Source organism: Mytilus edulis, chromosome 7 (genome assembly GCF_963676685.1).
Source record: "Mytilus edulis chromosome 7, xbMytEdul2.2, whole genome shotgun sequence".
NCBI lineage: Eukaryota > Metazoa > Mollusca > Bivalvia > Mytilida > Mytilidae > Mytilus > Mytilus edulis.
In genome coordinates this window covers 47,573,596-47,645,684 of record NC_092350.1, presented here as the reverse complement: position 1 = coordinate 47,645,684, position 72,089 = coordinate 47,573,596, and the positions used below count along the sequence as shown (strand labels likewise).

The 72,089-nt window shown below is 32.3% G+C and overlaps 4 protein-coding genes across 5 annotated transcripts in view; 2 read left to right on the top strand and 2 right to left on the bottom strand.

Moving 5' to 3' along the window:
* Positions 1-3,984: 3,984 nt before the first annotated feature.
* LOC139481652 (interferon-gamma-inducible GTPase 10-like) lies at positions 3,985-7,774 on the bottom strand. Of its 2 annotated transcripts, XM_071265098.1 has the most exons (3): positions 7,634-7,663; positions 6,915-7,020; positions 3,985-4,974 (listed from the first exon to the last, which is right to left on the bottom strand). In XM_071265098.1, exon 3 carries the CDS (start codon positions 4,965-4,967, stop codon positions 4,296-4,298), a length of 672 nt encoding a protein of 223 aa, XP_071121199.1. In that variant the 5' UTR covers positions 4,968-4,974; positions 6,915-7,020; positions 7,634-7,663; the 3' UTR covers positions 3,985-4,295. The 2 variants fall into 2 exon arrangements, with proteins under 2 accessions (XP_071121199.1, XP_071121201.1); XM_071265100.1 differs by lacking the exon at positions 6,915-7,020 and having other exon boundaries at positions 7,634-7,774.
* A 25,017-nt stretch (positions 7,775-32,791) lies between these two features.
* On the top strand, positions 32,792-44,287 carry LOC139481651 (transcription intermediary factor 1-alpha-like). Its single transcript, XM_071265097.1, has 3 exons — positions 32,792-32,887; positions 35,328-36,301; positions 42,634-44,287. Exons 2-3 carry the CDS (start codon positions 35,332-35,334, stop codon positions 42,957-42,959), a joined length of 1,296 nt encoding a protein of 431 aa, XP_071121198.1. The 5' UTR covers positions 32,792-32,887; positions 35,328-35,331; the 3' UTR covers positions 42,960-44,287.
* Positions 44,288-48,433: 4,146 nt separating this feature from the next.
* Positions 48,434-62,793, top strand: LOC139481650 (putative leucine-rich repeat-containing protein DDB_G0290503). Its single transcript, XM_071265096.1, has 4 exons — positions 48,434-48,584; positions 54,369-54,397; positions 58,708-60,161; positions 61,119-62,793. The coding sequence occupies exons 3-4, from the start codon at positions 58,712-58,714 to the stop codon at positions 61,442-61,444; spliced, it is 1,776 nt and encodes a 591-aa protein (XP_071121197.1). The 5' UTR covers positions 48,434-48,584; positions 54,369-54,397; positions 58,708-58,711; the 3' UTR covers positions 61,445-62,793.
* Positions 62,794-67,405: 4,612 nt separating this feature from the next.
* Positions 67,406-72,089, bottom strand: part of LOC139482895 (brevican core protein-like) — a 10,670-nt gene continuing 5,986 nt past the window's right edge. Inside the window, exons 3-4 of the mRNA XM_071266925.1 lie at positions 68,297-68,393; positions 67,406-67,663 (exon numbers count right to left, since the gene is read on the bottom strand). Coding sequence (XP_071123026.1) covers positions 67,431-67,663; positions 68,297-68,393 — 330 coding nt within the window. The 3' untranslated portion in view covers positions 67,406-67,430. The remainder of the gene's footprint in view (positions 67,664-68,296; positions 68,394-72,089) is intronic.

Here is a 72,089-nt window from a genome sequence, read left to right as displayed (position 1 = left end):
GTAATGGGCTCTGGATAAACCCCATGTACAATACTGTTGAATTGCATTAGGAACTGTTCTTTCTCTTTATCTTGTCTAGATTGTCCAAACTTCTGCCCGAAGCTTAGTAAGTATTATTCAACCAGGTAAATTTCGCTAAAATGTGCTATCGAAAATACAGATGAACGGATTTGTCCGGCCCTAAAATTGGCTCTAATATCTGCTCTCAAAAGTCCACAAGTACTTCAAAATATTTCGCTAAAATGTCCTGCGCTCCTCCGATGACAGCATTTAAAAAAAATATTTTAGAATTCGCGCGGCGATAAAGTGAACCTTCCTTTATTAACCTTGCAAAAATGAAACAAATCATTATTGACCGTTAGCTTCATACGAAACATGTCTCCTGTAAATATGTCTAAACTTTTTGAATCTACAAAATGAGTATATTAACGATTAAATATTTATTTATATAATACTAAATATACTTACATGAATGTTCATTAGCTGTTATGCTTCTTTAAACGCAAAAACGAGAGTCAATATTCAAAAGGACAGTTTAGATAACAATTACAAATCGATAATTAAGGAATACTGCATAGCATCTGCTAGTATGTTGCACCTATAGATCTGTCTTATCTATAGCGATACGTCAACTCAGTTTAAGTTTTTTTTCTATTTTGTATCTTTTTCTGTGTAATTTTTCCGTCTTTGTATACAGTTTTATATTTTATGCATTTGTATGTATTTCAGTCATTTTTGTATTGAAACATAAAGACTCTTGCACTTCTGTGAATTTCGATATAATATATCTCCATCATCTCTAAATGCAGTTAAATGTTGGAATGTTGAAAGAAATTAAAACACCAAAAGATAAGAAAACCAATCATATCCCTTGGTGGAATAAAGAGTAAATAGGCCTAAAAACATAAGATTCACACACGGTTATCTAAAACATCTACATTCATTACTATGACAGAAGCTAAAGCAATCAACGAAAATCACTGGACACAAGTAGGTATCTGGCCTTTGTTAGTCTTGTATTATTTTAATTTTTAAATTAGTTTCTTGTGTACAATTTGGAAATTAGTATGGAGTTCATTATCACTGGACTAGTATATATTTGTTTAGGGGCCAGCTGAAGGACGCCTCCGGGTGCGGGAATTTCTCGCTTCATTGAAGACCTGTTGGTGACCCTCTGCTGTTGTTTTTTATTTGGTCGGGTTGTTGTCTCTTTGACACATTCCCCATTTCCATTCTCAATTTTATAGTCAAGGCTCAATATCCGTCCCAACTATATATACCATCTGTTTTCAATAGCATTCCAAACTTTACGACTATCACCCCGGTTGATCCCTATTGAAGGACCTACCTGTTGTAGCCATGGATAAGTTGTAAGGGTTCTGAACATATATGAAATATTTGCCACTGGATTTAGACAAACATGCCAATGTTTATTTTTTATAATTAATACTTTATAAATATGACTTCCAATTTGATTGGATATTCTGTCAAATGTAGGAAATGATTGTGCATGATTAGTTAAAGGAAATCTATGAGTGTATATACATTTTATTGGACATATATATATTCATCTGAATATCACAAAGTTTTTTAACATGCTAGTCGATTAAAAGAAAAAAAGAATTAATTGTTAAGACATATTATTTATTCAAAGTTCTCTTATATCCTTGAGGCATCGTCTCCTGATGTCAACTGCATTCAAGTTGCCTATGATGCCTCCTTGTTTGTTTTGATACAGGTAGGAAAGAGACATTTACACACATTTTACATGCCTATGGTCCATAAGGTATCGCCCCCTGGTGTCAGCTCCCTTTAGGAAACCATAATATTTTCCTATTTGCTGCTGACACAGGATGAGTCATAGACATGCTTAACTTCTACTTTCTTTTTGGCTAGTTATTATATGTTTAATTGATCCAACTTGTTGTGTACTATATATAGTATATGGATATCTATTTTTCTTTTTTTCTTTTTGGGATATATGTCTGTTATCTATATCAACCACACTTGCATTAAAATGGATTAGTATTTAAAAAAAAAAAAAACATATTATAGATTCTTTATCTACATATTCTTTAAGAACTTAAGTATTTCTCATTAATCTTTTTTTTTTTATCTCATTGTTTGTATTGTATTATGAAAATTATTGACGTTGTAATGTTTATGTCCTTTGGGGCCCATAATTGGAAATAAAATATGTTCTTCTTCTTCTGTGCAAAATCGAACAGAAATTTAATTAGGCAACAGACGAAAGGAATATTCTGTGTCAGAAAAATCATCTTGCTGCTCCCAGAATATAAAAAAAGTCATCCCGTTTATCATGTTTATTAATTGATGTCCATATTGTATTTACTTAAAAAAACACTCGATTTGACAAAATATAATTGTTTTTATAAGTATGCATGTCAGTATGTAAAAATGTAATCTCTCGACCGAACAAGATCCTCATTGGTAGTCCAGGTCGTAAAATACTTTCATCAACATTTGTATATGTTTGTACCTCAGCTGTAGTAAGAGTAAAGGACTAAATGAGTTACTTGAATTGATAAACTTTATTATGCTAAAATATGTCGTCGTTATTAAATGTCCAGTGACAAGTATTTTATACATTGTTGGACAATATACCCTTTTTTGAATAATTTTGATCTACAGAGAATGTCGTCGTTATTAAATATCCAGTGACAAGTATTTTATACATTGTTGGACAATATACCCTTTTTTGAATAATTTTGATCTACAGAGAATGTCGATCAGGATAAGAAACTTGAAATAATAACTACCAGGTCTGGGGAAAGAGAGATTGATGAGATAAATTTCGCCTTGCAAACGGCTTCATTTATAGTTGATTCGTGTGCTCTTTTATTACGTGCAAAATTGCTAGGCACTGTCCCTGAAAGAGGCGTCGAATTTAATCTCACCATTTAGAACGCCAATAAAAAAATGAGGGGATTCATTCATCAAGATTTTAACATGCTCTTTTAACCGCTACATAAAGTTTTGTCGGACTTTGAATACAATGTCTCTTCGATAATCTTACAACCTTTAGAGTTTATAATTTGCATTGTATGTACATTGATCTTTGGTTTTCGTCAATGGCAAGCCGTTGTGGAATTTATTCCCTTTTTATTAATATTAATAAATCATTCGTCCTTTTTTTCGTACATAAATTAGTCCCGTTATTTTTCTAGCTTGAATTGTTTAAATTTGTCATTTCGGTACCTTTTATAGCTGGCTATGTTGTATAGCGTTTGTTCATTGCTGATACCCGTACTGTGACCTATAATAGTTGTTATTAATGTTTGTGTCATTTGGTCTCTTGTGGAGTTTTGTCTCATTGTCAATCATGCCACATCTTCTTATTTTTCTATAGACTTTTTTCACAAATCCAACTGCTTACGCTGCATTGATGGGTTCCTCTTTTAAATTCTGTCCACAAACTTGTATATATGTATATCTTTTACACACACGAGTTTGATATTATTTCCATCGTACAAATGTATATTAAACAAATACCATCACAGGCGATAAAAGAAACTACAGTTTTTTTTTGTTGTTTATTTGAGAAAAAAACTAAAGCAGTTTTTAAAGACAAACTGAAGTAATGGCGCGAGTAAATATAATAAGTAGGACAATATTTATTTTCTCACCATTGCTCGTGAACTGTCTTTTTTTGGGGCAAATCTCGCAGATTTTTAGATATCATATAAACTTTAAAAGTAAGATAGCATGACATTTTCATTAGTATAATTACCTATGTATGAGCTATAGGAATTTTTGCCTTTAAAATACTCATCCATTATGAGCTTTTCGTATCCATTTTGGAGTAGCGTTTTTGTGGTTTGTATGCTATAGATTGAAAACAACAACGAATGGAGAGCATCTCAGCAACTTTTTCGACTAGATCCTTAAAAATGTAAAAATCGCCTGTACACTCACCAAAAGGTTTATTCCTTTTATTTAAATCGACTTAAAAATAGACGCATATTTTATACACATATAATTATTATTATAAATAACAATCCATGAAATGACAAGCACCTAGTTTTGTCTTGGATAACTTCATATACAAAATATCGCATATAAAAACGTGTGGTATACCGCAATCCTGCATGTTCAATTATTGCATTGTGCATTGGCCGTGATGCAAATTAAGTGGAATATAAGTTTATGATAAATTGCTTATATTGTTTAATAAAGCGTCGAAATGATCATTGTCTAGCCGCATAAATGTTACGACTGATCCAGGAATACCACTTTGTATGGCCATAGATGTATGGTATGGCATAATTTGATGGTTAGCAATCTGATTCTACTTGTTTTCTCTTCCAGTTTTCTTTTTTTACTTTCTTATTACAACTCTTCATATATGAAGCTAGAGCACCTTCATCGAATATTATAAAGTTAAGCGTTTCAAAGTCAAATTTGTCAGGGTGTCGATTACTCACGAGAAACTCAGTTACTCCACTTTCCGAAAGTTTTTCGATAATCCCATCTCTCAGCTTCTTCAGTGTTTCTTCTTCGTCAAAGGTCGATGGGTGTGCCTTCTTTTCATTTTCAATAGCAGCGTCAACTTTTGTTCTGACGAAAATATATCTTCGCCCATGACTTGCTATTAGATTATTCAAAGCAAGTTCATACTCAGTAACAGGTCCACCGCAGCAAACAACGAAACCATCGTATTTCTCTATTTCAATTCTTTCATCGTACCCCTCTAAACCCTCGTTTTGTGTTCCTACTCCAGGTACATCCCATAATACAACTGAACAACCAGGAATTTCGAACTTCTCGCGTTTTTCTGTACACTCTAGAAAGTCTGTCTTAGGAATATCGGGACTTTCCGGTCCCAACTGCGATTGCAGCATCAGTTTGATAAACGACGACTTTCCGCTATTTGACCGTCCTATGACACCTAGATTGAATTTTCCTCGTGACCGTCTGCCATTACCACGATGTCTTCCCTCCGCCATGCTTTATCTAAAACAAAATATATTCTAAAGAATGAACACTACCATTTATATTAATGTATCTGGTATTTATAATTTGTATTTGAAAACATTTGAGAATGGAACAGGGGAATGTGTCAAAGAGATAACAACCTAAACAAAGAGCAGTAACAGCCGATGACCAACCACGGGTCTTCCACACAGCAAAAAATCTAGCAACCGGTGTACTTGTTCAATGACAAAGGACGCCATACTTAACTACAAAACATATCAATGAACTTAAATTAAAAACCATACATGACAATGGCTTTGGACGGACGCAAACATGCGGCAGAGTTATTCATGTTTAGTGAGATCTCAACCCTCACCTTACAAAAACAAACACACAGCAATACGCACATAATAAAATGCAGATTAAGTGAATCGAAGTGAGATGTCATAATAGGTAACAAATGAAACTAATTATGTACAATAACTATAACTGACTGATTGATTTCTGCTTGCTTAAAGTTCATTCGCAAGCATACGAATTTAAACTGATGTTAATATTCAAGAAGTTATTATAATTTAAAATTTTTCGTTCAAATGATCACTCAGCACATGAGTAAATATTGTACGAGATGGTGATGCAGTAATTTTAAAAGGTTGATGACTATGGCCTCCAAAATCTGTGTTACTCGACTATAATTTTGATTGAAAATAATTTGTCTTGCAAACAATGAACATTTGGTTCCAAGGTAATGAACAGTTTCCCCAAAATATGATCTTTGGTACTGTTATTGATTTTTTTGTATTTTTCATATTTAATATACTAGATACATGTACTTGTATTTACAAATATGTCCGTCTTGTAAACTATTCTTAGATCTAGTAACTTAAAACTACCGTATCTATTATATGAATACAACTGACACTGAAACAAAGATTGATATCAGTAGGAAATATATGAAACCATCTATAAAACGGTGACCACTTATCCTTTATGTCCTGATTTCTGGGCTTTCCGGAGACTAGACTTTTAAACTGATTGTATTTCATGTATGTAGCCCTTTTATATATTTACAATAGAACTATATACGATTCTTTATTATGCATCCCTTGAAAAATAAGTCATCAATTTCATTTCGCAAGGTTCTTTCAAAATGCACAAAGTTATGTTTGATTGATTGATAATAGCTTATTTTACGCCCAGTTGCAAATATTTCACGCATTTTCAGAACAAGAACAAATTAAAATTATGAACAAATGCACGTCTCCCTTGCAAGGGCACAGGGGCTTGTTACAATTGCCGGGTTTACTATCCATACGAACCCCTAATTTCTAGACTGATGGGTAGTTCAAAAACAGCTGCTAAATATATACCGATTCTATAAATTAATTAAATATACCAATGTCGGACTTTTAGGATGTTGGACTATTTACGTGTTGGACAAAAGGGTACTCGAACTTGCTGAGAGTCGGAACAATACTAGGGTGTCGGAATATCGGGGCGACATCGATAAAAGGGGGAGGGGTGGGGCCTTTATTCAAGCGATTCTATAGAATAATAATTTTAAGCTTTACAGAAACCGAATTCATAAAAGTTGACAAATTCATTAGTGGCCCATGAGTAATCAGAAAATTTGCAAATCTGAACAAATTTCCATCAAAGACCAAAACACAAGATTTAAGTAACTATACAGTGACAACTTCTTTCGAGATTTCTTACTTGGGACTAGCACCTCTACATCAGTTAGGCGCGACCTCCCGCATATAATGCAATCTATGTAGAAAAATGCGTACCGGTTTAGATCAAAACTATCATACGTATAAATGGCCATTACTCTATAAATAAGTCATGTGACGCAACGTAAAGTATACAAAGATCATAAAATACTAACACTTTTATGATACCGGGCATTGTCAGTTCAACATATTATTTTCTCCGATTAAAATATGTTTAAAGAAACAATATAATGTAAATGGACCTACCTTATATAATCAAATGCTGATTTCTGACCAGAAGTTCACAAGAAAATAAAAGTTAAAACCCATTAGCTATAAATAACTTGAAAATTCCTTGTTGATCTTCCACCACCTGTCGATAAAAACTTTATTTAAATGTTTACATTTATTTGTTGACAGTGACGTAGGACTTTATAAACACAGGAATTTAGCGCGAAAATTCAAAATCAGTATATATGACGGGTTCCACTTGTGGATCGAGTACGATCTGTTACCCTGTATATAGCCAACTATACGGTATGTTTATCTTTTTCACTGTAGGAGGATGCAGGTTTGCACATAATTGCCATGCATCCAATCATTTGAACTTTGGTTGAAAACATCATCAATCTCAGTCATCAATCGGTGAAGGGGCTGGTACTATATGTATACACACGTCTACATAAAAAATACTAATGAAAATATTAATGAAATGGTTTGTGAATTCCCTATATGAAACAAACCAATACGTAACATGCAGAAATGTTGTTTTTTTTAACCCTAGTTGGACGTCTGTATATAACTACATTTGTACGACCCCTTTTTTAAACCGTGTTAGCCTACACTCAGACCCTACATAATTAATGTCGTTAAAATCAGATGTTATATTTATAATTCAACATAGGATTAGAAATGCAGCTGTTTACAATTTTGTGTATATGTATATATATACATTAACACACAACTGTGAATGTAAGTGTACATACCTAACAGATTATATTGTTGACAAAGAATTGATAATGAAAGTAAAAACCATGATCGCTATAAATAACTTGAAAATTCCTTTTTATATTCCTTTACACATCGTCAGGTCAATACTATAGACAAGATTCCAATGGTTACAATCGACGTAATGTTTATTGACTTGATAATGACGCAGGAATATTTTCTCGTAGGAGAGAATTTTCGCGCGAATTTCAGATGTTAGATAAAACATATGGTAGTTGTGCAAATAAAAATGGAATTGCAAAACAGTGTAATGGTTGTATTGTATTCTATTATTATTTCATTGTTATAACAAAAATCATTGAACTCATTGCATGAAATTAAAAAGTCCATAATTGGCCATAATTTGATTAATAATTAAAGTATTCTTATTCTAGTTCTTATTCGTATAGTTCAACGCTTATTGATATTTGAAAAATCTGTTGCAATGTAAGCTACTTCGTTAGATGAGTTAGATAAAGAGCTAGGTACTTGAAAATAACGGAGGTGCAGTCAGAGAAAGATTTAGTCCCATCCCCTGTATGGAGCTACATATATGGTAATGTACCTAGTTACTCTAGTTTTATTTAAACGGTGTTTGTAGATTATTTTGACATTATTAAACATCGCAAAAAGTATTCAGCAAAAATTCCTTTTATATATTTTTATTTATCAAATAGTACTCATTGATGGATCAGACAATTCATAAGACAGTCTCTCTCTTTTTTCTGGTATCACTTTCAATTGCATAAGTTGAGACATTTTATAAGTTTGTGACATGACAGTCTTCAATGTTCGTCTACTTCGTACTTTATTTGGCATGTTTTTTTTAATCTTTTTTTGGACTCGAGCGTCACTGATGAGTCTTTTGTAGACGAAACGAGCTTCTGGCGTAATTACAAAATTTAATCCTGGTTTCTATTATAAGTTTATTTACAATCACTAGGTCAATGTCACTGCTGGTGGAGTTTTAATTCCCCGAGGGTATCACCAGCCCAGTAGGCAGCATTTCTATTCTGACATAAATTAACATTAATACGGTCATATTTATAAATCAAACGTTTGAATTTTAGAAATACAAAGGTTGTTCTACCTCAGGAATAGATTACCTTACCTGTATTTGGCAAAACTTTTAGGAATTTCGGTCCTCAATGCTCTTCAACTTCGTACTTTATTTGGCCTATTTAACTTTTTTTTTATTCGAGCGTCACTGGTGAGTCTTTTGTAGACGAAACACGCTTCTGGTTTAAATACACAATATAATCCTGGTATCTATGACGAGATTTTCAAGATCATACGCATGCACTGGACCATTGTTATGCACCGTGATTGATTGTTTTAACAACTAACATGACTTTTATACAATTAAATTAGAGTAAAATTTATATATGAAAAAAGGGATTTTGCATGCTGAGAGATGACTTTCCGAACTATTTTTCACATTTCAAAAAATGAATGAAAGACCAACGACAGGCAGCAATTCCTTATAGTTTATTGACAGGCAGCAATTCCCTATAGTTAATTGACAGGCAGCAATTCTTTAAAGTTTATCAACTCTGTATATTCCATAAGAGACTGCGAGAAGATGCAACGGACGGGTTAATATACGAGGGTTGTCCGTAAAGTTTGAGGACAATCTCAATAAAATATTATTTACCCGTCCGAAATAAATAAAACAAGTATGTAACAAATTTCATGGTTTACTAATTAAGTGTACAAAATTTTATTTCAGTACCTGCTAGAATAATCGTATTTTCATCAATTCAAAAACCATAAGCAACTCTCACCCGGAGCACCAAAACAAATATTTCCGACGTTCTGACGTTCGACGACGACTGCATTTTAACTTTTCTCAACGTAGTCTCCTTTCAAAGTAACTAATTTTTTTAGATTTTTTTACCCAGTCATCAAATATTTTCTCAAACTGTTCTGTTTTCATTTTTAAGATTATGTTCATTACTTCCCGTCTTAGTTCAGATAAATCGTCAACCTTTGTCCACGGAGAAAAGATTTGATATGCGGGAATACCGCAAAATCCATTCACGGAAAATTTAAATTGGTCACTATGACTATTCAGTTACATGTAGTCAAATATTAGCTGGAAGGTAGTCAACAGCACATATGACTACCCATTAAGTCATTGTGACTACTTGCATGGTCAAATTTGACTAAGTTAGTGGTCACAGCACCACGTGGTGTAGAGTATCGGTTTTCACGCGCACTTTTTCGCGTTCCCTTTGTTCCCTAGATTGTGTAGATGTAAACCAACCATGCAGAAGGCACGAGACTGTTATTCTGTCCACTAAACAACAAGTTGTTTAAAGTAAGTATCATGTATATTTGTTTAAATTTATACTTACAAAATTAAATTTAAGAAAAAAAGTGTAATGAATGTGATATCGACACATGTTGACGTAATGACAATTAAAAAGGGGGAGAGATGTATACGGGATAGCAATTTTGATACACATAAAAAGTATTGTCGATTGAAAAGAGTATTTAGCGAAATCATTTTTTCTACTGACCAAAAACTGTTAAAAACAAACAATACAATTGATATTCACAACAATAAATTAGAAAAAAAACCAGGGTGGCTATCAAGATCCTGGTGCTAACATTGCAATGCTGTGATATCGGAGAAATGGCTTACAAGATCCAGGAGCTTACATTACAATGTTGTGGTACATTGTAATGTTTAGTTTCGGTTAATTAAAAAACATTTTTTTTTTAAACTTTTAAATTATCTGACGCTTTTGTACAAGCAGTTTGAACATACAAATCAAAAAGTTCAGGTAAAATATACATTTATTCCCAGAGGTTTGACAAAAACGTCACATGACATATATATTACTTAATAGTATTTCGAAAAACTTTAAGTACATTTCAATGTCTTTAAGTCAAAAAAGAGGGACGAAAGATAGGTGCTCCGGAAGGGTAAGCAGATCCTGCTCCACATGTGGCACCCTTTGTGTTGCTCATGTTATAACATCCGGCAAATAATCTAATTCGGTAGGTCACATTCAAGTGATGTTTCGCGTTTAATGGTAGGAATATGAGATATATATTGATACAGTAATGCCTGGTTATTAATTTCCTTAGACAAATCAGAAGTGGCGGATCCAGAGAAGAGTTCAGAGGTTGTAACCCCTATTTCCTTTGACGATCAATGCATTTAAATGGGAACATATGATTGGACCCCCTCCCCGTTACATCCTGTGTTGTGACCACTAACTTTTTAAGATGGCTGGATTCTAGCCTATCAATTATTGATTTGCCGAAGAATTGCCACATCTTGTTAGTACGTTTGTCATTATGTTGATTTCATCATGATAGTAAAATGGTTGTGAATTCAATAATTTGCAGGGTAAATTAAAACCAAACGATGTGATTGATTGATATTAATGAATAATACATAACAGTAGAATTACAATATTAATGACAAAAGTAATCATTGTTAGATACAAAATCATAAGACATATATCTTATTTTCAAAAATTTATATCAATGACAAAAGTAATTACTGCCAAATACAAAAACATAATCAGTTACTAAAGTAATCTTGAAAATTCAAAAACAGCATAAAAAATCATCAGTCTAAAATAAAAATAAAACAGTATCTATAACAAATATAATAACGATTAAGAGCAATCACTCTTTAAAAATACAAAAGCTGCAGCAGCAATCTTTTTAATGTAATCACTCTTGAATTTAAAAACGGCATCAATAACAAATGTAATCACTGTACATACAAAAGCAGCATCAATAACAAATGTAATCACTGTACATACAAAAGCAGCATCAATAACAAATGTAATCACTTTACATACAAAAGCAGCATCAATAACAAATGTAATCACTGTACATACAAAAGCAGCATCAATAACAAATGTAATCACTGTACATACAAAAGAAGCATCAATAACAAATGTAATCACTTTACATACAAAAGCAGCATCAATAACAAATGTAATCACTGTACATACAAAAGCAGCATCAATAACAAATGTAATCACTTTACATACAAAAGCAGCATCAATTATTATAGCAAATGTTTTAATGTTATCACTCTTAAATACAAAAACAATACCAATAAAAAATGCAATAAGTCTTTAAATATACAAAAGCAGCAAGTATAACAATCTTTTTTAAATGTAATCATTCTTAAATTTAAAAAAGGCATCAATAACAAATGTAATCACTTTACATACAAAAGCAGCATCAATAGCAAACTTTTCAATGTTATCACTCTGAAATTTATACAGAACAACAACTATAACGAAAGCAATAAGTCTTTAAAGTTACAAAAAGCAGCAAAAATAACTCTTTTTAATGTAGTCATTCTTAAATTTCAAAACAGCAGCAATAACAAATGTAATCACTTTCAATACAAAAGCAGCACCAATAGCAATATTTTTCATGAAATCATTCTTAAATTTTAAAACAACATCAAAACATATGTTATAACCTTCCATACAAAGGCAATAGCAATATTTTTAATGTAATCACTCTAAAATTTTAAATCAGGATCAATAACAACACTATCCACCCTCATTTTTAAAATCAGCATCAATAACAAATGGAATCAGTCTTAAAAGATACAAAAGCAGCAACAATAACAATCTTTTTAATTGCAATCGTTCTTAAATCTAAAACAATGGATAATAACTGTTGTATTCTTGACTTGATAGAGGCATTTTCAAATGTAGAAAATGGTGGATTGAATCTGGTTTTATAGCGCTAAACCTCTCACTTTGTACGACAGTCTCATCAAATTCAAAGGCATTTTAATCAAATTTAGCCATTTCAATGATGTTAATAGTGTGTCTTGTTACGTTATGATGATAAACTACTGTTTCATCCTCTAGTATTACGGTTGACCTATTAAAATATTTAAACCCGCTGAATGCGTATGCACCTATCCTGAGTCAGGAACCTGTTGTTCAGAGGTTTTTATTTGTTGATGTGGTTCAATGTTTTTCAAGTTTTCCTTTTTAAATTGAATCGTATGTTTTCCTGTATGCATTGTTTTACAATAGTCATTGTGGTAACCGTTATAGCTTATTGTTCGGCAGGAGACAAGGCTCAGTGTTGAAGGTCGTACTATAACCTATAATTGTTTACTTTTTTATATAGAGTTGGCACCTCTTTTTATTTATTTTGTATTTTAAAGGCTTAAGGAATCGTTAAGAACAAGGAACAGTAAATGGGCTATGTCGCAGATTTTGCTAAAATTTGACATACAACCGTGTCTCGATGAACTACAACTGAAAATCGAAAGAAAAAAACATTTATCTCTTTTCTAGCCTGAAATATTGCAGATTGATTTCTTTAAATACGGATGAACATTTGTGTAGCGAAAAATCTTCTTAAATTTGTCTTTAAATTATTAAATTTCTAATTATACTCCTTAGAATTTCTTTAAAAAAAATATGTTGTTGATACGTAAATTTCTGTTTTAATGATATTAAATAGTCATATGACTCTCATATGGTCACCGACTTCGTTTATTGTCTAACAATCAATTTGTTATCTTTTTGGTAGTAAAAACGTAAAAAAAAAAACCAACGTTTTATGGCCTGCAACGCGTTGACGTTACAATTATTTCGACATTTTATTGCATTTTTTCACAAGGAACACAATTTTTAATGATGCATACCGTAAAAACGCAGTCGGTGACCCTATTTTTAGTTTGAGCATTATAAAGGAAATCTATGTTTCAACAACATGAAGGTTTTTTTTGCAGAAAAAGTGTATGGAGTAGAATCATAAATTTGATGATTTTAAGATAAATTTTAGAAGTTTTTGCGCTAATTTAATGTACTTTCTATACAAAGTTCACCCATTTTGTAAGAATTCAATCAATAATATTTCATATGATAAATGTGATAAATGCATTATTTTTTCGATTTTTAGTTGAAGTTCATCGAACCAGAGTTGTATGCAAAATTTTACTGAAATCTATGACATAGCCTATTTACTGTACCTTAATTAAATGTGTGCTATTTCAATCATATAGCGCTGCCGTGCTTTATACCAAATATGCGTTGGTCAACACATTAACTCTACAAAAAAAAATATAATAAGGAACAGTCAATGCGTTCCTGAAACCAATTTTTAAATGATCAAAAATTGAATTTGTTCAAAAAAGTTCTGAATATTAACAAGAATAACAGAGATTAAGTCATTGCAAGTTTCAACGTTAAAATTTAACGTGATGATCACTCCAAACGAGCTAATCCGTTAAACACAAATTTAAAATTGCACAAGAAGTGCTGTTCATAACTATTAGCATTATCACGAACGTCATGTGATTTCAGGTAAACTCAATCCAAACAATAGTATTGTTCATGTTTTTAATCAAATTAAAAAAAAATGTTATTTAACTTTAACGTGAATTTCACGTAAATTTCACGTGAATTACGTTAGTCTAAAATTCCTATACATGTAAACGGGATGGAAGTGAGTCTCTATCTTTAAATCTGGTTCTAATTTAAAGCATCGATTAAGAACTAGCTTAATGAATCAGAAAATAACACATCACAAGTTCAACTAAATTCCCCTTTTTCATAACCGCTAGATTCAGAATTTATGACTATCTGTTATGACGTACATGTAGTTGAAAAGTAATTGAAATAACGTAAACATAATGGACGCTTGAATTGTCCGTTAATGACGTCTTTTAATCATCATTTTTGTAGATTTCAAAATATTTCCACTTAGTCTATACCAACCCCATTTGATTGTGCTACCGTATTTACCATTTAAATTTAAATTGTACCAATAACTACTGTACCACCACGCCCCATATGCAAATTCCTCAGTTGCCATGTTACTTAATAATGATACGTCATTATCTCTGTCTTGGGTACTGAACTTCTTTCCGTTATGGGGGTCTGTAAGAGCATCGCCTGAAATAAATTGCATATCCATGTTTGTAATTCATGAATTTTGCAGTTAATTTAATAGAAGAGAAAAAAGGTACACATAATTCCCTATCTAATAAACACCATATTTCTATTAAGGTGGAACCCAACACTTAAGGGATATAACTCTGTGAAATCAGCTAAACGTTTTAATCACGTTGTATTGTTAAGGAAACATTAAGCTTCTCAATGATCAAAATTAATGTTTGTCAAATTGCTATATATCCAACCATTATTATGCCAGAAAGTGATTGGTTAAAGATTTGTGAAATTTTTATATTTTTTTCAGAGGGTCAAAGTAAATATTTTGTCAAAATATTATGAAAATTAACTGAGCCAAATTAATTTCAGTCAAGGTGGTTTGTTCCACCTTAACTTAATGTTTTTATTTAAATTATCGTAGTAGAGGCTCGCGGGTATAAGATTTTCAGAAGAAAAAAAAAGAAAAATTTATTTTTCATTATTAATTTTATTAATTACCTTTAGTAGTTGTTACTTTATCATATGGTACAAAATCATTCCAAAAAATCAATTTGTGTTGGCTCCAGGTGAGTTTTAAAATTTAGATATCACTGAAAAGGCTTTGGTGAAAAAATGCTTATTTTTGGCATTAAAAAAAATGAAATATCTTTTTTAACTCATCGGTGACCTACATTTTTTATTGTTTTTTTCGAAAAAAAAACTGTACATAAACGAAATAATTGTAAAATTTAAGCTATTTCTGTAATTTAGTTCTTTTTTTATTTCGATATTATTAATATTTCGCCTTTTAGTTCAACAGAAAAAAGGGACATTAACAAAAATAATTGCTTCTTTCGAAGGCAGATTGTGAGCGTAAATGAACGGTGACCCCATTTTTTTATTTCATTTTTCTATTTAGTATGAGATAAAGTTAATTTATAGAAAACTATAGCGAAATCCTATATAAGATAAACAATTTGATTGAGACCCGCGAGCCCCCTTAACAGGTTCTTTTTTAACGTAAGTGATCTCTAAAACTGAGGATGATTTCAACTAAAAGCATACTGAAAAACATATTCAAATAGCTAATGTGAAATTCTGTTAAAAACGAACTTTCTTTTAAGATTAAGTTTTACAGTTAGAAGAATCAAAGTTGCATAATTAATATAATATAGAATATAACAAATATTCTTAGTTCGTGTTTGTTTTCCCTCTCACATACGAATTACAAGTTATAGTGTTTGCACAAATGTTTGATACACGTTTCCTGTTATTGTCCTGACTACATCTCATTTGTGCCATGCTAATATTACCTTTACTTGTGTCTAGACTAATTATGTATTCAGAATATGATTAAGAATAAAGATGGGTAACAACGAAAGAATGGATAAGATATAATATTGCCTGTTGGCTTGTTTCACGTTTCATGCATGTTGGAACCTTTTGTAGACGACTATATAATATGGATTGTTGAAGGTCATACCGTTATCTATAAATGCTTACCGACTATATTGTATGGGCTTTGCTCATTGTTGAAGGCCGTACGGTGAACTATATTTGTTAATTTTTTTGTCAAATGGTCTCTGGTGGAGAGTTTTCTCTCGTTGGCAATCATACCACATTTTTTTTTATTAATATCCGCTTCATTAAAACTTTGGTGGATAGTTTTATCATTGGCAACACTACCACATCTCCTTATTCATATAAGAAAGTTACATGAATGAATAGTACAACAAATTGTAAACAAACTAGTTTTTTTAGAGACATACCAGCAGTAACGTAATATCCATCAACATGTAGCTCGTACTCAGAATTTGAATCATCAATCTTAAATGAACTGTATCTTGCGAAATAAGTGAAAGTTGTGTCCCCATTCCTGGAGTACTCAAGTTCAATATACAACCCATAGTCACCAGAAGATGTCATAGTATGTATATTCTTGTTTCCTATATGTAAAACAAATGACAGATTAACGCTCATCTGATAAAAGAAAGATACATATAAATCAAAATTATTATTAGGCTTTCCTTGACATGCGAGGTTTTGCTGTATAGTGACCCGTTGGCTTAACTTATTTCCTTGACTTCTTATTTATCGTCTTAAAATCCTCAAAACAACATGACGATTAACCTATTTTCAATTATTATGTCATACGTCGAGGTATATTACATTGCACTTCAAGTCATTATGGCCAAAAAATGTCAGCGTTATAGATATACATTTATGAGACTAAATTTTTCTTTACAATACGTATCTTAATGAAGAACACAATGGTCCGGGGTCATTGACTTTTTAATAAAGCCCTATGTCATGTGAGCATGTGAGATGAGTCTTTTTTTAACATGAATCTGAGTTTTAAAACAACTCTGAATTGTAAAACAACATATAATAAGGAAAAAGGGGATGGTCTTGTGCATTGATAAATGTTTTTTTCTCTCCCTATTTTCTGCTCCAAACAAAGGTTCACTGCCTTTTATATAAACTTGAGGATAATGAACATCAAATTATTATATAATGCTCTCTTTTCTTTCAAAATTGTCACATATGAAAAACTAAATTTTCAATGAAGAAAAGAAACACAGAAGACATATACACAATTTTAAGACAAAATTGGAGACGATAATGTCCTTTTTGGACTAAGTAGTCGAAATACTGTGTTGGGTTACCAGCCTATCAACGCTGAAGATGAAGTTGAAATCCCGCATGTGAAAGGCGCGCCCGACTCAAACCTTAATTGACTAGGATTGTCAGGTTTCCATTGAAGGTTCTTACCAGACACTCCGGCTTTATATTACAAATGTATGTTGTTTTTGTTACTGTCCTAAATTTACTTTAGATACTCGTTATATTATGTGGTTACATGTCAAAACGTACTTGAATATATTATTAATTTATGTATTTCTTTGTCCTGAGTGTTCATGCATTTTTTTGTACTGTATGCCTGTCATATAATGTTGTCATCGGTATATTTAACATTGCCATAAAGCGCGAGGTTTGATTAGACACAAATCCATGATTTTTTTGCTTGTAAAGTTCTGTACCAAGTCAGGGATATGGCAGATGTCATCCGAAACTGTAACATTTATTCAGAAATGTTTTATGAATTTACTTATTTTGTTGTGTAGAAAGAAAACTAGTTCCATGACGTTTTTTTTTTTTTTTTCAATTTTCAGAGAGCACAATACATTGATTGGTTAGTTGATTTATATTTAACACCACTTTCCGTACCATTGTGCTTATTCGAGGCGGTCAAATTTATTTGTGGTAGAAAAGAAATATAGTCAGTAGTAGTATACATGTATATTGCAGCTCAAAAGTCATAGCCGATTGAGGGACAAGAAATCCGGGTTATAAACTGAATTCTAGGGAAAAACATCAACTATAAGAGGAAAACAACAAAACAATAGAAACATTGAAATGCAACACAAAAAACCGACAATGCAACACAAAAAGAAACGAACTATTAGACATAAACAACGAATCAATAAGAAAATAACAAAATTCAAGAATATGGTGTATGTAAATGTGTAAAAAGTTTTTTGTTAGATTCAGCTAGGTAAAATCTATTGTTTATGGTCATAATTGTACAAGGAGGAAATTTGTACTAAACCAATCAACTTCAAGTCACTAATGAGTCCTGTGTAGACGAAATGCGCGTCTAGCATGTTAAATTTATAATCCTGGTACCTTTGATAAGGAATTATTTAAAAAGAAGCTAGTACAAACACACATTTTGCATTTTTCGCAACCTACCAACCATTCACTCATAGTTGAACTTTTTCTATACAATTTATGTTGTGTCATGTGTACTATATTTTTTCTGTTTGTCTGTTTCATTTTAAGCCATGGCGTTTGTCAGTTTATTTTGACTGTCCCTGTGGTATCTTTCGCTTCTCTTTTTTTAACTGTTTACATTCTAACCAAATGTATGGGATGTAAAACACAAATTATTGCATAGCAATATTATATTTCACACAGAAAGTAACAAAAAGCTAGCGTGCAATAAATTCTAATATTGCACTAGTGCAATAAATCTTCAAAATTCATGACGTCATCAACGACAAAATCTTAGTTTAAACCAATTTTTACTATCAAATATTATATTGCTATACAATAAAAGAGTCATTGCATGAATTGTGGGGGATATTGATCCTCGTAGAACATATATTGAACTCGCAAGTTCGTGCAATAAAAAATTCTACTCGGGACATTATTCCCCAATATTAATGAAATAAACCTATAATACGATGATTGAATACTTCTGTTATATAGTATAGAGGAATTATGTCTTCGTTCTAACATTGCTTTAGTAGTTCTTTCTTCTATATACGTTTTTATAATCAACTGATCGAAGTAAAAATCAATGAGACGGACCTTTGCTTCTTAAATATACTGCAACAACGTCACATATTTGTATTCATGTATCCAGTCAGAAACCATCATATATATACACACGGAAAAAAGTATTGCAACACCGAGTTGAAATTCAAATTATTAAAAAAACACTCTTTATTTTTTTGTGATATAATTTGATGAAATAGAACTAGTTAAACATTATTTAAATCTCACCCGAGTTTAATCAATAAATATCGACTCGATAAGATCTTATCTTCACATGCAGCTACTGTACCCGTAAACAATAAAACAGATGTTTTTATCCTTATTGTTTTATAAAGTTATATGATTGGCACCTTGTAATGGGTCCTCCACAACTCTTAACTGCAGCAAGATGGCAGATTATCAGCATGAGAGAAGCAGGTATGTCGCTGTGACAATTGCACGTATTGTTGGTCATCACCATTCCACTATAAGTCGTTTTGAAAATAAAAATCAGGCAACAAACGATGTTAAAGACCTTCTGAGATCAATAAGATTCCCTATAACATCTTCTAGAGGAAATCAAGCATAATGAAGGTTGGTCAGAAGGAAACCCATTGCAAACAATACAATAAAAAAACAAGAGTGGTTGCCGTACAGGAGACTTTAAACAAGAACCGTTTGAGATCGACTCATCGCTTCTGGTTATCGTGCGATATGTCCATTTCTGCTTACGAACAGACATACAGTGGCCTATATCCAATGTAGTGCCGAGATCGCCATAGTTGGAAATTAGCATCGTGGAGGAAGACCCATTGTTCCAATTGAATTCGGTTTAACTTCCATGGCCCGATGGTAGCCCGAAATTGAACCATATCAAGCATATATGGGACACTATCGTGTGTAAAGTGCACAAAGGGACACCCCAGTTCAAACACGTCATGAAATAAACAATGCCCTTTATCAGGAATGGTTGCAGTCAACTCAACAGCAAATTAGTCGACTGGTGGCAGGAATCAGAAGACGTTAAGAGGTGGTTATCCGTTTAATTGGAGGCTGCACCAAGTTCTTACTCTTAAGCGTATAACGATCAACCATGATGTCAACAATCATCTTAAGATTACTTTTGAAATGTCTGACATTGTAAATTTCGACTACAGTAAAAGTTGTAAAACGCACTTTTTGGACAAAAAATACTTCCTTTTGTTATCAAATTCGTGGTTAGATAAAACATTTTTTTTTTCATACATTTTTTTATTCGTTTTAATGCCAATGTTATCAACAACTATGTTTCAATATTACTTTACAAATATTTTATCATATTCCTTCCAAGATAGGAGGCTGATTTTTCAAGGTTTAAAAAATCAAGGGGTTGCAATACTTTTTCCATGTGTATATATAAAAATGTGGTATGAGTGCCAATGAGACAACAGCTTGATAAACAAAATCTAGAATCTGGAATATATTATGACATATCTAAATACCCAGCCAAAATTCGTGTTTCTTATTTCCGAAACCATATTCATATGCTGCCCAATTTCTGTAAAAGTCAACAGTCCCATTAATTCTTCTCTGTATTACCTGAAAATAAAAGGCCATGATAAATCAGTGTTTTCAAAAAAGGAATTGACCTTTTGGGTATTTTCGAGTGCTAGTTTCACATATCAATCGGGGTATGACGCTCACTGATAATGGTATGTTCTAAAGATAGCAAGGGATGATTTAATGTTATTAAAACTTTCTCTGAATTATGAGTTAGATATGTTTCCATATATCACATAAACTAAACCGCTTCCTTGGTGTATCGTAGAAGCATTCTGACCGTGCTTGTTTAGTAATGGCGGGGTTTGTCGAAATTTTAATACATCACTGATGAGTCTTTTGTAGACGAAACGCACGTCTGGCGTATATACTAAATTTAGTCCTGGTATCTATGATGAGTTTATTCACAAGACTTGAAATCAAATTGATCTTTGCTTCTTCTCTGATGAAATAAAATTGAGAAGCAGTGTTTTAACAGATGAAGTTAAAATTAGTCCTTGATTGTTTAAAAATTATTTTTTTTTGTTACGACGATTACTGTATCATTGTATATGTGCACCATTCTATATGATTAGGCTGGCTTTGAACGTTGAAAACAAAATAAGTTTATAAAAAGTGTGTTTAACATGTTGAATATATGTTCGATATAAACTTAGCAAGAAGAATCCTGCGCTAACTATGTGAACTTACGACATACGTTTTCAATGATCTCTGCAGACGTATGAAAATACCATTAAGTAGCAACAACGTAATGCATTGTGATTCGTGCTACTTATCCTATGTCAATTATTCATAATTCATCCATTTATTCGGCCATATTTATCTTTTTACATAACAATTCAAAAGACTAAAAATAATTCAATCTTTGTTCTCGACTTCCAATTGTTTTTATTTGTATTAGAATTTTTTGTATGAAATTTACAAAGATCAATAAGATTGATTGAACCGATATTTTGAAAAACGAGAAGACATCTATTACGACCGATGTGAATTGATTTTATTCGTCTTATTCTAAACAATCTCTGCTAACGTAACTGGTTCTACAAGAGGATCAGCAGAAGACTAGCCTCCATGTGCACGAGTTCAATATTAGTGTTGGCGAAGTACTAGTTGATATTTTATTTTATTTCTGTGTTGTTATTTAAAGGGGAGGAATATTTTCTGTCCGTCACAGCATTTTGTAGTTATCATACGTGTTAAGATATTATTTCTATGTTGATATTTTCTTAGTTTCTTAAATACACTCAGTCCAACCAAATAGGGACAAGATGGCAAGATTTAATGTTATGAAAAGAGAACCAGTATAAATTCACAAAAATATGGATAGCATACAGTCCATCCACCAGATTCCGTCACCATATCACAGTAGACATCTAATGAACTTCCCGTTGTAGGGTATATGGTATAAACACCTGAAGAACACTGTGCTGGTATGTCACCACAATCAATGGGCTTTAGTGCTGAAATATAGGATTAATTATACCAATGATAAAGTATATGTATATCTCAAAGTCACTGTACTGGTATTTACCACAAGGGAGGGTACTTCAGTGCTGGAATAAAGGACCAACTATATTAATGATCAATTTTAGATATAACTGATGGTCAGCGACAGATATCTTACCACAAATGCGGGGCCTTAGTACTAAAATACAGGATGAATTGAACAATGACCAATTCTAAATATAACTGATGGTCATAGACTGGTATGTGACCACAATCGAGGGATCTTAGTGCTAAAATACAGAATGAATTGAACAATTATCAATTCTAAATATAACTGATGGTCACTGTACTGGTATATCACCATACTTCATAGGCTTTAGTGCTGAAATATAGGCTCAATTATATCAATTATAAATTCAATGTATAACTGCTGGTTACTGTTCTGGTATGTCACAACACTCCATGGGCTTTAGTGCTGAAACATGGGATCAATTTAAGCTATGAACCATTCTATGTATAACTGAAGGGTATTGTACAGGTGTCTCACCAAAATCGAGGGACATTAGTGCTGAAATATAGGATTTATTCAATCAATGACCATTTCAATGTACAAACAGTATGTCACCAGAATCGCGGGGCCCTACTGCTAAAATATATAGAATCAACTACATCCATGACTAATTCTATCTTTAACTGATGGTCACTGTAGGGAGTCTTCCTAAGATTTTATAACTTAAAATGAATTCCTAAATTTTTGTTTTAGAAAAATGAAATAATTATTTAAAACTATCTAAATATTGCAAATCCTTCATTATACAATTATCATTATAAAAAAATCATTGGCACTCACACCACGTCTCCTTATATTTATATGCTTACTGTTTTCTATACAACAAAATAATATCTTCCATTCTACATCTTCATTACAAATAACGAATGGGTTTCCGATCACTTTAAAACCTTTATTACACTTGAACTCGTTACCAACACCACGGCTACGGTACAGTCCGAACTCTTCTATACAGGTTGCATTTGGAATCTCCGGAGCAATGTCACTACAGTCTGTTGGTATACAAATGTCATGGTCAAGTTATTCCTTGAGAAAAAAATCCTAATAGATTAAAAAATTAATTTGATAAATTTAGAAAAAGAACTTCAAAATATTTCAAATATCATTTTGCTTTTTTTAGTTATGGTGCATTAAACATATAACATTAATTGTTTTGGCATTATTTTCGTTTGCAAAAGTAAATACTCAATGCATGCATTAATTTCTTTCTTCATAGTATAGGCAAACCTACATTTTTAAACATATCATATGGATTGTGACTAAGTCAATCGAAGTAAGAAAATACTGTAGGCAGTGAAGATTCATAAATGAATATACATTTTGAGTCAAAATATCACAAGTAAAGTTTTAAAATTTGAAAACCAATAAGTTGGTGATACGGTTTTCAAAATAAAGTGAAAGAGTGGAACACGTGGAATTAATGATGTCGTTTTCGATTGCGCGATCATGATAGAAACGGGTTTCAATTTTTACTTTGACTCCAATATTGAGAAGATGTTTGGTTGTAAGGTACCGTTGTTTAAAAATGATTCGACAATTTCGTTCGAAACTAAGCTGACCGCTTTAGATTATCCGAGTTGACGCTGATGCGAGTTCAATCATATTTACAAAATGTTAAGGAGGGTCTGAAAGTGACCATTGGAGGCATGCGACTGCTGTTACAAATAAACTGTGAATGCATGTTTGACTGTAGTTTTTGAGAGTAAACCATGAGTATGCCTGTCTGAAAATGTTAACACGCCTTTTGTCATATTGGCTGAACAATTCGTGTAAAGGAGTTTTTTAAATACAGAAAGTGACTATTGGAGGCATGCGACCGCTGTTACAAATAAACTGTGAATGCATGTTTGACTGTAGGTTTTGAGAGTAAACCATGAGTATGCCTGTCTAAAAATGTTAACACGCCTCGTGTCATATTTGCTGAACAATTCGTGTAAAGGAGTTTTAAATACACAATTCTGTTATTTAAGGTTTTCACAGTCTGAAATCTCTGAGGTTCTGAGTTCAAAGCCTGTTTATGGTGAGTTGTGTTTGCTTCAAATCTTATTTGTTGACATGAAAGTTTTGTTGCTTTCTCCCGATACGCAGGATCTTTCCATGAAGAAAAACTGGGTGTCATGATATAGCATCGGTCAAACACCAACAAACAAACTAATTTAAGAATTGAATGCTTCTTTTTGTAACTTCGTTGGGGTGTAAAAGCGTTGACCGAAGTACATTTTGTATGAAGCGCGGAAGCGCTTCATACTTAAAATGTGCGTACGGTCAACGCTTTTACAACCCTATGAAGTTACAAAAAGAAGCATTCAATATTTATAATTACATTTTTTACCTATGATCATGCAAACACGAACTTTATAATTGTTTTATTTAATTCACCTGTGCACTTTATTGTGGGACCACGTGTTATCATGAAATGAAAAGTTTTATTGAGAGATGCAATTGCTTTAGGAATAACACGTGATGTGCAGTCAGCCAATCAGAATAAAGTATTATGATGAAACATACATCTAATGTAATTATTCCGATATACAATAAATAAAACACTAATGTCTTACATGCAGGCGTGCACATTATTTCACCGCCTTTCTTTTCACATTTGTTTCCATCTTGACATTGGTGATCTGCACATGCCCCAGCAAGAGCCTAAAATATAACACTACTGGAAAATATTTGTTGTACAACGGCTGAAACTGAATAACAATAAATGTTAACTAATCTACTGGTTTTTTTGGAAAATGTCTATAACAAATCTTTAATATATAATACATGTATTAACATTATAAAAATCTTTTATAACAGTTAAATGGTTACTGCGCGGCCAGCACATGTTTCAAAAACTACCATTACCAGATATGCACGATGTCTATAATAAAGAAAGCTAAAAATATACAATAGGGCAAACGCACTATAATACAACAGAAAAAAACAGAAGGCATATTAGGTTTCTCACCAATTTAATTTGCCAATTTTATGAATTGGAAATACACAATTGTACTTTTTCCAAATAAATATTTAGTACATGCATTAAATTCAAATTTTCACTTCACGCTAAGTGATCCAGAATTGTTATATTTTATAAACTTATGTATCATATTTGTGTAATATGCAGCAGGTCGTGAAAACATGAAAAATTAATGTATTTGCGTAAAGAAACATTGAACTAATCGATATTAAGTTTTACAGTCATACATCCACTCATAGTATTGATTGTATTTATGGACATTTCGAATTTTACATATGATGCGGGCCTGTCCTCAAGACTACAGGTGTCATCATGGGTTGCCAACTGATAATAAATAGTATATAAAAATATATGAAGTAATTTTATTTGTTACTAGCTTATTTGTATTTTAGTAGCAAAACCACCAACAAAATGATCACGTGATTTCCACTTATTGTGTAATAATATTAAGAAGGGTCAATTGTTACTTTCAAACGACCCAACGTTATTCATTGTGTCAATCATTTAAACTTTAAGACATAAAAAAGACCGATCATGATAGGATCGAAGGTTGTCTCATTGGCACTCATTCTACATCTTCTTATATCTTTATATTCGTACATTCGTCGATGTGTTAATGTCAGTGATACATAACAGACTTCAAGGAGGTGTTTGAATCCCAGACAGTGCATACAAAAATTACAAACGTTAATGGGAAGTTTTTAAAACATTTCAATTAGTAAACAGAAATCAGCTTATTAGACAATTCAAACTTAATGAAATTTACCACATAAAAAAAATGAATATAATATGGTGTGTTCATTTCAGCAACAGATTTAGAATGCGAATATCCTAGAAAAAAATCACGGTAAATGAATAGGCTACCGTCACGGCAATGGTTTATAATATTACAGCTGTGAACTGGTGAAGTTTTTTAAGATAAAAATTAGCTTGATGACAACAAATGTGCATGTTTGTTGCTTTTTTATATGATAAAACATTGTACATGTTTGTCGTTTTCTTTGTTGTTGTTGAACTGTGATTGTCCAGTAGGCTGGGAAATTTTCCTGTAATTCGATTTTTTCCCCAGATGATGCTACCCGTCCTCGCGATAATTGTGCAACGTTTGTACAAGTTGTTCCATTTACAGTGCATAATCGAGTGATGTCAAAAGGTCATAAAAACTGGTTGCTATTTTCCCTTTAAAAAGATATTAACAAGGTCCTGATTTACAGTATGTTTTAAGGGTTAAGCATAATTGCTTTTCTATAATAAGGAAAATATTCATCACTAAGCAATTAAAACAAAATAGAAAAAAACCACATTATTATCGAAAAAAAACCTTTATCTCCTATCAAATCATGTGTCGAACACATGTGTTTCTGGCTATTAGAAACATTGTCGACATTCTGCACAGTATTAAACATCCGTTGTGTATTATATACTATCTACCTTAGCTCCACACCTACATCTTTCACAAAATTGATATGTTTCCAATATGATAAGAAAAACGCAACTAGTCCAATAAAGATAGTCAACACTATTGTAGAGGTGTATTATCTCATTCGGAATAGTTGGTTTCCCTTCTACGTTTTCCCTAATTACGCGGACATTTGTTTAGTTAAAACATATTTCCAAACATTAAGTAAAATTATATATATATAACATTTGGTGTTATTTTACAATTATTGCTGATTTTTTTCAAATTTAAGATTCATTACATAAATGAATACGACGGGTATCTAAAAGCAAACACTATGTATTTTTTTTTTTTTAAATATTTTGATTCCAAAATGACACTGTCTGTATACGTAACGCTGAAGGTGAATTTGAATTGCCCGTTTAAATTTTTTTTTTTGGCAATTATTTTTGAAAGATGTCTTATATAAAAATACTGTGGATTCATTTATTTTCGTGGATTACAGAAACTTTGCATTTTCGTGGATATGTGATTTCGTGGTTCTGCCAAAGTCTGGATACAACTTTATATTTTATATTTCGCTGAACATTTACATTCGTGGTTCACCTATTCCCACGAAACCAACGACAATTGCTATCCAACGAGTAATAATGAATCCACAGTACCATAAACAGATGTGATGTATTGGCTTACTAGATATCCAACATTTTGCAAAGAAATATGTGTCCATAAATGTTTTTTCGAACAACTTTTATCAATTCATACCTTATTCCACGTTGACACCTTCGTATATATGCTTCCAAGTTCATTTCGGAGATTTTTGTCAGGAGGAAGTTCAGCAAGCAAATCGCAAAGTTTCCAGTTCTTTCTGTAGTTTACAGCCATGCATTGTGATGTCACAAAACATTCTTTGATACATTCCAGCATGCTGACACGTGTAATTCTACGTAAGATGTTGTTTTGCTGACTTTTGCCGGTTTCTAAATGCCCGGTTTTATCAATTTTGTTCGGATGCTGACATTCTAAATCATCTCTGTCACAAACATCTTTCATTAAAGATTCACAATGTTTCGCCAAAATCACATAAACAAAAACTGTAATTGCTCGATTTGATAGATTCATGCTTGATATGAGTTCAAAAAAAATAATTCAATTGAATCCTTATATATTTTGATGTTCTCAATGCAGTACTCAAATGTTTCTTTAAACAAATTTCCTGTTTCATCTTTCAAATGTGTCCTTAGTTACTATTATGTTTGTGACATCATCATGTTTATATGTAGTCAAATTTACGTTTTGTATCAATTTAGTTTAAGTGATCTCAATTTGTTATATTCTATAATCTAGTGGAGCATATTCGTTTAATAATGCAGCTAGTCTTGACTTGAAGACATAAAATATTAATGTAATTGGGAAGAAACATTAAACTAATCAATATAAAGTTTGTATTTGATTTAACATCTAACAGTCCATCATTCACTTGCAGTAATGATAGTATTTATAGACACCTAAAACTTGCTATATGGTGTTGACCTGTCTTTAGGGTTACAATCTAGCATCTCGCCTGCCCTTGTTAACCTGAAAGTGAATAGCAAGAACAATAAGTTCATTTATCTAAATAAAATGAACTAATTAAAAAAAAAATCGTTAGCTGCTGTAGATTAATGATTGTTTGTTTTGAGATTGTAACACAGTGATGACTTCTGTAACGATATTTTGACTATTTTACCTATTCTGTTTGTTTTGTTCACGCATCGATGTAAATATAACGGAATTTGATGCAACTATCATACAAGTGAGAGGTTTAGCACTATAAAACCAGGTTCAATCCACAGTTTTCTACATTTGAAAATGTCTGTACCAAGTCAGGAATATGACAGTTGTTGTCCATTCGTTTGATGTGTTTTATAATTTAAATTTGCCATTTAATAAGGGACTTTCCGTTTTGAATTTCAGTATTTCAGTTCAGTATTTTTGTAATTTTACTTTTTAAGGTGTTGATGTTGAAAACTTAAACCCGAATTGTATGTCAACCCTAAATGCAAGAGGGAAGACAGATACCAGAGGGACAGTCAAATCTAAATGCAAAACACTTAGTTCCCTTTATTATTAAAGCATGTTATGTACTTTTGAAATAAATGAAAAAAAGTCAATCTAGATTTAAAGTTCAGAAAAATGCGATTAAAAAAAATAAAATACTTCAGATGTTATCTTTTAATCATATTAAGGTAAAAAAGTAGTACACCCCTGTTAAAGTTTATACAGGTCTATAACAGTTTAATAAAGTAATTGATGTGTCTAAACTTAATTTAAACCACGAACTGTATCTAAATGAAATAAAAACTTTACCTTTATCAAAAACGCACAAACGTAGACATTCAAAGCAAACGCCAGGAATACAGAATACGCTGGAACTTTAGAAATTTGTTCATAAAAAAGGCTTTTATAAGCACAGAATATATTAACATTACCTGAAAACAATCTGATTCGATCCATTTATTAATGAAATATAGAAAACCAAAGCTATACACTTTTAATGTTGGATCTTATAATTTAATGTCCATTAAACAATATTCTGGTTTATTCAGTAAGATAATGTTTTGAAAATAATTGCTTCAATTGAAAGTGAATACGATAGTAATACATTCATTTAAGACCGTATAGATTTTCACATTCTTTCGTTTCTGTGTAATGTTTAAAGATTGTATTGCCTCTTTAGAAAATGTTAAGTGTATTTTCCTCCTCACTTTTTAATCTACCTATCAATTAACACTCACAATACTTAAAGAAGAACTTGAAGTGTTAGGCAACACGTGAAATATACGTTTTCGTAATAACAATATAAGGACTAGATTATTTATATACTCTCATAAGTTTAGCTTATCACTGTCATATTTTCTGCAGTTTTGTTCATAGCACTTGTAAAACAAAGTCTATATAGAAACATTCAATATATTGCAGGAACATATACTCTAAAAAAAGCAATAAGCAATAAGTATAGAATCTTGCAGTTTTGTAAAAATAAAAAACAGGGTTAAACGAAAGGTTGTAGCCTATATATGCATTTTTACTTGAAAAAAAACCCAAGATAGTCAATTATTGAAGAAACACCTGATATAAGAAGATGTGTGCCTAAATTATGATAAATTTTATAAAAAGCTTCAAAATTTTACTTGATTAGACACGACATAATCTCGCCAGTAACTGTATTGAACTTGACTTTGGTATCGACTTAATTAATTAGTCTGATTTAGTACTTGATAATCTTGGTATAGTTTGAAATGGTTTCGACCAGTCTTGGTTTAGTCTCTACCAGTCTCTACCTGTCTAGACTAAGTCTTGACCTTGAAATGTAGTCACGACTGGTCTGAAGCATCCAATCTAACTTAGTTATATATTTATCTGACTAAATTCTAAGTTATTTGGTAGTTTGGTTCATTTCTGTCAAATGAAAGGATTTAAGTAACAGGTCAAAAAAGCTAGAATTTTCTCTTTTGATTAAGTTCAAATAATAACTGATCTTAACAAATTATAGTTTTTGTTTACCTATTGAATATGACAGAAAAACACCAAACTACTAAAGAACCTGGCATTATGTCAGATTGATATTAATTGAGATAGCTGTATAGCTTTATGAAAATCCAAGTTGATTTTGAAAAAGTTAAAGGTAACTATTTCGAGTCTTTTCAAATAAAATATGTGCCTGGATAACACTCCAGTCACTATTAGAATTTATGTATCTACAGTTAAAATCTGTTTTTTCTAACTTTATGGTTCTTCTACGATGTCTTCGACAGGAGCAAGTTTTAAATGTTTATCAGGATATTAATTGTTAATTGTTAATGTAATAAATTATTATCAATATAATTTATCAGTTTGATCATACACTGAATATTTTATATCGACAAAAAGATATTTTAGTGTATTGATTGTTGCAGCATTTTATAACCATATATTTGGATATTCTTTAGTGAAAATGAGTTGAGATCGATTTTGATCATTTTCCAGCCAACCGTGAACAAGTATTTAAAATGAAACGTTTATTTCTTTCCTTGTGATAACCTTTGTATAAAGTATAGTTTTACATATGCTTAGAATGTTGTCCAATGAAAATCATATTTTGTTTTCTTAAAATAACTTTTAAACATAAAAAATATATAGAACTTGGTCAGTTTCTCAATTGATCAACATCAAAATTCCATTGGATCTAGAATATAAACAAGCTGATCTGCAACATATTCCATAATGTATGACACAAGGTGTTTTATGTCTTAAGAAGTAGTCCGATCAAACACCTTTTAAAAGTTGTAAAAGCCTTCAGAGTCCTGTGGCCTTAACATTTTGGCGTTGCATTACATCGTAACTTACAATTAGACAACAATGTATGTCGATAAAATTTACAGAGCTACAAGAGCAAGCAAAATACTAAAGTTGAAACATGACTGTGAAACTCAAATCAAAATTTCGAAGACCAATTGGGGGCCTTCGACTGGGTTTTGTTCTTTGGTCTCGTTGACACATTCCTCATTTCGACTCTCAATTTTAATTTAATTCACTTGCTAGTTTCAAAAACACTTATCAATCATGCCAAATACAAAAACGGGAATTACTATATTCTATTTGTAGCTGAGTCAGTTTAGTAAAACGAAACACCTTATTTCCAGAAAGTATCGAATATTTATGTGAAAAATATTAAGCGATACTTTTTGCTATTTCTGATAGATGAAAAGTGATAACAAGATAAACAGTGTCGATTATTGTCCATGAAGAAAACTCACGTAGTAAAAAGTGTTCGATTGAACAGCGGGGTTTTTAAACGCCCTATAACTGTAGGACATCAAATCAAAACTATCTGTTTGACATGTGACGTCTGAGAAACACAATTCCCTGACGAAAAAAAATAATCACAACAAAACCAAAATGTTATTCCACGGAAAAATTGAAAACAGTTCAAAAACCTTAAAAACATGTACGGAAAAATCTGTACCTGAAAAATAAAGAACTGACAAAATGGATTTGGCATAAATTTACAGAATGAATGCAACACCAACACACAAACAAATATTTGCTCTCAACAAATCTGTTACTTGTATTTCATTTCATTTTATGAATTCTTGCTGCACGATAATTTGATTTGCATGCTACAATAACTCTTCTTGCTTACATGTATTTTATGTGATACCATGTTGTTTGCGTTGTTCATGTTGTGTTTCTACTTACTTTATTAATGTGCCTTTTTCTTTTTTATTAATTTAACCAAGAGTGTGTATTATTTCATGCTTTTTTGTTTTGTTCGTATGTCAGGGGCCGTGTCAATGAAAGTATCCTAGGATATGTCCTAAGATATGTCTTAGGACGTTATTTAGGATGGTCTTAGGACGTGCCTGAGACATGTCTTAGGATGTAAAACAAAGCTGTCGTAAGGCAGTCCTAACTACGATGGTCCTAGGACCATCCTAACACATTTTTTTAATTGAAAAAAGATGTTGAGATTGCTATGACATAGATTTAATGGTATTTTAGTATCTATATGTATAAAGAGAGGGGGAGGACTTTTATATGGAAAACAATTAACGCAAAATAAAAGTTAAAGATTTAACGTTATTCTAATAAATAACGTTGTTTAATAATATGATAAAAGATATATAAATGAATTTAAAACGAAAACAAAAGTAAATAGTCACGAAACTTTGTTAAATGCGATATTCGTGCTGCAATTTTAGTCGATGAACTAGTTTTGTCCTTAGGTCCACTCGATTTTATTACATGTATCGAATGAGGATAAGTTAAAAAAAAAAGTCAAATTTTCCCCATTTTTAAATTAATATTGCACAGTTTTTAGTTTAGTCGCAAAAATGTTGCTTTAATGCTTGTATGTTTTAGGCTTCAAAAAAGGCAGCACGAAATAATATAATGTAATACAATTAAATCTTTAACAAAAATTGAAAAAAAAATTGTTGTATTAATTTAATTCTCATAACAGTATGATAGTTTAATATTGTATATGTATTTTTAGTATTGAGTTTATGCCATATTTGTTGTTTTTATTACGTTTTAGGACATTGTAACCTTTAGGACTATCCTAAGACACCTATTTGTATGTCCTAACTTTAGGACCAAATTTAGGACATATCTTATTTTAGGAGACTTTCGTTAACCTGACTTAGGACTAAGACGTGTCCTAAGATCATCCTAACACATGTCCTAGTCCTAGGACAGCTTCGTTGACACGGCCCCAGGTGTATTGTTTAATTGTAATATGAATGTTCTTTGTTTTTATGTTTTATGTCATTATAAAAGTTCTTCATAACTTATAAGTAATTTGTTCACACCGACTGTAAATATAAAATGTTTGTGATCTTTTTTACAATTGACTTTATCAAATGGTGTACAGCTGCAGCTCCAAGAACATGGGTCTAGTTATGATTATATATTTTATTTTATTTAAGTAAACTCGAATATAGGTGTTTTGTTGTCCTTAATCGATCCTTCAATTACAAACACTTATATTTTATGATAAATCTTACCATGAGGTATTTAAAGTAGGATCTTGTACATGTAATAAAATACAAAAGTAAGTTGACAAAATATATCGATCTTTCTTTAAGATAGGATATGTCCGCAACAATAAAGGTAAGTATAAACTGTTACTCTTTTTTGGAAGGTTAATATTGAAATAAGAAAAATATTTTGAAAAAAATATTATGTATTGCGTTTTTCATATGTACCATCAGTTGAATATTTACATAAAAAAACACTTCAAAATCTAAAGAGGATGTGGTTCAGCTCTTCAAAGTTCCGTAGCAGCGATCAGTTTTATGTTATACTATGAGGTTGATTTAGTATTGTGTTTATTTTTTAAACATTATATGTAATTCAAAGTAAACTAAATGATGTTATTATTTTAGATTTTACATAAACCAAATGAAAAATGAAACACATTTATGATCACAATCACAATTCTTTTCAGTTTTGTGTTGTTGTCTTCTTCAGGTCGCAGTGTATATGAAACTAGGCTAACGAATTTAACCTTTAGCTTACGACGATCAGAATGCATGATTATGTTTAAAAACAGCCCTAGTTATAAAGGTAGTAGTATATGTATGATGTTTTGTTGTGCATTTTGATAAAGTGCATATCAATAACGCATGCTAGATGAAAGATTCTACAATAGATTTGTGTTTGGGGAAAGTATCTTCTTACATCCTGCTCTATCACCCTTTTCACTATGGATGTTTCCTTCTGTAATCACTGATAATAACTGGTGTACTGTTAAAGGAATTAAGGGAATGCAAGAGACCAAATTGAATGAATTTAAAAGTAACAAACTGTCAAATTCCACAGGAGTTAGAATTTAATACGATAAATTATCACTTAAAATGTCAACCTTATAAATAACGAATTCGATCTGATTTAAAACACCACGTTTCTTATCATTCGACTTTATAGTGACAGTAAATCAATGTCACATATTGATATACCATGTATACCTGGTGCATTTATTTATGCTCGACTAACGTGTACGTGAAGACAAAATGGGGCAACTTGATAAGCATTTAACTTTTGGCAATTTTTTCCTCAACCGCAGCTTGAAAGAACACTTTGACCATATTAATAAAATATCTAAAACAATTTGACAATTTTTTTTATGGATATTTAACTATATAAAAATAGTAAATTCTTCAATACTTCAGATTTTATCAGTTTTAAGATGTTGTCGCTGTGTGTAGAATCGATTTACGAGAGAATGTCACTTCCTCTTTGTTCAAGGTCATTCTTCAACGCAACTAATAATTATTTACCGGTCAGGTTGGCCACTTTATGTTCTTTTTTTTAGAGATTCAAATTTAAGTTGTTGGATATTTTTGTAGGACAATAACACGTTAAATCATTCGTTAAAAGTTAGAACTCCGATTCAACGCACGAAAGATTAGTTTTATTTTAAGACACGTTCTTTATTCAGTTTCTCGTTGTTACCACACTATCAGATAGTTTATATATAAAAATAGTAAAGTTGTAATTAGATAATGTTATTCTACGTTAATTAACAGATTCGTATATTCTGTAACACAGATACTTTCTTTTTTAAGTTTATTCTCTGTATATCAAATCAAATGATATACAATTATTATTTTTATATGTATTAATCATATTAATGTACACACAAATGGCATACATGAATCTAAAAAAAAAAGATACTTTTCAAACCCAAGTCGAAATAAGCATCTTTTTAAATTACCCGTCGTAAAATGTTCAACAATAAGCCAAGCCTGGTTGTTTGATAGGCTGAAGACAGAGGTTTTTGAAATAACAAAATATAATAAAATCACATGGAGAAAGTCAAGATTTGTTTTTATGGCGCATGATAGTGGTGCAAACAACAGCTCTGATTGTAATTGTGAATTTAAGAAACGGAAATGGATTTTTTTAAATATTAAATGGTAGGTAACAATGATTCAAGCTGGTTCTAATAGTCATGCCAGTTTAACTAAATAAACTATATCCACTTCAACTTGAACATCCCTGCTTTATCAAACTTATTGGATTTAAACAAATGACATGAATATCAATAATGTGGTCATTTTTATAAATTTCCTGTTTGCCAAACTTTGGATTTTTCGAAAAAGTAAGGATTTTCGTATTCCAGGCATAGATTACCTTAGCCTTATTTGGCACATGTTTTTGGAATTTTGAATCCTCAGTGCTCTTTAACTTTGTACTTCGTTGGCTTAATAAATAATTTGATATTAGCGTCACTGATGAGTCTTATGTAGACGAAACACGCGTCTGGCGTACTAAATTATAATCCTAGAACCCTTGATAACTATTCATTTCCTCATAGAAGTTTTTCAAATAATGCGAAACAAGACGTTCGTTTATCAACCTCTATTATAAAAATGTTTCTTTCACAAATTACTTAAAGCTTTTCTTGTCCGAAAGACAATCGCTTTAAATTAGTTCACAAAAGTTGGTATACGATGGAGATAATCGAAGATAATCCATTTTGAAACAACAATAAAGCCTTGTATTTGTGCTATGATATGTCTGTTTTATCTTTGAGGATATTTTACAGGAATATGGCCAGTAGTTCTCTTGTATGCGGCATCTGCAATTCCAAGCATTCTTCTAATCCATTAACAGCGTGGTGCTTTCAATGTAATACAGGACTCTGTGAAGAATGCAAAGAGCATCATGTTCTGAAGAAATCAACAAGAAATCATGGTGTTATACATGTTAACGAATATCAAAAGTTACCTATTAGTCTATTCCAAACACAGGAAAACTGCAAATCACATGGTGAAAGATATTTAGCATATTGTCATAAACATGCATGTTCATGTTGTTCGAAATGTAGCAAGGAAGAACATGGAAATTGCAGAGAACTCGCAGATATAACATATATAAATGATATTATTTCTAGCCTTAAGTCTTCCAACAGTATGTTGGAAATCGATCATTCATTGCGGGAGCTAGTTGAGAATTTAAAAAGGATTCAACAGAATCGTGTAGGAAATCTAACATCACTCAAACACAACAGAGAGAAGATCGAAAGGGAAATTAAGATAGCTAGGCAATCAATCAATGAACGCTTCGATCGCCTTGAAAGAGAATTATTGAAAGAACTTCAAACAATTGAAAATGACGAAACGAAAAAAATCCGAAAAATTTTGGAATCTGTAGAGCAGAAAGAAAAAGAGATAGATGAACTGAAAATAAGCCTTGAAATAATAAAGCAGCACGCATCCGACCTTCAAACTTTCCTTGTCAGTAAACAGATTGAACAAGATTTTTTGGTGGATACAGAAAGCCTCTGTCAGTCCATGCAAGCTAACAGTGAACTATCAAACGTCTCCATCTCATTAAATACCGACGATTTGATGAAAAGTTTAAGCGTGAATATAAGTAAATTTGGTGAAATCGTTGTCCAGACGAGTCGAAGTGATCTGTCATTGGTAAGACGGAAAATTCAACAGAAACAGGCAAAAGATGCTGTAGTTAGCAAGGGCACCCCTGACGATCAGTATGAAACAATAAGAAATGAAGAAGGTTTGTTAAATCAATATTTGAGTTTTTGATCATGTCCCTTCCTTGATACCACTTTATATACACGAATTGCTTTTACAACGTTTCACAGATCCCTCAAGTTCACGGATCCTAAGGATTTAAGTCGGTACGATTTATTTCGAGCTTTTTACGCTTGATCACGATTTAATACGATACATCAATATATCTTCACTGTAAAATTACTCAATTTCTGGCGAATTGTTTAGGTTAACTTTGAGTAACGTTCGAGCTTTCAACCACCTTCAAAAGAGTACAGTGCAATCGTTTAAGTGTTGTCATTCATTATACGAGAGGTACTATGTTGCGGTACTGTCTACTGTGAAACCTTGTGAAAGGAAATTGAAACAACTAAACGATGATGATGATGATGGCGATAAGTTTTGTACGTTCTTAAAGTCATATGAAACATCAAATTAGAATAAAACGTTGATATGTTTTATGCAGATATTCTCAAATCTTAAAAGTAAACAATTAATGATTAATGTACGGCCTTCAACACAGAGCCTTTGCTCAAATCGAACAACAAATTTTAAAGGGCCCCAACATAAGTGCTTGATTAACTACGTTTTAATATTAAACAAGTGTACGTAGAGGAAATTCCTTTATACTATCAAAATCTTGAATATAACCCTTCATGTTAGAATTTTTTTCATCGCAGAGTGCAGGTGCGAGTGGAAATACGTAAATTAATGATAATAACAAGTAACACGCACTGGACGGTAAAAACGAATCGGAACGCATTTAAAGATGAACACAGAGCGTATAATGGATCTATAAATTCCCTTTTCACAGTGCTCTGCGTGATATGTTCTGCTTATTTATTAATGTCACGATCCATATTAAAAAGAAGATGTGGAATGATTGCCGATGACACAGAAATTAACAACTATAGGTCACTGTACGGCTTTCAAAAATAAACAAAGCATATCCCAGTCCACTTTAGACAACAAAATCGGAAGAGATCAACAATCTCTGACTGAAATACTGTGTGTCGATTTAACGTTATAGACTCGATACATCGATACGAATATATTAAAATAAAACGTGCATGCAAGACTTAGTCTGTAAAATGCGCATGCAATGGTTCAATAATTAACGCTCATCCTACTGGACCCATATCTCTCCTCGCGATCGGTTCTAAATGAAATTTCATATCACGGCTTTGTGCTGTCAAATACGTTTACCCGGCCATAATAACTTTAACCCGGACATATCAGCGACGTCATAATTTTGAACTGACGTTTACAAGTTTGATCCGACATCTTTCAATTTACTGTTGATAAAAAGAAAACACTTCATATTGTGACTCGCAGCTGCTTATTGGTACTAACATTAAAATTTCTAGTCTCGTTTGAACTTTCGTATGACTTTAAGGACCGTGATACTTTACACCAAAAGTTGAGTAAACTCGTGATAATGCCTGAAGGGAATGTGACACCCATATTCTGATTAGGATTTTAGTTTATGTATTGAAAAAGAAATCAAAACCTTTAATTATTTAATTAATTTGTTGCTAGTTGCTTTTTATCGCCTTCTCTTAATGTCTTCCCGCTAAATTGGTTTATAAATCGATGTGTACCCTATTTGTGTCAGTTGCATTTATAAACTGGTGATCTCGTAATTCATTGTCACAAAGTAAACAAATATGATAACTATGAAACTAGTGAGTGAAATTTCACTGCATTAAACTTAGTTTTACAAACACCTGTGATGCAAATGGTCAGCTTAAATAATCTATCAATTCACCACTATAAGACAACGAAAGTTGTAAATATGTGCTTAAGTTTTATGATCCCTGCTGTGACCTTTCAATTACGAAAAGTCCAAACTACAATAGTATCAAAACAGCAAAGACAATGAATAATAGGGATGAACCATTGTGTACATTTATCAAGGGGAAACTTCGCGCAAAGCATTAGAATTTATAGTTTAATTGCATTTAGTAGAAACAGAGAATTTGGTGAAAATAAAACCAAGATTTTTGTTGAACATTCACAGACTTTAATACAGATATTTTTGTTATAAAACTTTAAACATAGATTACTCACTTGTTTTTTCTATGATCTGCTTGCGTTTATTGTTAACAAAAAGTTCTAAACAACCTTTAAATTCCAAAACACCTCGTACTAGGTCACCAAAGTCGAGCGCACCATAAAAGGTGTACTTGAATTGGTCCATATATATATATATATATCTAAATTTATAAACTTTACCCTGTATAACCCCGATACATATGAAACCGGACGTTGACGCGTTCGAATCGAAAACAGACAGTAAGGAATTAATACTTTTAAAGAAAATCCAAGATCTATTCTTCGGATATTTTGCTCCAATATATTCTTAGCCATAATACTCATTAGTTACTAAAAGGTTTTTCAAATGTGTGACATTTTTATATACAAATATCAACAAACGCACGACAATACCAATGATAAAACGTGCTTGGTATTTTTAAATATTCAAAACTTAATGTTTCTCGTACCTCTTAGTTTTTAAAACATACATTTTTGAAAATTTTATAGTATAAATTAACAAACTTATAAAGATCGTTTGTTTATGGTGTATCTAGAAACAAAAAATACACGTTTTAAAGTGTCTTTAGTTTCATGTTGTGTATGCTTCGTTGTCGTAACACCTTTTTATACTGTACGCTTCGTTGATACAATATTGCGTTTGTCAATGAATTTTGCATGTATTAAATTATGCTTTGGTATGATTATAACCAATATGCATGCATGAAAATAATAATTTCCCACCATAACATGCAGACAGCAACCCATAATATCCGTTATATTGTCGAAACACTCTTGGAGGAAATTTGTACATGTAAAAAAAAATCCTTGTGTATACAAAAGTGTAAATTGGTAGGAATAGTTATCAAAGGTTGGAAAATACAATATCTCGACAGATGCAAATATGACTAAGCATACAGATACACACGTCCGGTTTCTAATTTGATAGCATTTTTGAAAGTTTTTACAATACAACATTGAGTGTACGGTTAGGTGCTGGGTTGGGTGCCCGCTAACATGTTTAATCCCGCCATATTCTTTTTGTGCCTGTCCAAAGCCAGGAGCGTGTAATTCAGTGGTTATATATATTTTTTGGTTCACTGTTTTGTGCATAAATTGGGCTGGTAGTTTTCTCGTATGAATTGTTTTACATTTGTCATTTCAGTGTGTTTTATAGCTGACTATGCGGCATGGGCTTTGTTCATTGTTGAAGGCCGTACGGTGACCTATAGTTGTTAATTTTTGTTTCGTTTGGTTTCTTGTGAAGAGTTGTTCCAATACCACATTTTTTTATATAGACAGCCTTCAAAAACAATCAATGGATTATAGGTTAAGCCTTTTGGCCTGAATCTCAGAGGCGGATCCTAGGGGTCATAGATTACAATAGAGTTACATTAAGGCTAAAGAAAATGTGTATACAATTAACATGCAACTGATGATAGCCATCAATAGTAATACATTTACTTTTATGTGAAGATATAAAGATGAAGAGATAATTCTTTATTATAACTGGTTTTCTCTTTCAATTATGTTTTTCTGTTTGTTTAATTTTTAAGGTTTAAAGATTATGCTTAATTTCCTCGAATATAACAGTCTTTCTACTGTGGTGCCAAAATCTAAGTGATTGGTCATTCTGGTTATTATAAGCACCTTAAAGTCTATATCAACCCATATGCATTTCATTCAAATTTTAACTTATTTCGGAGAAGACCAAAGGGACCATATTTATATTCCCCAGTTACCCTTGGCGTCATTGGTAAATTATGCAGATGAGCAAAGTATCAATCATAAACCTAACCTTAGCCATTTGCTGTGTTTCTTCTTTCATGTCTTAATAGTTATAAATAAAAAATGAAACGTTTCGCAGTTGGTACTGAACAATTGCTGGACCATTTTATTTGTTTATGACACGCGTACGAAATGGCTGATTGTTAGTTGCTTAGCGTTCACTTGCAAATATGTCATGCATGTTCAGGATAAGCACAAAGTAGCGTACTAATTGTAGGTCCTGGAAGGAGGCCCTCCGGAATTATTGAATAAAATGAAGTATATTGAATAAGGACACAAATATTGCCTTTCAACAGGTCATTTATGGACCCCTCATAAAGTTTTTGCAGGGGTTCGTACAGTGTAGTTAGCGTAGTACTCTCTTTACACAAGACATTGGATCTTATATTCCCATTCGGACTGGACGTGACTGCGTACTTTTACATCCCACACAACTAAACGGGTAGCCAACTTCGGTCAGGTTATACTGCCGATCGGAAAAAAACCAAAGTGACCATATCTAATAGTTTATTTCCCAGTTATCCTTTACCAAATTCTTTCATGAATAACAAAAAAATTGCTACAATATAGCAAGTTATATATGCTGGTTAATCACTTAACATTAATTAATACAATATATGCACACTTATGAGAACTCATAATACCGTACATCCTCTCGATACTATTTATATTTGGCATTGTACAAGTCCATGCGTTTTATTACGTCTTTACCTAAAGGCATTGGACATATACTGATTAATACTTTAGATACATGTTTTACCTCTTAGTTGTAATTCGCTTTGAAATAACTATCAGTTACTAAAATTATTCCTTTGTCGATATTGTATATAATTTTTTTCCCTTGTACCGACATTTTGAGTTGAGCCAATTGCAACTGTACAGTTTTTTTTTTTATCATGTTGTGCTGTTACACCAGTGTCCCAGGTTAAGGAGAGGGTTCGGGGCTCACGTGTTTAATTCCGCCGCATTTTTTTTTGTGTCGGTCCAACGTCAGGAGCCTGTAGTACATTGGTTATATAGATCTGTCATTTTTTCTTCTTCTTTAATACATAATTCATAAGTTATAAAAATATTACCGTTAGTTTTATCGTTTTAATTTTTTTTTTAATGGTATAAGTTTTCCTCATTGTTAAATGTTGGACTATAATAATTGCTTTATACACCCACTTCATTAAAACTTTGGTGGAAAGTTGTCTCACTGGCCACCACATCACATCTACAAAGCTTTATATTTAAAAAAAAAAATAAAAAAATAAAGCAGTTGGAATGCCATCTATGGCATTCGGAAAATTAACTTCAACGAGTTCCTATGTGTGCTTTCGTCTAGGCGAATTTGGACCAACATCGGCATTTGGAAGAGTCTCAAATTGTGAAAAGTAAGTCATTAAAGTTTTATTGACTGTACTATACTTTTTGAAACTTTATTTCTACTGGAATATATTTATTCGCTGTTCATTTCATCTGGAATAACGTTGAAAGTCCCAATTTTCAATAGAAGCATTCCTATTAGATGTCACGCTGGTTGAATATTGCAATTTTGGCTTTGGATGACAGATATTTTAAGTTAAACTACTTTGACTAAGTTAACAGATAAACATTAACAATATAATACAGAAAAAGGGTCGCCGACACCATCTAGAATACCTTGACAAGAAAGTGATTTGTGACGGTTTTTGTCAACGAACTGTACAGTGATTATTTGAAAACGCACAGCGAACGCGACACATTTGATTGAACGAACAATACAGTAAGAGAAAATTTATTTAGTATGATATTGTGTTTATTCTAAGTTCTAGGGAACATTTGAGGACACGTAGTAATTCAACGTTTAGTTATTTATTATTGCTTAAGGTCTTAATATGCAAAGGTGTATGCACGAAAAAATATTCAGCATTGTTTACCTCATAAAACGTATGAAATTGCACCATGTCTGTGCATCTAGCAATTTTATCAAACGTTCTATGCAATATCTAAAACTTACAACAACTGTATAATTGAATAAATAAACTAACATGCACATTGACATATTTATATATACTCAAATAAGTTCTAGAGAGGCATTTAAAATTGTTGTCATACCAAATGTTGTCCTGATTATCGCTTCGAACGCGTCAACGTCCGGATTGATTTGTATCGGGGTTATAGGGGGCTAACTTATTTTAAGGAAATCATTGCTAGCACTGCCTGCAATAAACCTATCTATCAAGCATGGAATCGCCAAATATGAGAGTACAAGGGGAAAGGCTGTGGATTTTCTATAAAATTTCCATATGTTTAGCATTTAATCAACACAAGGGTACATAATCCTTAATTGGATAGTTAAGGTATATACTGAAAATTAAGGGCTCTGAGTATAACACATCACTTCAAATTTATAGAACATGTACATGATGTATCAATCTTTACAAAGGCAAAGACGGTTAACAAAAACTGGCCAAAATTAACAAGAGGTAAAATAATATGTTCTTTGAAATTCCTAGGAATGCATTAAAGAGTATGTTTCTTTCAATTTAGATCCTTGCTACATTGTCACTGTCAAACCAGTAGAAGATGCCTTGAAGTTTGGACTAAATGGACAGTACAGACTGCGTGTTACACAAAGTGGTTTTATATTAGAAAACATTGAAAAAATGACACCAACATGCTGTTGGTCATTTAACATTGTACGAAAATTTGGAAAAACAGGAAACGAAAGAGAATTTGCAATCACCGTAGGGAGACGAAATGCTTTAGGTGAAGGGACTGTCTTGTTTTTGTGTAGTTCAAGAGATGATCCAGTTAAAATTTCGAGGGTTGCACGAATAATTATAAAAAAGATGCAATCAGAGGTCAAACATTGAATGGATAAGGATAAACAATAAAAAGCGAAATAAGACATGTATTTGATAAAAGGGAAAAAAATCATAGAACAAGCAACTTCATTATAACTAAGATATATATCATATTACATGGTTTGCAAGACAGGCCGCAACGTTACCAATAGAACAATTATCATCGGAATGTAGTTTATAAATTTTATATTTAAAATGTAATTTTTTTTTCTATTTTTGAGCCTTGTAGTAACAGTTGTTTAGTTTTAAGGATCTTGCGTACAGAGTTTTAATGTAATGATATTAATGAAAAAGGCAGTCTTTCATTATAATTGTAATTTATGTAATGTGAACATTTTATTTTGAATGAAGAAAATAAATGATATTTCTTCCGTATTACATTCACAGGAATATTTTTTCTCACATTTTAGTTATACTGTGAAGTCGTTTAACGATATCAACATATAATGTAACTTGTAGTGTAGTTTTAAATATCATTGATAAGTTTGTACTTAAAATGTAAACACAGTCTAGTTTGCCATGGTGTGGTACAACTTTAACTTTTAGTGTATATTTGAAAGAAATATAATTGAAAGAGGAAAACTCCGAACAGCTTACTTGTTCAACAAGATTTTAAAATTAGTATAATAACTGTATTTTTAAACGATTTCTATATAATGTACTGTCATCAAATCACATTGTGTTGCTTTGTTTCGTGTTTGAATATTTTTGGAAAGTGTGAAAAAGAAAATTACTGGTACCACTAGTGCATAAGATTTTAATGTTGCTCGCTTTTAAAATGTTAAACAAAATTATCGATTCAGGCCTCTGGAAGTCTTTTTAATAAACTTACACGAGTTGCTGTAAGGCTATGCATTATAATTGTATATGGCCATCAAAAACTGTATTGAAGAATAAAAGCAGAATACGTTAATCAAGCCTACCTTAACACGTTTACAGAAAAAATGAAATTTTGTGTAATCAATAGACGTGTAGATTTGATTATTTTTTATAAGAATTATCAAAAGATAGCATAAGGTTTTCACTCTACGTTTCGCAAAAAAGAAAAAACCCTCTAACAAATCGTTTGGTGTCTATGTATAACACTTTACTTGACATAAGATACATTTGTAAATGTAGATATCTGCTTCGCCTTGACTAACATAAATAGATTGACACTACTAAACTTTATTTTAAAAAAGATTAATTCTTTTTTGTCTATTGTACACCAAGGACATCATGAATATTTCAAAAACAATACTCCAGTGCTTGCGGTGGAAGTTAAAGTTTACTGTTAATGAAATTATTGCACTTGGATTTCCTATTAGAAAAAGTGACATTGTCTTTTCGAATGTTCTGAAGGTTAGAATTTGAATGCCCGTGTAACAATAATAATTCGCAATGTGGAAAACTTGAATCATCTAAAAACATTTTACTTGTAAAATAAGGTTTTTTTGGTAATATAGCTTGTTATACAGAAAAAATATTAAAAATAGGTCCGATTCACTCTTCCTAAGAGAAGATTTATCAGGCGTAGAAAAATTGGAAGTAATTGCCACTTGAAATTTAACCCAGAAAAAAATGGTATTTCATAGCTTAAACTTTCTTCATTACTTATGCTTTACATTATTCCATCTTGCTATCAGTATTTTTTTTTAGATAGATACACCTTGAACATGTTGAACATATTTAAATAAAATCGTATAATAAAAAAGCAAAATGAGGTGGTTAAATTTGATGTATACCGTTTTTGTGCTTCTTCGTTCCATTAAGTTTTTACAGTGATTAAGATGATAACAAAATGTTGAATGCCGTAACCCTAATTTTGACATTTTCACATATAATGTCTGTTTGATTTGTACACACATCGTTGTCAATATAATGGAATTTGATGTAGAAGGTTTAGCTAACTATAAAACCAGGTTTAATTCGCCGTTTCCTACATAGGAAATTGCCTGTACCAAGTCAGAAGTATGACAGTTCTTATCCATTCGTTTGATGTGTTTGAGCTTTTGATTTTGCCATTCGGTTAAGTATTTTTCATATTGGAGTTCAGTATTTTTGTGATTTCACTTTTGATCCTATTGAACTTGAAATAAAAGATACGACAGATACAATTGCGTCTGATTTATATCTTAACTCACATCTAAAAGTTTCCAATTAGGGTCGGTTGTGAATAGAACTTTACGACAAAAGAGATGATAAGCTTTCCAATAGTTACCTTTACAATTCTATGTAGACATACTCCATCAGCACCTATTGATGAGTATGTATGTCAGTTGATACTAATCACTAGGGCTTGCGTTTCCTATCATGACTTCATTGATAAAGGGTTGCTGTTCAGAAGGGACATACTTAAACAAGGGGGCCAGACATACCAGAGGAACATCCAAACTCCTAGATCAAAAACAAACTAGCAACACCATGGCTACAAAAGAATAAAACAAACAGACAGACAGACATAGAGACAAACAATAGTACACAAACCACAATATAAAAAAAATAAAGACTAATCAACACTAACCCAACAAAATATTTGGGTCATCACAAATACTCCGGAAGTGTAAGCAGATCCCGGTCCACACATGGCACCCGTCGTGTTAGTACAACCCCGGTTAAAAGTCATATCTGGTAGGTCACATTCGTGAAAAGGGAACAGGAGTGAAGACATTAGGAACATACGATATAAATAAAGAACAGAACAGTACGTTTATCATTAAACATAATGTATATACAACACACATGACAGGAGTATTTCATCATGAAAAAAGATTATTTACATATAAAAGAGGGACGAAAGATACCAAAGGGACAGTCAAAATCATAAATATAAAACAAACTGACAACGCCATGGCTAAAAATGAAAAAGACAAACAGAAAAACAATAGTACACATGACACAAAATAGAAAACTAAAGAATAAACAACACGAACCCCACCAAAAACTAGGGGTGATCTCAGGTGCTCCGGAAGGGTAAGCAGATCCTGCTCCACATGTGGCACCCGTCGTGTTGCTTATGTGATTACAAATCCGGTAAATAGTCTAATTCGGTAGGTCACATTCATGAAAGGGAACATTATAACAGTTGTTACCATGAATATCCATTCAATATTTTGATGATGAAGCCAATCAAAATTAAGATTATATATTGTCATTTACTGGTTTGAGATATTTTTATCAAATTTTTCGATCAAAATATTAATACTAAATTTTTTGCGTTTTACACTGTATGCATGCTATCTTGAATTTCGTTTTTACACGAGGAATACTGCTTTCTTAAAAGTTGCTAAGACAGGGCTATGAATCAATCAAATTAAGGTCATCACTCAAGACATTTTACGGTCGCCATCATGAGCTGATTGGCCATTATGACAAAAGTGTGTCAGAAATCATATGTGATATTCTTCCTCAGTCATAATAACCTTCCATCATTTCCGACCTGAACAAAGAAATAACACGACGGGTGCCGTATACGGTGCAGGAAATGCTTACCCTTCCGGAGCACCTGATTTCACTCCCGGTTTTTAGTGGAGTTCGTGTTGTTTCTTATTTATTATTCATAACTGTTGATGCAAATGTCCTTTGATTTTTTTTTAGTCTTTGTTTACTCCTTAGTTTTCATTGTTATTGTCTTATAACCATTTGGTCAATGCCGTTTCTGAGAGTATCACTTCTTCAATAGCCTTTACTTCAGATCTGATATAAAAATCAGTTAAAATATCAGTTTGTTTTAAATGTTCTAGTACAAAAATGAGAAATTATCTGAAATATATTTGCTAAGGCAAGTCAGAAATGACATTACCAATACTTGGTTCGTCTCAGTTATATTATGTTTTTATTATTCTTCAACTTCGTACTTAATTAGACCGTTCGGTTATTTTTGTTCGAGCGCAACTGGTGATTTTTGTGTTTCAAATTAACATATTCCTTCATATCAATGTTTAACGAGTATATGTTATGCAAGATATCCTTGCACATCTATTCATGCTGCAATTTCGACACGTTACAAAAACTGCATTAACTGACATTATTTCAAACAGCAAATAAAAGAGGGGTGAAAGATACCAGAGGGAAATTCAAACGTATAAATCGAAGAAAAAATGAAAACAAAATAACAAGACAAACAGACAAACAGTAGTACACAAAACACAACATAAAAAAATAAAGACTTCGTAAAACGAACTCTACCAAAACACTAGGGAAGATCTCAGTTACTAGGGAAGGGTTAGCAGATCCAGCTCCATATGTGGCACCCGTCGTGGTGCTTATGTGAGTAAAAAACCCGATAAAAAGTCTAATTCGTTAGGTCACATTCGTGAAAAGGGAGCGAGATAGTAAATATGACATATGGCATATATCCGCTCTCATCTGTGAAGCGGAAATTTCATAATGGTCAACCAATGCAACTCGTGGTGGCTTCCGTAAAATCAATTAAGGGATGATCTCAATTTCACCATTTGGAACTCACAGTTGACTAGCTTCCTTTTGAGTAATAATTTTCTATCAAGGAAATCATGATAGGAAATACATGCCCAGAAATATCGTATCAATTGAAAGATATATCCTTCGTATGAAGGCGCTGCTGAATGTTGCTACATATATTGAAATGGAAAGTTTACAATTGAGAAGTTGAAATCATCTCTTATGTCGTAAAGTTCTGTTTTCAAATGTCAATATATAAGGCAAATTAACTTTATCTCTAGTTCGATGGGATATATGCGTTCAACATAATCACCAAATTTTGAATAATTGAGTGCGAGAACATCATCTATATAACAGAAATAATAAGATTTCCCTAATTCTAAAAGCACCATGGCTTTTATAATTATTTTGATCTGAGCGTCACTGTTGAGTTTGATGTAGACGAAACGCGCGGCTGGTTTACTAAAGTATAATCCTGGTACCTTTGATAACTATTGTATGCCTCTGTTTTCAGTTGTTCCTCAATATTTTTTGTTTATTATGTATATGTAGTTAAAACATATTGTAATTGCGTCATCAAATCCATCATCACGAATGTGAGTTATCAGAAAAAATGTAAACGAAAAATTGTATTTCATGTGAAAGGTAACGTCCACCGGTTTGACTCCAATTCTCAGATTTGATTTATAACATACATTATACTAAATCATCAACAAATATTTAGATGGAAAACTAAAATGGTTTATTCAACTGAAGTATACCTTTAAATCGAGGTGAATAATTACCTTGCACATTTCACTATTTTGTGCCTGGAAGCACGTGGCATTGAACCTTGAAATCGTTTGGGGTGTTTCCTTAAAAAAAATGATCTATTTTTCTGAAATGAAAGAACTTCATATAGGTGTTTACAATATTATAAAACAGAATACACGGTTAATACCTGTATACGGACCGTAACAATATTTAAAAAAAAGAACATAAAATGTATATAATTATTTAATTGTGTTATAATTTGAAATATGTTATAATATATATTGAATAGTAATATCAGAAAAATGCATCTATGATTTTTTTTTCATTTTAGATCTGTGTTTTAATGTCGTCGTAAAACCAGGGAAAGATGCTCTGAGATTTGGATTAAAAGGACAATACAGACTGTATGTTACAAAACAAGGTTTTAAATTAGAAGACACCGAGACAAACACGTTAAAATATTATTGGCCACATAATATAGTACGTCAAATGGAAGATTAGTAATAGTAATTAGTAATAGAGTTTTTCTATGTTGTGATGTTATGCTATTATTTCAGAAAATGGTAGAATGTTTGGTACCATTAAAACGTTTAATCCCGCTGCAAATGTTTGCACCTGTCCTGAATCTGATGTACAGTAGTTGTCGTTTGTTTATTTAATTTATACGTGTTTCTCGTTTCTCGTTTTTTTATATAGATTAAACCGTTGGTTTTCCCGTTTGAATGGGTTTACACTAGTAATTTTTGGACCCTTTATAGCTTGTTGTTCGGTGTCAGCCAAGGTTCCGAGTTGAAGGCTGTACATTGACCTCTAATGGTTTACTTTTTTCAATTGTTTTTTGGTTGGAGAGTTGTCTCATTGGCACTCACACCACATATTCCTATATCTATTGTTTGTTTTTCATTATTGGTGTAATAAGCTGTTAATAGCATCGATTAAATTGCATAATAAAGAAGATTTACCAAACATACATCTATATGTGAGACAAGACTAAAACCTATTCATTGTCATTTTTAACTTAACTTTGCGACGAAAGTGGTGACTTCTGCTTTTCTCATTGTAAAACAAAACGTTAAAGATATCAGGTTTATTGAGGAAGAATCTGCATTTTGATCATATTAGTTCAAATATCGCAGTGTTTGTTGTATCGGGTTGTTGTCGATTATAAGAAGCTATTATGTTTTCTCACCCACAAATCATATTTAAAGCCTTGGTAACACCTTACCGGATAGCACGAACGGACAACTAACGGATGAAAAAAAAAGTTGTCCGTTGACAAAATTGTTATCCGTTGGAAGTCCGTTGATGTACAGACCGAATAAAACTCAAAAACTACAGACCAGTCTCCAACTTACCTTTCATTTCAAAGACACTGGAAAAGGTTGTCGACATTCGACTAGAAAATCACATGAGTTCACATTCTCTACATGATAGTGTTCAGTCAGCCTACCGTACATGTCATTCCACGGAAACTGCACTCTTACGTGTTCATCACGATATTGCCTATGCATTAGATAATAACTGTTGTGCCGTTTTGCTCATGCTCGATCTATCGGCCGCTTTTGATACCATCGACCATCAGATTCTTTTTGATCGTTTGGAATATTCTTTTGGCGTTACCGGAGATGCTTTGCTATGGTTAAAATCGTATCTTATAAACAGAACTCAACGTGTTGCTATAGGATCAGTACAATCTGACGATATCAAACTCGACTTTGGTGTACCGCAGGGCTCGGTCTTAGGGCCGAAACTATATTGTATTTTTGCAAAACCAGTAGGCGAAATTTGTAGACGCCACGGAATGTCATACCATTCGTACGCAGACGATACTCAGGTGTATCAAATTATAAAACCGAAAGGAGACTGGAGCGATCTGTCCAAACGCCTAGAAAAATGTTTGTCTGATATTGGTGATTGGATGAGTGCCAATATGCTTAAACTTAATGAAGACAAGACTGAATTAATTATCTTTGCACCAAAACATCAATTGAAGCATCTTTCAGATTTTCGTCTGACATTTGATGGAACAGTGTTGAGCGACGTTTCTTGTGTGAAAAATCTGGGAACGTACTTTGATAAAACCATCAGTATGGAACATCAAGCCAGTGCGATCACTAAGGCCTGTTTTTACCAAATTCGGAATATTGGTAGAATTCGATCTCTTATTTCTGTTGAAGCCTGTAAAACACTAGTATGCTCCCTAGTAACATCAAGGCTGGACTATGGCAATGCATTGTTGTACGGTACTAACACCAACATTATCAGTAAATTGCAGCGGGTACAAAACACAGCAGCACGTTTGATAACACGAAAAAGGAAATTTGACTCAATTACACCTGTTTTAATTTCGTTACACTGGCTACCCATACATTACCGTTGCCAATACAAACTTATTTTATATGTGTACAAAGCACAGCATGGCAAGGCTCCGAGTTACCTTCAAAATTTAATTACGCCATACAAGCCAAGTAGATCCCTCAGGTCGGAAAATAGTATGCTCCTTCATCCTCCAAATGACGTTCGAACGAAAAGCTACGGTGAGAGGCGTTTTGACAAGGCTGCGCCTACACTCTGGAACAATTTGCCACCGTCTTTACGGAGTGTAAATTCCTTAGATGTTTTTAAAAAGCAACTCAAGACTCATTTATTTCGGACTGCTTTTAAGGATTTCTTGTAGTTTTTATATACTTTTTAATTGACTGCATTAGTTTTAGACAGTTTTATATATTTTAGAGTACATGCATTTTTATTTCTTTTATAAGTATCTTGTTTAATTCTTTTAAGATAGTGCTTTGTAATCTATGATTTATGTATTTTTGTATTTTATATATTTTTTAATGTGAAGCGCTTAGAGTAATTTTTGTCATTATATAATGCGCTCTATAAATATTGTATTTATTTATTATATTATTTAAAACGGACGTGTAACGAATGCATAACGGACACAAACCGGACATGCAACGTACGAGAAACGGAAACGTACCGGAGAGAACGGATGTCGAACGTACATCCAACGGACGAGTATCGCATAAAACGGACACCCAACGGAAGCGTACCGGATAAAACGGATGAACAAGATATACGGAAAAATTAAAGACGACAATAAGTATACATGTAAATCGCATAAATATTCAAAATGTTTCTGTGCTACTGGTTTGGGTTTGTTCTTCAACATGCCGCCAAAGGGCAGTGTTTGGCCTGAATAAGAGCTGCTTGAATGTGAAGACGTGCTTTTACTCTAAGATCGATTATGAATAATAAGAATTCATGAACCTTAAGAAATCTGACATATCAATAATTGGCATTTCTGACGCTAAATTTTCAAATGGCATGTATCCGTTTCAGATCTGTTCATCGTATGTTTTATCCGTTATACGGCCGGTAGAAGTCCGTTTCTCATTCGTTCAACATGTTTTATCCGTTAGACGTCCGTTAGAAGTCCGTTAAGCCTCGGTCACACCTTACCGGATAAGACGAACGGACGCCTAACGGATGAAAATAAAAGTTGTCCGTTGACAAAATTGGTATTTGTTGGGAGTCCGTTTATGTACTGACCGAATGAAACGGACGTGTAACGGATGCATAACGGACACACACCGGATATGCAACGTACGAGAAACGGACACGTACCGGACAGAACGGATGTCGAACGTACATCCAACGGACGAGTACCGCATAAAACGGACACCTAACGGAAGCGTACCGGATAAAACGGATGAACAAGATATACGGAAAAATCAAAGGCGACAATAATAATACGTGTAAATCGCATATATATTCAAAATGTTTCTGTGTAACTGGTTTTGGTTTATTCTTCAAAATTCCGCCAAAGGGCAGTGTCTGGCCTGAATAAGAACTGTTTGATTGTGAAGACGTGCCTATACTCTAAGATCGATTATGAATAATAAGAATTCATGAACCTTAAGAAATCTGACATACCAATAATTGGCATTTCTGACGCGAAATTTTCAATTTGCATTTATCCGTTTCAGATCCGTTCATCATCCGTTTTATCCGTTATACGTCCGGTAGAAGTCCGTTTCTCATCCGTTCAACATCCGTTTTATCCGTTAAACGTCCGGTAGAAGTCCGTTGGTGAATTTATTTTCCAGACCTCCAACGGATGTATAACGGACACGTAACGGATACAAAACGGAAACGAAACGGACGAGTACCGTACAAAACGGACGCCTAACGGACGTTCAACGGACGTTTTATCCGTTGGACGTCCGTTCAAAGTTTTGAACATGCTCAAAATTTTCCACCGGACAGAACGGACGCCGACGGATAAAACGTACGCTTAACGGACATGCAACGGATATGGACGGATGTCTAACGGATAAGAACGGACGTCTAACGGACATGAACGGATTGAAAAAAAGTTATCCGTTAGGCGTCCGTTCGAGCTATCCGGTAAGGTGTGACCGAGGCTTAAGTGAATTTATCTGCCAGACCACCAACGGATGTATAACGGACAGGTAACGGATACAAAACGTAAACGAAACGGACGAGTACCGTACAAAACGGACGCCTAACGGACGTTCAACGGACATTTTATCAAAAACATGCTCAAAATTTTCCACCGGACAGAACGGACGTCGACGGATAAAACGTACGCTTAACGAACATGCAACGGATATGGACGGACGTCTAACGGATAAGAACGGACGTCTAACGGACATGAACGGATTGAAAAGTTATCCGTAAGGCGTCCGTTAGAGCTTTTCCGGTAAGGTGTGACCGAGGCTTAAGCTTTAAACAGTTGATACAAAAGTAATTATTTTCAAAATAAAACGATGGGTATAAAGGACTAAGAATATCTTGGATAGAGGCAAATATTGTCCCTTACAATTGGCCACATATAGAACCCTCACACACCTGTTGTCAAGGCTGTCTCTTAACACAAGGCATTATATATTCTGAACGGACCAGGATACTTGTTTTATTCATTCCGCACTACAAAACGGACGCCCAGGTTAATTGGAAGACCAAACTAATCCTATATTTATAACTCGTTGAGTGTTTTCACAAATGTTGTCCGATATCGTACATTTTATAACAACAGATTTTCCACAAATGTTTAACTTCCTCGACCGATTTTTATGGCAAGCAATTACAAAAAATGTGATTGTAAACATATGTATTCCCATAACGGAAAAAAACTCTTCCTGAATCGGAAAAAGAATACACTGATAAACATTTAAGCTGATAACAAGAACTGGAAGAACGACGGATCGGAACTGCGGCTAAAAACTTAATAGTTATATGAATCATTTAAAAATGAAAAGTATGAATCAGGTATTTGGCTTTTCTAATTTAATTCACAAATGATCCTTGCTACTATACAGTAAGACGATAACATATGTCTTACTGTATAAGCAAGCCCTACAATCGAAAAAACTCACCAATGTACGATGTGATTTTCATATCAAATGCATCTACGTTTAGGATGGTTGGACAAGAAATACGAAGAGAATCCGACGAAAAATGAAGGTGTTATTCCGGTGGCAAGAATTAATAAGGAAAATCTTAACAAGCCTTCTTCACAATGATATCGTTCCCAATTTAAGAATTTTGTTTATCGTCAGTGCGCTCATCGGCAGTCGTAATGAGTGGAACATTTAATTCAAAGTTTTATGCGTCTGAATATCAAGGCTCTATCAAAACGACCGGAGTTGAAAAGTAGTATATCACAACTTCTCTTTGTCGCAAAAAATGCCTGTGTTTTACATCATTCATCCAAGATTTCGATAAGTGAAAACATCCATTCATAAATTCAAGAGAATTTAAGAAGAAAGAAGTAGCTAATCAAGCAACAACATTATCTTCAAATATTTTTAAATATGTACACCGCTCAAATACAGTTCGTCATTCAAATGATTTCTGATTATCCCGCATTGAAATATAAATCGGATCCGACAACAAACTGAAATGTCAACAAAGTGATCTCAGATAGACGGACTGAATGACTAAAGGATGGGACAATTAAAACATCATATTTCTTTTAAATGGTTATAAACCATGCATAGACGAACCCGCAATTAAAAAAAAGACAAAATTTGAGAATTCAAGTACATGTAACTTTAAAAAGTTATGCTCTCAACATATATTTTACTTCGATTTCTTGATCTGGTTTTTTTTTCCATTCAAATTTTTTTATCACTATGTAATGTAGCTACTTGTTCATATTTCACTTGTATTTAAAGTGTTTCTTCCTTTAAAGTGCAAAGTTCATATGACAATTTTTAATACATTTCCTTATAGATTGCATATGGCGACAACAATACCAAAAGGTAAATGTTCATTAATATTTCCGTAAACAAACTTTTATATGTATAATTTGGGGTTGATTCAGTATCACATACATGTACTATGTTATTAGATATTTGTCAGATCAGCTCAATTCAAGTTTTTAAAGACTTAACAAAACTTGTAGCATAATGACTAATGATGACGTTATCGACCAAATGCAAAATCATGTCAAAAGTTAAGAAGATTGATGTACTCAGAAACAAAAAGAATTGTGGATATTTCCTTAGCAGCACTATATATAAGATTGTTTAGCATTTGTAAAAAAACGCAATTTTACATAATATCATTATATCAATACTCTCATTTTTATTCCGTTAGCTAATCTTATGACTACGCCTCCATCGATAACCGCATGAGCATTTTTATTTATTTTATTTTAAATAAAAATTGTTTATTAGTGTGTAAGACTGAAACATTTACCTGTAATGTACAAAGATTTGTATACAAACTGAAGTATAATAAAATTTGAAGACCAGCTAGAAAAATCCTTAATTTTAAGTTTAAAGCGTAATGCAATAAAATAAAGTTAATACATGCTTATGTAGTTTAAAATATCACTTCAACTTACAACTTGCTATACTTTTCATTTCTTTGTATCAACTTGAGCACTTGGAATTAACTCAAGTTTCTATTGTTTGTCAGTCTTCAGTCTTTATGTAGTATTATGAAACTGTTGCTTATCTCCCAGTCTTGTTTCGACTTAATTGTATTGATTCTAATTTGATTTTTGATATTTTCCTACTCTTCATGTCTTCACTGGGTATGTCATCTTGTCTCTTATGGAGAGTTGTATCATTTACAATTATACCACATCTTCTTACTTTTATATTGTTAAGCATGTTAAGGTTCGTGTACGTCTTTGTTTTCCAGCAACTTAGGTTTCAACATTTTCCAATAATCCACTACCGTATAGATGTTTATTGCAAATCAGGATAAAGCACGATATAGAAGCAGAACTTTTGTTATTCTATAGTAGCGTTCCAATTTTTTTAAATGATTTTTCCGGCATTCATATTACTGTGGAGTCGTTTATTTTCGTGGGTGCCAATTTTCGTAGATTGAGAAAAACTTTGATATCTAATGTCGTTGATTTGGCAAAGTTTACATATATTCCTTTTGTAATTCGTTGATCATTTAGATTCGTTTTCCCCTTAATCAACGAAATCTACGAAAATTGATATAAAAAAAATATTTATGAATCCACAGTATTCTATGAGAATAACGAGCTATAGGTTGCATTTCTGTAAATATTGACAATGCAATTTCCCATAGGAACTACTTTTACGGCTAAAACTGTACCACTTTTACTATGAAGTTTTGAAAAAAATCTTATCCTAGAATTGAAAGTTCATATGCACCACAATTTTTTTCAAAGGTCAAAATATAGGGCTGTGCGGCATATTTTCAACGTTAATATGCCCTGAACTTCTCAGAGTTTAAACTTACACTAATTTTCTTAACTACCCCTACCTCGAATGAAAGGTTACCACAGATTTCAATGTAAACAATATGCACGTGTTTATTTACTGGTAACATTCCCAAGTTCTGTCTCTGCGATATGGAACACAGAGAGCATAACTGGGAACCAGTATGTAAACAAAATGAATTTTCTATGAATATTCAATTACTCCCCAAAAGAGGCGTGTTTTGAGAAACAGCTGTATTTACAAAGTGCAACCTATACAGACATTTATTCAAATAGAAAACTCTCTAAAATCAGTTTTTCTCACATTAATACTCATTTATCAGAATTAAAGTCTTAAAGAAATCACTGTGTATACTCTAAGTTTTTCTTTACTATACATTTTATACCCCCTCCCCTGTTTCAATTTTTTAAAGAATTTGAAAACAAGACTTTAATTATTGCCAGCTTACCCTATTTGCATATTTTCTGATAAAAAATGCCTAGAACCTGTTAAAAACTGTTTTGATAACATATTGAAAGCATATCAGAATATTATAAATGTAATGTTTAGCAGTCAATCATTACAACATTCAAGATTATATAAAGTATCCAATCCAGCCTCTATCTCCAGTCCACATCTTACTGTATGCCTATTTGTCAATTAAAGAACACATTTTCTGCCTCAAATGGTCAATTTAGAATTCTTGTCACAACAGTATCATCTTTAACCATATATCTGACACAATTTAGCTACTATATAAACTAGAAGTGTTCAAACAAAGCCATATTTGCAGTAGTTGTATGTATGCAGATACCAGTCTGAGATATAAATTCACTTAAAATGTTGTAGAGATGACTGCTAACATTTGATTTTTGCATAACTTCCAAGCATAGTTATTGTTTTCTATATCAAGAACTTTAAAATCATAAAATCATAGCATTTACAAGTTTAATTATTTGTTTTATGACCCAGGGGGTAGGCAATTTTCTATGTTTCTTGCCCCTGGGACCTCAAATTTCCTAAATAATTCTGCTGTTTCTAGCAATTTGGAATATTTAGTACATATTCAGGATAGAACACACTATTGTAATTTTTCTTGAGATATTTTTGTTTTTCTAGCTTGTATTTATTATGCCGTGGTGACAAAAAAGCAGATTTAGGTGTTGCGGCTTACTTTTGGGTTATCGAAAGGACACAAATACCCCATAAATAATATTCAGGAAGGATCTATGAGTTTCAATGACTGTGAAGAGTAAATATAAGCACTTCTTAACAATTTAACTTACAAATATGCAAATATTATGATTTAATTTTGTATCCAGGACTTTAAGTAAACTATGCATACTGTAAACTGTGAATTTATGCTGAGTCATCATATTTAAGGCCCAGGATTCTATCAATCTTCATTAAATATTTATAAAACTTCTTATTTGAGTTAATTTCTTTAAAATCTGTGAAATAAAGCAAATTTGGTTAAATTCTGAATGTTCCCCTTTTTCACCCTATATAGGTTGCATTTCTGTAAATATTGACAATGCAATTTCCCATAGGAACTACTTTTACGGCTAAAACTGTACCACTTTTACTATGAAGTTTTGAAAAAAATCTTATCCTAGAATTGAAAGTTCATATGCGCCACAATTTTTTTCAAAGGTCAAAATATAGGGCTGTGCGGCATATTTTCAACGTTAATATGCCCTGAACTTCTCAGAGTTTAAACTTACACTAATTTTCTTAACTACCTCTACCTCGAATGAAAGGTTACCACAGATTTCAATGTAAACAATATGCACGTGTTTATTTACTGGTAACATTCCCAAGTTCTGTCTCTGCGATATGGAACACAGAGAGCATAACTGGGAACCAGTATGTAAACAAAATGAATTTTCTATGAATATTCAATTACTCCCCAAAAGAGGCGTGTTTTGAGAAACAGCTGTATTTACAAAGTGCAACCTATAGATTTTTATCAAACATGACGAAAAATCAAAGCGTTCAACTTTATTGATTATTACCTTAATTCAGTAACGGAACAACAACATAAAATTTTCATGGTCATAATTGTAATCATTAGAATTGTTAAAACAGATTGGAAGTCATTTTTAAGTATGTCTAAACTAAATGCCACGAAAAAGAAACGTGAAAGATAACAAAGGGATGGTCAAACTCATACTTCGACAACAAAGTGACAATGTCATTGAATTTCTTTTTTTTAAAGACAATCAATAGTGTATAAACACACACTTAAGAATAAAGCAAATCGAACTTCATCACATAATAGGTGTGATTTCAGGCACTTTGGAAAGGAACGCAGTTCCTGCTCTACATGTTGGCTCCCTTTGTATTGTTCATGTAAGTACAAACACGGTCCCTTTTTCTACTTTCAAAAGAAATTCATCCCACATCATCTTCCCCTTTGTGATGTTTAAGCATTTAGTGGCATAACATAGACGAAAACACACACCCCTGACCATAAACTAATTTTCAAAGAATTGATATGGATATTACATTTCAAACAATGGAACCTCTGTTTTATTTCCGATTCGCCTAAAATGACGTCAAAAAGCCATGAATTTTGTAGTTTACAAATGTGCTGTAGAAAGGAAAACAATGCTGATCTGTATATTGATCATTTTAAGACATTGTCTGTACCAGTGTGTATTGCAGGATGCAAAAGAAATATGTTTTTCAAATATCTAATATTCAAATCATTTCCATCATTGTTATATAATGTTCAAGCTTTTTTCAATAATAATCAGTCGTGATCAGCATAAGCGTTAAATATTTTCCCTTTATCCATAGTTTGTATTTGTGAAGATAACGAGTATATAAAACAAGGCTAATACCAATAAAATGTGTTATGAAGTGAATGTTTTTTTCTTCAGAAATATGGCGAGCAATTTTCCTGTATGCGGCATCTGCATTTCCCGACATGCATCTGTACAATCTGCAGCATGGTGTTTTGAATGTAACACAGGGCTTTGTGGAGAATGTAAGGAACGTCATCTTCTCAACGAAGCACACAAGAGTCATGGTATTTTACCTTTGACCGAATATCAAACGTTACCTGTTAGTGTCCTACAAATTACTGATTCTTGCAAATTACACGGCGAAAACTACCAAGCATACTGTCATGAACATGAGTGTTCGTGTTGTACAAAATGTCTCATTGAGGAACATAGGAACTGCCAAAATCTCACAAATATACATGATGGTGTTTGCAAATTCAGTTCATCAAAAACGTTTTTTGAAATTGAAAGTTCATTGCAAGAACTTGCCGAAAATTTGAAAAGGATTCAAAAGAATCGAGAAGAAAACATGTCATCTCTACAATTAGATAGAAAGTATATTAATGAAAAAATTCAGAAAGCTAGACATGAAATTAATGAACATTTTGATCGTATTGAAGGAGAACTATTGAAAGAACTTATTAAAGTTGAAGATACCGAAAGCCGAAAAATAAACAACATCTTGGCATCTGTAGAGCGTACAGAAAAGAGAGTAGTTGAACTTCAAATGACCCTGGCAATTTCAAAGCAGCATGCATCCGACCAACAAACATTCCATATCAGTAAACATATTCAACATATATTGATGGATACAAACAACATCGTTCAGTCCATGCACGATAATAATGAGCTTTCAGATGTCAATATCTCTTTACGAATGAACGATATAGGAAAAATTGTAAAGACAAATATAACTAAAATTGGGGAAATTGTTATACAGCCAAATCCAGTTTATACGGCCTTAACTAAAAGGGAGTATAAAGAGGTAGAATATGCAGATCTCCATGGAATCGATGAACAGACAAGTTCAGAATATACGTCTTTAACGAAACAGAAGAATAAAGAGGCTGAATACTCGAAACTTGGTGAAAACGATAAACTGACAAGTTCAGACTATATGTCTTTAATTAAACAGAAGAATAAAGAGGCTGAATACTCGAAACTTGGTGAAAACGATGAACAGATTACACAAGCTTATACGTCTTTAATACCACAGGAAAATAAGGAAGAAGCATATACAGAACTTAGTGAAATTATCGAAAAGATCATTCCAGTTCATGCGTCTCCAACGGGACAAGAGAAAAAAGAAGTAGAATATACGGAACTTGGTGAAATTGTTGAAACGACAAGTCTCGTGCCTGCGTCTCCAACGGAACAAGAGAATAAAGAAGAAGCATATACGGAACCTGGTGAAGTTGTTGAAAAGACTGATTTAGGTAACATGTCGTTAGTGAGACAAAAACATAAACAGGATCAGTCTAATGTGTCCACATGCCAACCTGCACAGGAAAATGAATATGAAACCGTACAAACCACGCAACATGACACAGGTTTGTAGAAAACAAATGATTAAGAATACTGGTTATGGTACAAATTAAGTGATACGATCATCGGTTAATTTAAAAGATTTTGTACAACACTCATTAATAGACTAGTAGAAGTGAAACGTAAAAATCAAACTCTTAAACGAAATCAAAACTGACAAAGCCATGGCAAAAGATGATAAACTACAAAAACACAAAAAGGAAACAACAATATACAAAAACACAACATAGAAAAGCAAACTTAGCAACATCAATCTTCAAACATCTTTCTTCGTATAACATGTATAATGTTCTCACTTCATTTATGAGTTTGACTGTCCCTCTGGTATCTGTCGTCCCTCTTTCATTCCAAACCCTTATGTCAACGTTTAACAATATAGATTTACATATACATATTAGACAATTTAAAACATTGTATACGCATATTAATAAAGGAAATTATGATCAGAACTGAAGTTTGAACTAAATCAAAGGAAACCGCGCATTGCTTATGTTTTGTCTAGGCAGCAATTAAAAAAAGAGCGTCTGTTCCATTGTGCGGAATGTACAAAAATGTAGCCAACTTCCGTCAAAACTTTGACATTTAATCCGAAACCTCTTGTACAGAGATTGTCAACATCTTTGCATGTTTGTGAACCCTTGCAGAATATTTTTGAACGGTCCATTTTAAGCCAACACTACTGTCCTTATCCAACGTTTTTTTTTCTGTGACTGTTCGAATTTCCCGCTCCTTTTCAAGAGGTCAATGCATACCTTGTTACCCTACTTACTGTTTTTAGCTTTGACTTGTTCTCCATTTTTATAAAATTTTTTTTGCATAAGAAGTGTAAAATATAAAGTACAAAGAAAGTGGATATGTATTTGAAATGTAAAATCTAAAGTAGATAGGTACAAGTAGTGTCGAAGAAGTAGTTTTTACCCTCAGAAAAATACACTTCATATTTGTTTTGTGTTTCATTTCAGAACTTTGTTTCATTGTCATGGTCAAACCAGGGAAAGATGCACTGAAATTTGGATTAAATAATAAATACCGACTTTATGTTAAACCTGACGGTTTTACATTAGAAGACATAAAGAAAAGGACATTAAAATGTCATTGGCCATATGAGATAGTGCAACAATATGGAAAGTCAAAGGAAGGGCGAGAAATTGTAATCGCTGTAGGTAGGAAGCATATTTTAGGTCCGGGTAATATCACATTTCGGTGTGATTCAAGAGATAATTTAGATAAACTTTTTCGTTTGGTACCCATCTTTATAAAAAAGATACAGTCAGCAAACAAATATTAATACTACATGATATTGACTCTTTTGATACAAACTCAAACTAATAAAGACATTTGTATGTGCTTAGATGACGACACGACAAAAAATATTATAAAGCCAAAACAAACAATGACTTTGATTTATTATGTTACATCATACAAGCCGAAAGAAAACAGATTTTATATACATCTTCAGTAACAGTTGAGCAGATGAAATCAGTTCTACAGTTAAAACGAATCATTCAAATTCAAATGACATAATGTGAATTCATTATTATTTGTTGGAAACCAATTTTCGTGGATTAAGTGTGTACAAGATAACAAAAAAAGTAAATGACCAACGAATAACAATTTTATATAGGCTTGTATGCCAAATTTGCCAAAAACTACGAAATAAATATCCACGAAGATGTGAGATTTCCTTAATCCACGAAAGTTGGTATTCATGAAAATAAATGAATTCACAATATAGTATTTATACTTAGGTCTACTATCTTATGTGCATCTTATACTTTTGTGCCTGCCAGACATGTATTGATTTAATTTATTTTTAGAACAGTTTATAAGTATATGCGTTGAACCGTTTCGTTGCCGTAAATTGAAGCTACATGCTTCCGTTGAAAACTTCTTACATGTTATCTTATCAAGAGGAACTCCTGTTTTAAAAACTAAAATACCCTTGCCCGTTAAATCATATTAATTCGACGAATATACAATGGTGTCACCAAATTATAGAAGAAATAGATGATAAACCTATGCAAAAAAGCTGATTTCATAAGTTTTGTTATATAACTTAACGCCTGGTAACAAAATACTTCACTTGTATTCAAATGAAACATTACTTTAATCATTAGTCATCCAAAAGCTTGCAACAGCCATGAAGATTTAGCCAAAAGTTATCGTTGCTTGAAGACAAAATTGATGAGCAAGTATTTGGTCAATGAACTTCTTATCCTTTTTCTCCAAAAAAAAATTTCGAAGGATACCAATAACTTTTAAATAAATGTAGGTTGTCAGAAATAATGCCGGATGTTCTTGAATTATATATTCTATTGTGATGCTGCATATCACTTCATTTACATTCGCACTTACCCCGTCATTTGTCTTTATACTGGTATGCCCCTGTTGTTCGTATATGTCTTATTGTGGCTCGGTATTTAAAGATGCGGATTCCAAATGTTTGGCTATCGTTGTTCATGATACAGGTTAGTCCATTTAGGAGGGGACTTTGGACGCATGCTGTTTTATAATACTTTTTTTATTCTTGTAGCTTCGAATTTATATTTAAGATCACTGTTCCAGTATTGGGTATGCTAATGTGTAAATACTGTACTAGATTATATTTACCTATATTAAAATAATTTGTTACATGTTGAATTCAGTTGTATGTTTGTTTAATTCAGTTTATTTAATTTGCATATAACACAGTATAATGTAATGCACTTTTCTGATACTTTTTTAGCTGATGGATGAAAATTATTTCTTCGTTTAATGAATATCTCTGCTCTAGCTAAGGGGTTAAATTGAAGTGCATATGAAACGGATATAATGAGGTCGAATTATTCAATTACAAATGCACAATTACATATCAATATTTCTAAGTTTAGTTTTACAAAATTGATCTATTCTGGCTGCTACAAAAATTAATATTTCTTTTTTTCACTTCCGTTAATGATTAAACAAAAACAACCATGCATTAGACTTTTAGAATAGTTTATATATTACGAATACCTAAATATACACATTAAAATTATTTCCTTTTCCACTATATCTATTTTGTAATAAAATAATACTTAAATGCGTGTCAATATACATTCTTTATATACTGTAAGAGGACAGATACATAGTGATACCATTGTGTCATCAAACTGCATCAACTTCGTACTTTATATACTAAATGTAGTCCTGGTATCTATGATAAGTTTATTTATCATAATTTGGTTGTTGGTAACGTGACGTGGCGTGACTCCATTAAGAGACGTTCAGGTAAGAAATTCTTAAAAGAACAGACTATGGTGTGTTTAATGATTATTTAATAAAAGGATTTTATTTATTTTGAATTTATTAAACCACAAAATTAATTTTTGACTCTTTTCATTAAAAAATGTGTAAAGTGTGAAGAGTCAAAATTAATTTTATAGTTTAATTAATTCAAATTGAATTATTGCCATTCATTTTCAATAAATTTCTATCAGGATTAAGGCCCAAAGAACTTTTTATAGTATCGATATTAACAATACCAACGCACACACATGTTGGCATATGAAAACACAACGTCATTGTGGGCTTGTCGACATAAAAATTGACAACATTGAAAAAAAGGTAATACGTTTAACCAATCAGAAGATAGTAAATACACCAAACTTATTTATTATACCATAAACAAAATATCTTATTTCCTGTTAGAGTGTCTGCTTTATCGAGATGAATATGAGTAAAGCATTTTTGATCTTGACCCTTTAGATATGAATTTTCAGTCAACAGATATCTGTTTGTTTTTTAAACCTGCGTTCTTTTGGGGTTTTTTTTTTCAAACAAAGATGAACGTCTCAGAATTTTATGACAGTACTGAGACATTTTAAAATATATTATATATGTATTTTCCTTATCTTATATGTTCGTATCTAGTTCGTGTATAATGTTTTTGTTGCTGTTTTAAACCAAACACATGACGTAAATAAAATAATGAATTCAATTGAAAATTTTCAAACTGGTTATTTATTAATTGACGTCTAACTTTTCACAAATTTCACAACTTTAACGTGTTCGTATGAATGAATAGTATCCAAAAGTCAATTCCCCGAATGCCTACATTGATCTTTTTTCCAGAAAATAAGAGGTAGATATTGTAAATTGTTTTTCAGAAAATCTGCCAAACACTATTTTTTGAGGTCCAAACAGTAGAAGTCAAGAATTGTACAATTATGTAATATATGGCTGTCACACAAAACGTTGCGCTATGTAAACTTTATGTTCAATGTGTTTCGCGTTTCACATCAATCTATTATTTTTCATCTGTACAGCGGTTCTGATTACCTTACATGCAAGTTGTTCACACGATTACACAAAAAGTGCTTTAAGGAGGCTCGCGGGTACCAAAAAATAAACATTTGCTTTTTCATTACACATTTTATTTTTTACACTATAAGTTATTACTTTATGATATGGTACACAAATTCACCAAAACAATTGATTCGGTTTGGCCCCAGATGAGTTTTAAAATGCCATTTGTTGGAATAAAAATGAAAATATTTTTTTTAACTCATCGGTGACCTATTTTTTTATTAATGTTTGCAAAAAAAGCTGTACAGAAACTAAATAATTGAATTTTTTAGCGATTTCTGTAATTTAGTTCTATTTTTATTTCGATATAACCTCTATTTCTCTATTTGAACTATTAGTTCAACTGAAAAAAAGAACATACACAAGAATATATGACTCTTACAGAGGCAGATTGTGACCCCATTTTTTTATTTCGTTTTTCTATTAAGTATATGATAACGTTCATTTATAGAAAAATATAGCGAAATCCTAGATTTAAAAAAAAATGATTTATACTCGCGAGCCCCCTTAATTGTATATATAATTAAGTGACAACTGAAGATGTTTTGTATTTAGAGTCTTTGAACTGACTTGGATGAAGGTTAAAATTCCACATACTTATGGAGTAAACATTATACTATCATCGGACTGATTTTTGAGTCACAGAAAAGACCACCGTTTATGACTTTTTAAAATTACACAGAATACAAAGTTTGGGATACCTGATCTACGAAAATGCATCAAAAATCCCGAATTATTAGGATCCCGGGAACCTGTGTATAATCCTGTTTTTTTTAAATAATTTTTGCAATCCATAGATTTTAACAAGGCCTGTTCGTTATATTTGAATATTATTCCAAGCGTATGCAAGAGATTAAACTAACGAATGTATATACCAAGGACATGAGAAGATGAAAAAAAATGGATTATATGCATGAACTATTTTGATGCAGTATATTGTACAAGTTGAGCTTACTATACCAGAGGAACAATCAGACTCATTTATCGAAAACAAACTGACAACGACATGGGTTAAACCAACACAACATAGAAAACTTAAGACTAAGCAACACGCACACAAACAAAAGCTTGGAGTGATCTCAGGTGCTCCGGAAGGGTAAGCAGATCCTGCTCCACGTGTGGCACCCGTCGTGTTGCTTATGTTATTACAGATCTGATAATTCCGTACGTAACATTTGTGGTGAAACGGAAAGTATATTGCAGTTACACCATAAGGAACATATTCGATTTCATTTGTGAAACGGTTATTTCATAACGGTCAAATAACTCGTAAAGTTTTCCACTAGAAATTCATGACGCAATTTCAGTAAAATATATATATAGCGTGTTTGTGCCTAAATCGAATTGTGACGTCTTCGGTTTATAGTAGTTTTGGTTTACTGAGTATTTTATTATGACTCTATTCAAATGACGTATTATGCACCCGATATTTGTACTTTTCTTAAAAGGCAACACCAAGTTTAGCCTGACGACGGTTCTAGATCTCCAGAAAATATGACAGTTGTATGCACAAATCGCGTTGTTTATGGAACATTTCATTGTGGCTGTATTCATGAATCCAATCTTATTTGCAAACATGATATTTTAATCTAATTTCATAAGTGGAATCTGTTTCGAGTGACTGAATTGAAAAAGTTAATATATCAATCATTCTGTTTTCTGAACAACGTAACAAAAAGGAAGGTGACAAGGCAATTCGCCTCCTAAAATTTGTGAGTGTACATCACTACAAATAGTTGACCTGTCCTTTGGCATTCTTCAGCTTCCAGTCGAAACCCGCCACCTTTTCGTTAATTTATTGCTGTGTTCAAGACCTATTGTACATCTTCGGCTGTTTTCTGCTCTTTGGTTAGGTTGTCATTTGTCTCTTTGACACATTCTTCATTTCTATTTTTAATTTTATTTAGATACAATTTTTTTGAAATGGTGAAAAATTTAAAATGTTACATTGACATTAGTTTCACGTTTGTGACACTTTTGATACCCTTCCTAAAATTTTCCAGCCAAACAACAAGAGTTTCATACTTTAAACCACGCCCTGGATGCAAGCGATTTCGAGGTAGTGATCTAGAACACTTTATTATAGTTTTTATTAATATTTTAGATGCACATGTAGTTCGTGTTCCTGGACGTGTTAAAAAAAATCCTTCAATACGGAGTATTCAATTTAACAAAGTAAAATAACAAGAATAACAAACTGCATGTTACATGTGTTAAATTCAAAATGAAAAGCCCTTTACCAAATGGCAATTTCAATGGTAAACAACTGGCATATTTATGAACTCGATGGATTTATTCTATTTTTGGGTTTTGGTTTTTTTTGGCGGATTGTCAATAAATTTAGTATAAAGTCTTGAAGCAGAAACGTTTTATAGTAACAATTGAGTTCATCAAACTTTCCATCAAACAACTTGTTATTGTTACGAATGTCGGAGTCCCGCTTGACAGTCTTCCGAATGACCAAATTATTATAAAACCGTACAGTTCCGTTCCCAAACTGTGATTTATAGATAAAAGAAATTTATGTAAAATGTAATCGTCTCTGGCATTCTTTTCATTTGTACATTAATAATTAAGCGCAACCATAGTCATACCATAATAAGATATGTTTCCTAATTCTAATGTAAAAATAATAAATCCAATCTGATAAATAAATATCTTTGTTTTTGCAAATATTAAAACAAATTGAACATATGATGTTTTCATGAACAAACTAATTCAATTAAAGGAAAATATATATGTTTAAAAAGAAAACATTGTAGAGAACAGAAGCTATTATATACAAATGAATATGTAAAGGAAAATACTAAATAATGAAATACATGAATAACGATATGAGACACCGATTAATATTTAGTCTAAAATATAGTCATTTTTTAAAAGAATTATTATGAAAAATTCCTTTCATTATTGATAACGTAATGATTACATGTATGGTCCTGTCGAGTTTATTGATGTTGAAATTCACAAATATATGACAGCAGCCTATCACACCAATGATCACCCCAACGAAAATCAAAACCTCTCCAAATCATCACGCAAGGCTGTGTCAGAAGTCCATCCGGTTGTGGGTATATCTCCATGTTCCAGTCACTAAATGGCATAGCTTGGTTTGGTTGACTTAGCCATTCCAAATCATCATCATTGTTGAAATTATAACCTCCGATCCAGTATCCAGCCACTTTAAACAAAGAATAGCTGCATTATCATGTATGTAGTCTATGCGTTATCATTAATTAAATGTCATTTGTCATGTTTGTTTTCTCGTCGTAAGACAAAACTTATTTAAAATTTTGATAGCAGTTTTATATCTCATACTGACCACTTATTCGTGTGAATATTAATATAAGTACACTAAAACTAAAAAGCCAAAAACGGAAAGCTATATATGTAGTAACTGGTCCCTTATTTAACACAATAAATGTTATCCGATGAATGTACATTACAGAAAAGCTTCTTGAAGTCTTGAAATTTGCCTTTGTATTACCTTTACCATAAATAGTTTGTTACAAAATCTATAGTGCTCATTGTCATCAATATATCCGAATTGAATACCACTTTCCTTTCGGGACAGCACAATACTTTATTGTAAGAAATTCATGTTATACAAGATGATATGTCAAACACAATTTTAAAAAAATTGTGCGTTGTCTAGCCAATTAATAGTCTGTTACATTATATATTAAAATGCGTCTTATGATTTATACTTTCTGCTGACCTTCATGTTTTATTATGTTGGTATACTGCTGTTTTAACGTATATCTCATACGATTTGTGTTTTTTATTCTTCATTATATCTTATATCTATATATACCTCCAGAACTTATGGTCATCACGTCATTCTTAATAAATTCATTCTCTTCTTCTGTTTCTAATTCCACCAGTTTTCCACCAAGGCATTTACAACTTTCCTTAATTAAAATAAAGATGTTTTAATTAAAAGAATTCCACTACTTCTTATTCTTACAACACAGTTGGAGATTTTGTTAGTGACAACCAAAATCCTATACCAAACTTAATTTTGTACTTTTAGGCGAGTGACATTCTTACATAAAACATATTTGAAATGCACCTATCTAACACACGGCTACATTATCTATCTTTTGAAAGGGAAAATGTTTGGATTGTATTTTGCACGGTCGTAAACGGGAGATGTGATGCATTTTTTTTAATTTTTAATCCAGGTGAAAGGTCGAAAGAATAAATTGTCAGATTTGTACCATTATGAACTAATTCGACGCTTTGGGGTTATGAAATCGGTTTTGTTTACTTTATTTAATATACAATTATTGTTTCTTCGATTGGTAACTACATGCAATAGGGTAATTAACGTCATGTTGACGTTTTTACCCCTAACTGGGATGGGAACATTGCAGCTTTTTTTCCAAAAAATATTCATAAGGTTGGCAGCTTTGCTTGATGTGATGTCATCTGTGTGTTTGTTTGTATCCTGATTTTCAGAATGTGTTTTTTGTATATCGATTAGTTCTGTGAAAGGCGAACACGAGAGCAGAATTTGCTAGTTGCAAGTCTAAGACGTAACTTGTTCAAATCGTTGATTAATATCTGCATTTTGGGTCATACAACTTGCATTGCATACAAGTTCTTTCGCAACACAGGTATATATGTACAACAGCTACTGAACCACTCAAGTTTCCCTGTTTTCGTTTTCGCTTCGTTTTTCATTCGTTCCGTTTGCGTGTTTCGTTCATTCCGTTTGCGTGTCATTCATTCCATTCATTTCGTTCATTTTGTTTAAGTTCATTCCATTCCGTGTTCCGTTCCGTTTATACACGACATAGAATGATAACAAGCGTGTTTTTCGGTAAACGCGTAAAAATAAAAACAGCGTGTGTGAACGATCATATCATTCTAAAACGAAAGGTTATTTGGTTCGTTTTACAGATAAATTTTGTATTTTATAATCACATCATCACATGCATTTTTCTTTATAAAAAAAACCGACAACCAAATGATGGTCATTGGCTCAGGTCTAAATAGACCGTCTTTATTAATTAAATGATGTGAAATTTGGTTAAAACTTTTTTTTTTTTTGGTTTGCAGTATAGTCATTAAAAACTTGTTGAGACATGGAAATAGTATATTCTACTTCCATATTAAGATTAAATGTATTCAAAGGATTAGTGTTTTTTTTTTTGTAAAAAGGATGTTTAAAACTATCACTATATCAAAGTGTATGATACACATGGCTTACTGGATATGCCGAGTTGCAGATATGGTTGTCTAACTAATTTACAATAAAACAAATATAGAACATTATAGCAATACCAATACCAATACCAAATTGTTTATTATAGTGGCATGTGTTTTATGACAATATACAATATTTCAATAAGCAGTTGTAAATACATGTATCAACACCCGGCTCTTTAGACCTGTAAGTCACTTTAAACATTGATACATAAAAAATAATAATCATTTAACAGCGTACAAAGTTGAAATTTATGCTTGATTGTTCCTATACAAAAAGTTTTTTTCTTATTACATGCATTGTTCAAAAATTAAGCAGTTTTTTCTAAGATATTTGAAGATAAGCAGTTTAAATTGTTCATCTTCAGAAATGTCATCAAAAGACTGTTCTATATCCAATATAAGTTGATTTCTTAGATGTCAGTAAAAGACACAGTCCATCAGGAAGTGACGTTCATTTTCAACATCACGTGAGTCACACATTTTGCAAATGCGGTCAGTTTCTGCTTCTCCGACGAACCGTCCGGTTTCGATTCTCATAGGAAATATGCCGCATCTTAATTGTGCCAGTATAGAACGTTCAGAACGAGTGAGGTTCAGTCCAACATATGTTTCACATTTATATTCTGATTTGAATGTTTTATATGTCCGCAATTTCGTAAAGTTTGTAATAGAGTTTTCCCATTCAGTGGAACACAACATGAAAAGTCTGTCTTTTACAAGTGAAATGTCACAAGTTCGTTTTTGGCGGAAATAATCTTCCAAGTCAATGTGTGACAAAATAAGTTTCATATCTGATGACCAATTGTTCAAACACCGGTCAAGGTCCCAGTTGAAAACTTATTTACATACGCGTGAATCGTCCATTCGAATAAGCTTGTTTCATAGTCTAATTATATTGTACCAGTGTCTTTCTTTACATGGCAGCCATCCAACATCACCATTTATAGCAACTCTCGGGGCGAATTTATCGCCTGCATGTCATTTTCATTGTGTGAAATTAACATAATATCGTCAGCATACAACAGTATCGATACATTTGAGTTTCCTATGCTAACACCAAGGTCAAGGTCTTTAACTTCCTGCACTAAATCATTAATGAAAATGGAAAAAAATGTCGGCGAAAGATGATCCCCTTGTCGAACACCGTAATTACAACTAAACCAATCCGTCTAAGTACCATTCAAACGAATACAAGCGGTAGTATTATCGTATATGCTTTTGATAGAGTTATATATTTTCCCATCGATTTTATTTAAATGAAGCTTGTACAGTAGCATATCTCTATCAACAAAGTCAAATGCCTTTTTTAAATCTATAAATGTTGGAAAGGTTTTCGGACAGTTCCTCACAATTGCATTTGGTGTGAAAATATGGTCTTCACATGAACGATGCGCACGGAACTCATTCTGTTCGTCTGCAAACATGTTGTTTGTTTCTAAATAAGCAGATACTCGGCTGTTTATAAACGCACTATATAGCTTTGCGATACAAGAGAGCAAACTTATTCCACGATAGTTACAATGTAAGCGGACTTCGTTCATCGGCTGTATTGTCTTCAAGAATTGGACAAATTATTGCCTGTCGCCAGATTGATGGAATAATACTAGTTTCAAATGTTAGTTGAAACAGAGAATGAAGCACGCTTATCACAGACTCATATTTCAAGACTTCATACGGTCTGCTATCGATTTCACAAGCCTTGCCATTTTTTGCCCCAAGTATTAAACGCCGGATCTCATCGATAGTTATATTTGTATTCAGTTCCGGGTTTTCATCATATAACGGGTCAATCATACAGTCTTCTAATGAAGACTTATGTGACAATACCTGGCTATGAAAATTGTCATTAAACTCCGACATACTATTGTCCATTTTGTAAATATTATGAAAATCTGTTTTCCATCTGTTTAGCATTGAATCATCATCTGTTAGTATTTCGCCGTTTGGACCGTATACTTCCATGGGAATGTTTTGTACTTTTCGAGGTCTTAGTTTTTTTATTTTGTCCCAGGAATCATTAGAATTCGATGTAACCATATTATCGATTTCCAGACAAAAAGATTGTCGGTAATGTCGGTTCACATTGTCTTAATTTTCTATCAAATGACTTTTACTAATGTTGAAATTCCTCCCGAAATCTCCTTCTGGTAGATGATAGTCCTTTAAAACTGAGAAACTGTTTTTCCTTAAGACGCATTGCGTTCCATAGTTGTCCGAGTTCTTCATTCCAGAAAGGTTAAGAACTTTTATGTCGTTTGCATGTCTTTCTACTTGCACCATATACTGGAATATTGCATTTCTTTTCATCGACTATCAAAGTACTAAGGTCCGAATAGATATTATCCACGTGACTTTGAGTCTCCCTTGTAGTCTCAATACGTTGAATTAAAGTT

Bases quoted from the DNA above. Each gene is read 5' to 3' on its own strand.
- LOC139481651 (XM_071265097.1), top strand. From the start codon at position 35,332: ATGGCCAGTAGTTCTCTTGTATGCGGCATCTGCAATTCCAAGCATTCT. The intron at 36,302-42,633 runs GTTTGTTAAATC...CTTTCAATTTAG, and splicing joins AACAATAAGAAATGAAGAAG to ATCCTTGCTACATTGTCACT.
- LOC139481650 (XM_071265096.1), top strand. From the start codon at position 58,712: ATGGCGAGCAATTTTCCTGTATGCGGCATCTGCATTTCCCGACATGCA. The intron at 60,162-61,118 runs GTTTGTAGAAAA...GTTTCATTTCAG, and splicing joins AACCACGCAACATGACACAG to AACTTTGTTTCATTGTCATG.
- LOC139481652 (XM_071265100.1), bottom strand. From the start codon at position 4,967: ATGGCGGAGGGAAGACATCGTGGTAATGGCAGACGGTCACGAGGAAAA.